General features: G+C 39.4%; 1 protein-coding gene across 1 annotated transcript; it reads left to right on the top strand.

Moving 5' to 3' along the window:
* Window positions 1-13,744: 13,744 nt before the first annotated feature.
* Window positions 13,745-65,035, top strand: LOC137235335 (uncharacterized). Its single transcript, XM_067758357.1, has 5 exons — window positions 13,745-13,859; window positions 56,889-57,084; window positions 57,162-57,315; window positions 57,386-57,655; window positions 65,013-65,035. Exons 2-5 carry the CDS (start codon window positions 57,031-57,033, stop codon window positions 65,033-65,035), a joined length of 501 nt encoding a protein of 166 aa, XP_067614458.1. The 5' UTR covers window positions 13,745-13,859; window positions 56,889-57,030.
* The last annotated feature ends 7,054 nt before the right edge of the window (window positions 65,036-72,089 follow it).

The following is a 72,089-nucleotide window of genomic DNA, read 5'->3' as shown; positions in this document are numbered from 1 at the left end:
GAGGAAGATTACCTGACGTTTACAGTTAATCTGCGAAAATCGCCTACTACTCTAACAAAAAGAGCATTTTTATCGGACGCAAGCACTCTATTCGATCCTCTGGGGCTACTCTCTCCCGCAGGTATCAAACCAAAAATATGGTTCCAGGAGGTTTGGCGGAGCAAGGTTGGCTGGGATGACGTTATCCCAGAAACCATCGCAGTAAATTGGTTGGAACACCCTCTGAGTTGCAAATTCTTTCCAACTTAAAGGTTAACCGCTGGCTTGGCTTAGGTACGAATGGCTCGATCACGGAGTTGCACATATTTTCCGATGCATCCGAGCGAGCATACGCTGCGGTTGCATACGCCCGGACCGTGAAAAACGACGGCACGGTAACTGTTGCTCTGATCTCGTCAAAGAGCAAGGTGGCACCCCTCAAAGCAACCACATTGCCGCGATTAGAATTGTGTGGTGCGCATCTAGCCGCTAAATTGGTGCGTAGCATTCGACACAGTTGGCACGATGTACAATATCCTATATTTGCATGGACGGATTCAGCAATCACCTTGGAATGGCTACAAGCCCACCCTAGCAGATGGACCACTTTTATTGCCAACCGCGTTGCTGACATCCAGGAAGTTCTTCTTCCTGAATGTTGGAACCATGTCCGCTCGGAGCTGAATCCTGCAGATTGTGCTTCTAGAGGAATCACTCCATCTGAGTTATTGCATCACCATCTTTGGTGGACTGGTCCAGAGTTCTTGCAGAGCGAAGATCCTTTCTGGCAGCAAACGAGTACAAGCCATCACACAACCGAGTTAGGCATTAGAAGCAAGGTAACTACGCATGTCACTAGTTCCAACGAACATTGGTCCATTATGACTAGGTATTCGTCGTTTTCGAAACTTCATCCTATCATCGCCTACGTCTTAAGATTCGTCGCCAACGCTCGAGCTGCCACTACCCTCCCGGTTGCGAAACGAGTTGGTCCCCCCAGCTGCCTGGAGATATATGAAGCCGAAATGCGATTGATTAGGTATACACAAAGGTTCTTCTTTTCTAACGAGATCTCTCTTTGCAGCGCAAAAAAGCCTATTCCGCGGCGCAGCTGTCTGGTGCGTTTGCAAGCATATCTCGATGAAAAAAATGTATTACGCGTTGGAGGTAGGTTGAAGAACGCGGCAGTATCTCCTGACGTCCGAAACCCCATTATCTTACCAAAAAACGCGCCTCTTGCGAAGTTGATTATCCACGATATTCATGAATATACTTTACATGCTGGACCCCCATCATGCAGACAGTTTTACAACGCCGATACTGGGTTGTTGACGCTCGAAACTTGATACGAAGCATCTATCACAAATGCACATGCCTGAATCGTAATCTCGCCACACAAGCAATGGGAGATCTACCTACAACTCGTACAACCTACGCTCTGTGTTTCACCCGCACCGCGGTTGATTTCGCTGGGCCGTACATGTATAAATTCACTCATGGCAGAGGAGCAAAGGGCACCAAGGGATATATATGTTCTTTCATATGCATGTGCACGGGCGCTATGCATTTGGAATTTGTTGGAGACCTGTCGACACCAGGATTTCTCTGCGCTTTCAAGAGGTCCGTAAACCGCAGAGGCTACTGCAAGCACATGTCGTCAGACAATGGCACAAATTTGGTTGGCGCTGAAAAGAAACTGCGAACCGCATTTCAGGAGTGTATGGCTGATACCAGAATACAATCGTTCTTTGCTGATTCAAACATCGAGTGGCGTTTCAATCCACCATCTGCACCACACATGGGCGGTTATTGAGAAACCGGCATAAAACGAGTAAAATATCACTTAAAGCGCGCATTAAGGGAAACTCTGCTTTCCTACGAGGAATTCAACACTCTATTTACTGACATCGAAGCGTGCGTAAATTCTCGACCGCTTTGTGACAACACTACAACCGCTGGCGACTTGGAAGTCTTAACTCCTGGTCATTTTATCATTGGTGAACCGCTCAAGTCAATCCCAGAACCTGAGGGTCAAGGGTTCTGTGGAAATTTGTATCAGAGATGGCAGGTAATATCTGCCACAAGACAGCATTTCTGGCGTCGTTGGAGAGACGAGTATCTCGTCAGTTTGCAGCGCCGCACCAAGTGGCATCGTCCTTCACGCAATTTCGAAGAAGGAGATGTTGTAGCTGTATTTAGTGAAACTACTCCCCCCACAAAGTGGATACTCGCTAGGATAACACGATGTCATCCTGGAGCTGATGGTCGCGTGCGAGTCGTGACAGTAAAGACTGCTAACGGAGAATACGTTCGACCGATTGCTAAATTATGCCTCCTCCCAACAAAGGCAGATCTATTTTGCGAAGAGAAAGAATCGTCATCATGAAATCAAAAATTTTCAACTTTATTTTTTGCATATTTCCAATATTTTTTTTCTAACTCTGCGTTGTAATCTTAATTTTGAACGTATCTTGCTTATATTTAGATAGTTCAAGGGCGGCGGTATGTTGAGTTCATAATCACAATATTTATAATATTATATTTTAGTTTATAAAGGGTTAATGCGCAAGCATAACAATCATATGTTTGACATTTACTTTATATCTTTTTCGTTGTTATTACTTACTTACTGTCTTATCCTTGCAACTACCGCCAGCATAATTCATTGTGTTCTAAACCATTTTAATATAATTAAATAAACATTGTTAGTTTATACAATTAGTGAATATCGTATTGAGTCAGCATTCGTTTATTTAATTGGATACTATTGGTAAGCCGCTACCCCCTTACAGTCCACCGCAGCTGATAAACCGCATCACCAGCATTTATATGCCATTTTCCCCGGAGAACTTTAATGTTTGTCTGTCCAAAAATAAATTAATTTTCTCTCAAAATCATTTTCCTTTACAGAGCAGACAAACTATGAAGTTCACTTGAGAAAATCGCACTAAATTCAATATCACTTTTGGGCTAGTCACTAAGGTAGATGTATTTACTTACCGTTGGTGGATTTTGGTGCCTAGCACCGACGGTGGTGGTTGGTTTCCTTTGGGGATTCCTTCAACGTAAACTATGGAAGAAAAGAGGGGAATGAGATAAATTATGCGGGCGTTTATGGAAGGTTATAGGCATGGGACTACTGTAGGGGATTTAGGTACACGGAAATGTTGGTGGTACTTACCGTTGCTGGTGGTGCTGGATCTGTTGGTGGCAGGAATACTATTTCTCTTTTGGATGCGGCATTTTGCACCGAACCGGTAGCTTACGGTTTCGCACTTTAAAATTTTATCACTGTATACAATTTTTTTATTTTATTTTATTTTTTTCACTTTCACTGCATTCGCGTTGTGGGCACCGTACTCGAAACTTTGTGATAGAAAAGAACGGGATGGTGGCCCTTTTATAGACAAATTTTTCCTGTTGCCACTACCGTTTTCGGTTTTTTGTCAATCCACTTTAACACAAAGTCAATAAAAGTTCCTGGAAGGCTTCGAACATGCTAGCTACAACGCTTGGCTTTATATTCACATATATACACACAAAATACGCAGTTGATTTGCAGACAATTGGCATTGTTCTTTGCAGAAACGGTGGTGCGCGTGCGTGTAGGCGCACAGGGGCGTGGGTTGTTTAAAGGCCGTCGTTACAGGCTCGCATCCGCCGATGATGCCTGCTTCATGGAGCGTGTGCGTAAGATTTCATAACGCAGCCGCTGATTCCTTTCATCTCTGGCCCAACGTGTGGCCTCGACCCACTCCCAATGCCGGGCTTCACAGAGTTGTACCCTTTACGCTCATATTAAGACATATATACATAGGGACAACTATTCTACTATTAAAATCACTGGGTCTTAAAACTACTTATCTAAGGTATCACTGGTAAAGGAAATGTAAGTCTATATTGCAGGTTAGCCTTAATCAATATCACAGATTAATCCAAATCTATATCACAGGTTAATCTTATTCTATATCACAGATTAATGTTGTTAGGCGATAGTGTTCCTCGTCGGTGGTAAAAAAAAACAAAATTTAAATGTATAAATAGCAAAATAATCACACAAATAAATAAATAAATAAATAAATCAATAAATAAACAGAATGGTTAATAAATACATGGTCAAGTCGGATACTTAGTCAGAGTGCGTTATTGGTCTAGAGAATTTCTACGGTCGTTAACAATAAATAACATAAAACATGATTTGGGAACAAGCTACACTTTACATTTGTTACAAAGACTACATAGAACATATATCTTAAGCCGCGAAAAGATCTTTTCCGTGGTATACCCCGATTGCTTTGCCGCTAGTATCTCCTAACTCGTACATCGAGTTGCCAATGACCCTAAGTACAATGCACTTAACTTGCTTTGGTGAAAGTTTTGCGTTGAAATTATCTACTTTTGAACTTTGTTTAAAATTACGGCGGTATACTGTTTGCCCTACTTTAAAAACAAAATCCCTGCTTCTGAGGTAATACGTTATTTTACTTCTTTCGTGTGCCAATTTGAGTTCCTTCATGATCTTTTCTCTGAGTATGTGCATCTTATATTCTGTTGTCTCTACTTCGACATCAGTATCTTTCAGGCACTCAATTTCCTGCCTAATTCGTATGACGCGCCGTGTTGCATCATCGGGATTTCAAACACAGCTGCATATGGCGACGTACTTATTGCCGTATGTACGACACTGCGAAGGGCAAATGCTGCGTTGCTTACAGCTCTATCCCAATTGCTTTGGTTTCTTTAATGTATGACCGGATGATTTGCAACCCGGAGCGGTTAACCCTCTCTGCAGCATTCCCATGTGGCGAGTAAAATGCTGTCTTTATATGCGTCGTACCATACTTCTTCAAGAAGGAAGTAAATATATCTGACGTAAATTGCTTTCCGTTGTCTGAATGCACATACTCAGGTACTCCGAAAATATGGAACACGTCTCTCTCTATATATTTCACGACTTCGGCAGAGGTGGCTTTTCGCATTGGCTTAAGGAAGACAAATTTTGAAAAATGATCTAAACATACAAATATATAAACATTACCATCACAAGTACGTGGGTATGAATCCATGAAATCGACGAACAAACGTTGAAAAGGTCTTTCAGTGAGGTGCTGCCTTCCCATTGTTGGTTTATGGAAGGCGTTTTGAGTTCTGTTTCCTTTGCATATTTCACATGCTTTTACATGTGCATGCACATCTGCAACCATACCGGGCCAATAATATCTTTCGCGGATACGTGCTAGAGTCTTGTGGATTCCATCATGTCTAGCCGAAGGCGATCCATGCGCAGTTTCTACCAAACTTCTTCGCACCTCAGTTGGAACCCAGAGTTTCCAGGCATGGTCTTCCTGTAGTTCGTCTTCCATATTAAATTGTGTTCGTCTGTACACGTAGCCGTCTGAAACGCAAAATTGCAGTAGTCTGTCCTTATTCTCCAATATTGTCTTCTGCAACTCTAAGTACTCAGTCGATTTAAAGTGTGGTGAGTTAATATCGAAGTCCAGCCTTCTGTCCTGCGTGTCGATTTCGTCCTTGTGCATTCGAGATAGGGCGTCAGGCACTACGTTTTGGGCCCCCTTACGGTGCTCTATCTTGAAATCATATGACTGTAGTTTTAGGCTCCATCTAGCCAATCGATCTGGAAGATCTTTTTGACCCACGAGCCACTTCAAGCTAGCGTGATCCGTTATCACCGTAAAAGGTAGACCCTCCACGTATGGCCTGAACCTCTTTATGCTGATTACAGCAGCGTAGCATTCCAGCTCCGTAATACTGTAGTTGCGTTGCGCTTTATTTGGTTTAGTTGACACATACGCTATCGGTCGTTCGTTGTTTTCGTCGTCCAGTTGGAACAGTACTCCACCCACCCCGTCTGTCGACGCGTCACACTGTATATAAAAATGTCTGTTGAAGTCCGTGTGAGTCAGTACTGGTGCCGATATCGGGCTCTGTTTTAGGCTGTTAAACGCCGCCTTTGCATCCTCCGTCATTGCGAATTTTTTATGTTTTCTTTCGTCAGTCTGTCTAGTAGTGGTCAGCAATAGTGGCATAGTCCAGTTTAAATCGTCTATACCATCCCGTCATCGCCAGGAACCTTCTAAGCTGTTTCGGAGTTCGCGGCTCCGGAAAGTCTCGCATCGCCGCTATTTTACTATCGTCTGTACGGATGCATCCGTCCCCGACCACGTATCCGAGATAGCGCAATTCCTTGTAACAAAATTTGCTCTTCTCAATGTTGGTCGTCAATTTCGCATCACGAAGACATTTAGCTACAACAGATAACAAATTTAAATGAGACGAAAAATCTTCTGAACAAACAAGTAAATCGTCTAGATACACAAACACTGATTCACGAAGGGAAGCGGGTATCATCTTGTCAATTAGTTGGCACATGCGCTGTGCAGCGTTGCACAGTCCAAACGGAATTACCGTGAAATGGTACAAAGGTCTACCAGGCACTGTGAAAGCCGTCTTTTCTCTTGATTTCTTCTCTAATGGTATCTGCCAAAACGCGTATTTTAAGTCGATGGCAGATATATAGCGGGTATTTTGTAGTCGGCTTAAAATACCATCAATATGTGGGAGTGGATAGGCATCTTTAATGGTGCGTTCATTAACTTTTCGGGCATCCAGGTACATTTTGTTCTTGGTCCCCTTGATCACCAAGGACACTGGTGAGTTCCAGCAGCTGTTGCTCTCTTCTATGACACCCATCTCTAGCATGCAATCGAGCTCGTTGTATATTAATTTCTGTATTGCGGGTGAAATAGGATAATGCCTTTGCTTCACGGGTAGGTGTTCATCAGTGACTTCAATAATGTGTTCCTCCATGTCGGTTTTTCCCAGTCCCAGAACAGCAAACGACGGAAACTGTGCCTTGATGCCCTCTAACGCTTTGTTTTCCTCGGGACTTAGCGTATGTTGCACCGCATCAAAACACAGATCACCCTCGGCGGGCGCAAGTTCTGATACGACAGCACTTTTAGAAGTGTCACTTCGTCACCTACTGATAACACTTAGCTCAAAATCCTGCCAAAAATCAACACCTAGGTAGAGTTCCTGCTGTAGACCAAGGATAATCAAGAACTCCAGATCCCGAGTCATACCGTCCCACATAACCGGCAATTTTATAACACCTTGTACGGGTGTTTCACCCCCGTTAGCCGTTCTTATGTTTTAACCCAATATCAAATGCTCTTTACCATTTAAAATTATATCTGCGTTTTTGCCTAAACGAAAAGCTCCTGAACCTGAGCCTAACAAAGCTAAAACCTCCTATCACGGTCCTTGCAAAAAATCGATTATCTCCTTTAACTGTCACTATTGTTGCTTCAATCTTACTCCTAATCCTCTTAAAGTTCTTTTTCTTTTCTCTCATCTTTTGTATTTTGGTGAAATTCTTATTCGTTATTCTACATTTTCTTTATATAACTTCTCGCAAAATATGCGTCTGCGGGCTTCCTCATACTTTAATTTCCTGATGTGCAAACTATCCTTTTCTATCCTTGGTTTCTTTCTTTTCCTTCTTTATCCTGTTCTCCTACTATTTCTTCATGTTTCAAAATCTTGATTGCTTCTTCTAGTTTATCTCTCGGTTTTCTAGGTGATCTTTCTTCTGAACAGAGTGCCCGGACATCTCTTCCAGACCCCAGTTTCCCGCCTCTGGTTTGAACACACAGAAGGATGAATCTTTACCACACGCAAAACACTTCATTAGGTGGAAATAGGACTTACATTTACTGTCCTTTCCTGCTTCAGCCGGGTTTCTAATATAGTAGTCCACCGGCATTCCACAAGCAAAGCACAACATAAGGTGAAATGGAGACGAACAGAAAGTTTGGTTTTGGACACTACTAACACTTTTACTATTATTATTGGACGATTAAAACACATTTAGATTGGGGTAGTACGACGAAAGATTGCAGGAAGGAGGGTTGGGTTTCGACAGATCACGCGAAGAGGCGGGACCGGGCTTTATTTTATTTGACCCTGTCATGTCCCTAGTGTTCCTATTGAACGCTTCTATTTCTGCACCTGTTTCCCAATAATCTACCCCACTTCGCTTACTGCTTTAAACCTGGCCCTATTTTCTTTCATGAGCTTCTCTGCTCGCTTGAACTCATGTTTCAATTCAGCCAGGGTCGTCAACTTGGAGCTAAAAGTTAAATTGGCCAAAAATGGCTTAAGGTTTCCTTTTATTATATTCACCAGCTCTGGCTCTGGAATTTTTGTTCTCAGGCGGAAGGTGAGATCATGGATATCGGCGTAAAACTCGTCGAAACCCTCTTGCGGGAGTTGCTTTCTCCTCATGATCTCGCGGATCACCTCATAATCGGAGTCTGCCGATTTGAATTAGGCCAAAAGTTCCGTTTTTAGACGAGAGTAGTCGAAGTGTGGATCATCTGCGTTATCTTCCAAGACCTGCCCGACCATTTGAGCGCCGAGCCAGTCAATAAACAATGAAAATCTGCAAGTATCTGCTCGTAACTCAACTGGAACTGAAATGTCTCCACCCTAAAAACAAAACTTTCGACCGGCATCTCCTTCGGCGACCCATCGAACTTAAGGTTCCACTTATGAAGATCGATCCGCTTTCTGCCGTAATTGTCCCTAAGCCTATCTTCCCGTATCTGAGTGTTGCCCCTACTTTCCCTACTTGCCCTTTCGTTGTTGTGCCCTGGTGTTGAGGTAGATGCTGGAGGAGGTGCTGCTGCTGCTGCTGCTTGCATCGATGACTCTACGTCGGCTACCCGGTTACTTAAACGCGACACGTCGGCTCTCATTTTACGGAACTCGTCCATTGCCTCTAGTACGATTTGGTTTTGCTGTGAGATCGTTTCCATGATTGCATTCCAATTGTCCATGCGATCTGCAGGCGGTGCGGTGGTTCGTCGTCCCTCCTGCTCTTCATTTCCAGGTGGTCTCCATGGCCTAGCTCCCCTGAAGCCTCCTCCCGCCAGCTGATCCTCTCCCTGTTCAGACATCTCCAGCATAGACAACTTTCGAGAAAAACTAAGGGACCTTTCGGTATCTTCTACTACTAGCGTGTTGGTCACCGTCAATCTGCTCAAAATTTCCAATAACTCTGGCAGAACAACGGTTAAGGAAAGTGGTGGGCAGGAAGTCTACCGGAATCTCTATACCTGTGTCTATCTGTGTGAATGCGGACCCAAATACCTGGTTCTCGAGTGCTCTAGAGGTGCTTCGAGTGATTGGCCTCCGTCTATTGCTATTAAAAATCCCTAATCCTGGCCTTCGTATTTCTTCTTCTTCTTGTTGCCTATCCATGTACCACTGTAACGAGGCACACAAAAAAAGCAATCAAAAAAATGTTGCCCAGTATGCTCCAAAACTATGCTTCAACCTTTAGTTTCAACCGTTATGCAAAAAAAGGTTATGAAAAAAAAATTTAGAATTCCTAAAAAATATAATTATTTATATCAGACGACGGAATTCGCGATGTAATAAACTTCCAAAAATTCGAAAATTAACGCAAGAAAGAAAAACAGGCTGTAAATTAAATCTTATAAAGATTTGTATTTGACAGGTGTTACTTCTATAAATATACGTGTGTGTTAAAAAAATATGTGTGATAAAAAATTCAAAAATTTACGTGTAGAAATCAGTTCAATAACAAAATATAAAATGAATTACTATATGTGAGATAATATATAAGTGTTCCGGTAAAATTCTAATACCAATATGTATGCGCAAGTGTGCGTGTAGATTTCTTAAATTTGTAGCGAGGTTCAAAATTCAGTATCCTCTACAGAATTCAAAACGTGGTAGGAAAAAAAGGAAAATTAAATAAAAAATAGATTTGTAAAAGAAAAAAAAAAAAAATGTTAAAATTCAGTACTGGATCTAAAACTCAATATTTGGTTTGCTTAGTCTTATTGGTATTAGACTCGATTATTATGATTAAGAAATTTTATAAAAAAAAGTTGTAAAGAGAATTAATGAGGAAATGAAAACTAAATATCCACCTTTAACTCCAATTTGGTGGCTTATAGTTTCCTAGAAACAAACTTATTAGAATAATGTAAAAAAAGCAGGAAAAGCAAATGCTATAAAAATTAAAATTGTGTTTTTTTTTTTTTTGCAAATGTTGATCTTACCCTAAATGTATCTTGACATTAATTCAAAAAACTTATATTTCCTTTTTCCACAAAAAATTTAAAAGTAAATTTTTCACAATTATGAATTTGTTTTCTCTTTTTTCCTTTTATCTTTAGTAGATTAAAATTTAAATAAAAAGCTACAATGCAAAAAGAAACTGGTGTTTTCTTCTTCCTTAAACTTAATCAAATTCAGATTTAAATCTAAATTTAAGCTGCTTTGCTGCTTTCTTAGTCTTTAAACTAATGCAAACAAATATATAAATTGAATATGTATGTGTTAGTGGTTAGTGTGTTTTGGTGTTGACCTTGCGAAGGAATCGAAATTTAGGTCGGTGTTGCTTAGGTCCGTCTGTTTCCTGTCCGAAGTCATGTCAGCTAATTCCCCTTTAATTACCCTGTTTGGCACATCTACGGTCAGAGCACTTGCTCCTGCTGTGGTTGCAAACCATCATATTTTCTTAAAACCCTATTCTACCCCCAGTGGTCAATAGCTGCAAACCTCACATGTAGGTGCTGCTGGAACATCCACATGGCAGCTTGAGCAGCTTTGCCACAAACAAAAAAAACGTCTTGAACTGTGCTAGTCTCGACCTCGAATAACACCTTTTCAAGACGTTGAAATCGAAGAAAGGGAACTTCGAAGTCGGACTAACACTAAAAAAATTTAGAAAAAGCAAATCAAGCCCACAAAAAGGTTCACAAAAAAAATTAGGCAAGTACGTACTAAAAATATTGAAATATATAAGCAAATAAAATTATATTTAGGTGTGTGCAAAAAAAAAAAAAAACGAAATGTTTGTGAAGTGGTTAATACATATGTGTGTGTGTTTTTGGGTAAGTTAAATATGTATAAAAGATGTGTATGCATAAAAACTGAGAAAATTAACTACAATACAGAAAGGTATTTCATATACAAGGATTACAGGGAAATTCAAAAAATAAAAAAAGGAAACTTATAATCTAATAAAATTATTTTTAAACCAAAATTAAAACTAAAGTATATTCTCGGTCCCCTTCGTAGTGGTGTGATGTTGTCGTTGTTGCCGCGAATTGGACGAGGTGCTGAGTGTACTTTCTACCTTTTGGGCTCTTCTCACCACAGACCTGCTGATGCAGCAATCCAAACCAGCGACCGACTAAATATAACTCACCCCTATTAGTTGTCCGCGGTATGATGTGATGATACGTGATGTAATATATTGCGGTATGCTCTGGTTCTGTGTGATGTGAGGTTCAGTGATGTGATGTCTTCTCTTTGCGTGCGTTTAGAGTTGTATTCGAAAATGATCTTTCACCTGTTAATAGCGTTGGTTGTGTTTGTGCTTACCGTGTATTGATGGTTTGATGTTGCTTTTACTATTTCCGTGTTTGTATGGTTTCGTATCACCAAGTGCGTAGAAATATGTGGTCGTGGTATTTTTTAATGTTGCGTGGTTATTTTTGGTGTGGTTGTGATCAGCAGGCGTGGTTGCTTCCGGGTGTACGATATCTTGTGGTGTTGATGCTTATTTGTATTTGGGTGTTTGGTTGTGTATGCTGGACGATGATATTTGGTGCTGATGAGGCTGGTTGGTCCTTTGTTTGCGAGGATCGGTTTTGGTTGCAAATGCGTGTGGTTGTGAATATGGATGTATGCAATCTTTTGATGTGGAATCGATTTTTCTTTCTATTTTTTTTTGGTTTGGACAACTGGGAGTGTTTTATGTAGTACTGGTGGCTTTCGTGTTCGGTGTGGTTTGTTGTAGATTTTGGTGTTTGTGACTCGGTGTGGTGTCTGTTGGTGGCTGTGACGCGGTGTGGTTTGTAGTTGGTGGTTCGTGTGCCTCGCAACGTTGCTTTAAGCGAGTTTTCTTGTGGTCATGGGGATTCTAAGAAAAGGAAACCTAACAATAAAAATACAAAGCTGGGCATCACGTCGTGTAAAGCATTTATAGGCCATTTTCCCCGGCGAACTTTAATGTTTTCTGTCCAAAAATAAATAAATTTTTTGTCTCAAAATCATTTTCCTTTACAGAGCAGACAAACTATGAAGTTCACTTGAGAAAATACCACTAAATTCAATATCACTTTTGGGCTAGTCACTAAGGTAGATGTATTTACTTACCGTTGGTGGATTTTGGTGGCTAGCACCAACGGTGGTGGTTGGTTTCTTTTGGGGATTTCTTCAACGTAAACTATGGATGAAAAGAGGGGAATGAGATAAATTATGCGGGCGTTTATGGAAGGTTATAGGCATGGGACTACTGTATGGAATTTAGGTACACGGAAATGTTGGTGGTACTTACCGTTGCTGGTGGTGCTGGATCTGTTGGTGGCAGGAATACTATTTCTCTACTGGAAGCTTACGGTTTCGCTCTTTAAAACTTTATCACTGTATACAATTTTTAAATTTTTTTATTTTACTTTTTTTCACTTTCGCTGCACTCGGCGTTGTGGGCACCGTACTCAAAACTTTGTGATAGAAAAGAACGGGATGGTGGCCCTTTTATAGACAACTTTTTCCTGTCGCCACTACCGTTTTCGGTTTTTTGTCAACCCACTTTAGCACAAAGTCACTCAAAGTTCCTGGAAGGCTTCGAACATGCTAGCTACAACGCTTGGCACACATATACACACATAATACGCAGTTGATTTGCAGACAATTGGCATTGCTCTTTGCAGAGACAGTGGTGCACGTGCGTATAGGCACACAGGGGCGTGGGTTGTTAAAAGCCTGTCGTTACAAATATTACTCACAGGAGTTCTTCTTTTAAAATTGTTTACGCAGACTGCATGCATGGTGATGCTCACTGACTGGCCATGCTTCCCCCACAACTGAATCAAGCGCCCCATCTGGTTGCTTATCTAGTCCTTATGTAAGCGCAGCCCTCGTGCTAACGCCGTGGAGATAAGCGTGGTTGTAGCGCATGGTCGATCAGTGCGCGCAATGGCCATAAACGACCTCGAATCTTAATTTCCACCATCGCTGTCGGTGTGATCGATGTGAGGCACATGATAGGCTGGGGTGGCATTCTTTGGTCCATTATGGCTCCCGATCGGAACAGTTTCGGGAGGTGGAATGCACGAGATTCCACTCTCCCCTGCTGGTATTTGAAATCATTATTTGCACGTTTGTCGGCTCGGGCTGCACGACGCTGGTTTTTCCAAAGAGGATACATTTGCTTCGTATTTTTTGCATACGGCACTAAAGCGTGCCATTTCTGCAATAAATAATACGTTTTTGGTTTTCAAAAAAAGGTATACACTTCTGGAATGGCGAGCAATAATTGAATTATAAATGGTGCTTGTTGGCAATAGAGTTCACAGATTTTACAGTAAAACTCTTAAGCTATCATGGAACATATTTATTGACTCGCCAAACATATTCATTTGACTTGCAAATGATATCCTCGGGCCTGCAAAAAAAAAACAAGATAATAGCGTGAAAGTACTGTTAAAAGTCATTGTTAGCTATTTTTCACAAAATTGCATTTTGACTGACAATCTTGTTTGATGTTCTCCACGCACCTTAATATGCTTCACCACCATATGCTTGAGGTTGGAGGTTATCGAAATCGATAACCTAATCTCATACATAAGTTTAATTAATTTGTTAATGGTCGCCGGTTGTGAAAAAAAACGTGTCGCGTGAAAAAAGTGTTCGTCGCGAAAATATTGCGGGTTTAGAAATAAAAAGTGCCCAAATAATAAAAAGTGGTAGTGTAAATGCGTCCAGGTGAAAAACAAAAATGTTTGAAAGGAAAAATGCTAAAGTGAAAATATGTACATACATACATATGAGCCGTTTATTTTGAAAGTGGCATAAGTCATTTCATGTCGTTTAGGTTCAGTGGTAATTTGTTTGTATCCCTCCTCGCCTCCAGTTTGTTAGAGTCCAATATCCAAAAGATGCAATTCTTATTATTATTTTATAATTGTAGAACCATCTATATATGCATTCGTTCAAAAATAACAATGCATTTAAGACCATGAGTTGGAAATGACTTATGCCACTTTCAAAATAAACGGCTCATATGTACGTATCTAAAGAGGAAAAAAAAGTTAGAAAAAAGAACTAACTCCTTCCCAAAACACATAAATTGCCTTACGGCCATTAATTATTAGTAAAATAATTTACTCTTATCGTGTAAAGTGTTGTTTTTTGTGTTTTTAGCACTCCATTGAATAGCGGCATATTCGGATGATGCTGATAGCGCGGGTTACTTTAGGGCGTCCCAAAAAAAATTTTTTTTTTTTGTGAAACAAAATTTTAGTCGTTTTTAACAAAATATATCTCATCATCTGCGGGATAGCAGTGACAAAAAAATATGTCGTGTATCCGGGTGAAAAAATAAATTAAACAAGTAAGGAAGGCTAAGTTCGGGTGTAACCGAACATAACATACTCAGTTGAGAGCTATGGAGACAAAATAAGGAAAATCAATCTGGGGTAACCCTGGAATGTGGTTGTATAACATGTGTATCAAATGAAAGGTATTAAAGAGTATTTTAAGAGAGAGTAGGCCATAGTTCTATGGATGAACGCCATTTAGGGATATCGCCATAAAGGTGGACCAGGGGTGACTCTAGAATTTGTTTGTACGATATGGGTATCAAATGAAAGGTGTTACTGAGCATTTTAAGAGGGAGTGGGCCTTAGGTCTATCGGTGGACGCCTTTTCGGGATGTCCCCATTAGGGTGGGCCAGGGGTGACTCTAGAATGTTTGTATGGTATGGGTATCAAGCGAAAGGTGTTACTGAGCATTTTAAGAGGGAGTGGGCATGAGGTCTATAGGTGGACGCCTTTTCGAGATATCGTCATTAGGTTGGGCCAGGGGTGACTCTAGAATGTGTTTGTATGATATGTGCATCAAACGAAAGGTGTTACTGAGCATTTTAAGAGGGAGTGGGCATTAGGTCCATAGGTGGACGCCGTTTCGAGATATCGCCATAAAGGTGGACCAGGGGTGTCTCTAGAATGTGTTTGTACGATATGGGAATCAAATGAAAGGTGTTACTGAGCATTTTAAGAGGGAGTGGGCATTAGGTCTATAGGTGGATGCCTTTTCGAGATATCGCCATTAGGGTGGGCCAGGGGTGACTCTAGAATGTTTGTACGGTATGGGTATCAAACGAAAGGTGTTACTGAGCATTTTAAGAGGGAGTGGGCATGAGGTCTATAGGTGGACGCCTTTTCGAGATATCGTCATTAGGGTGGGCCAGGGGTGACTCTAGAATGTGTTTGTACGATATGTGCATCAAACGAAAGGTGTTACTGAGCATTTTAAGAGGGAGTGGGCATTAGGTCTATAGGTGGACGCCTTTTCGAGATATCGCCATTAGGGTGGGCCAGGGGTGACTCTAGAATGTTTGTACGATATGGGTATCAAACGAAAGGTGTTACTGAGCATTTTAAGAGGGAGTGGGCATTAGGTCTATAGGTGGACGCCTTTTCGAGATATCGCCATTAGGGTGGGCCAGGGTGACTCTAGAATGTTTGTACGATATGGGTATCAAACGAAAGGCGTTAATGAGCATTTTAAGAGGGAGTGGGCATTAGGTCTACAGGTGGAGGCCTTTTCGCGATATCGCCATTAGGGTGGGCCAGGGGTGACTCTAGAATGTTTGTACGATATGGGTATCAAATTAAAGGTATTAATGAGGGTTTTAAAAGCGAGTGGCCCTTAGATGTATATGTGAAGGCGTTCTCGCGATATCGACCAAAATGTGGACCAGGTGATCCAGAAAATCATCTGTCGGGTACTGCTAATTTATTTACATATGCAATACCACTAACAGTATTCCTGCCAAGATTCCAAGGGCTGTTGATTTCGCCTTGTAGAACTTTTTCATTTTCTTCTACTTAATATGGTAGGTGTCACACCCATTTTACAAAGTTTTTTCCAAAGTTATATTTTGCGTCAATAAACCAATCCAGTTACCATGTTTCATCCCTTTTTTCGTATTTGGTATAGAATTATGGCATTTTTTTCATTTTTCGTAATTTTCGATATCGATAAAGTGGGCGTGGTTATGGTCAGATTTCGCCCATTTTTTATACCAAGAAAAAGTGAGTTCAGGTAAGTACGTGGGCTAAGTTTAGTAAAGATATATCGGATTTTGCTCAAGTTATTGTGTTAACGGCCGAGCGGAAGGACAGACGGTGGACTGTGTATAAAAACTGGGCGTGGCTTCCACCGATTTCGCCCATTTTCACAGAGAACAGTTACCGTCATAGGATCTATGCTCCTACCAAATTTGAGAAGGATTGGCAAATTTTTGTTCGACTTATGGCAATAAAAGTATTCTAGACAAACTAAATGAAAATGGGCGGAGCCACGCCCATTTTGAAATTTTCTTTTATTTTTGTATTTTGTTGCATCATATCATTACTGGAGTTGAATTTTGACTTAATTTACTTATATACAGTAAAGATATTAAATTTTTTGTTAAAATTTGAATTTAAAAAATTTTTTTTTAAAAAGTGGGCGTGTTCTTCATTCAATTTTGCTAATTTTTATTCAGCACATATAGAGTAATAGTAGTAACGTTCCTGCGAAATTTCATCATGATATCTTCAACGGCTGCCAAATTACAGCTTGCAAAACTTTTAAATTACCTTCTTGTAAAAGTGGGCGGTGCCACGCCCATTGTCCAAAATCTTACTAATTTTCTATTCTGCGTCATAACGTCAACCCATCTACCAAGTTTCGTCGCTTTATCTGTCTTTTGTAATGAATTATCGCACTTTTTCGGTTTTTCGAAATTTTCGATATCGAAAAAGTGGGCGTGGTTATAGTCCGATATCGTTCATTTTAAATAGCGATCTGAGATGAGTACTCAGGAACCTACGTACCAAATTTCATCAAGATACCTCAAAATTTACTCAAGTTATCGTGTTAACGGACGGACGGACGGACGGACGGACATGGCTCAATCAAATTTTTTTTCGATCCTGATTATTTTGATATATGGAAGTCTATATCTATCTCGATTCCTTTATATATGTACAACCAACCGTTATCCAATCAAACTTAATATACTCTGTGAGCTCTGCTCAACTGAGTATAAAAATGATGTACTTTATACTAAGGAGGGTGTATGCAATGATATTGGTAGAGGATGATATTTGTCTACGTGCCGATACCTTTACCATTGTGATATCATTTTTTCTATTACATCAGCCTCATGTGAAAAAAAAATCGAAAATTAAAAATAGTGAGAAACAAAAAAAATTTTTTTTTTGTGTGTTTTTGACCACACTCATGTACTTTACATGAAGAGAAAAAATTATTTATATACTGATAAATTAGTGGGTTCTGCTAAATTTAGCAATATCTAACGACGATGTGTGGGAAATAAAATTTTTTTTTCAACTAGTTTTATATGGTTGGCCTAATGTGTGCGCACATTTTTATGTATGTCCATATGTGATATATGGTTTTCGTACCCAGCAGACAATCGGTTTAGCCATAAGCTTTGAAAGAAGTGAAAATCACCAATGGTTGTACAAAGTACTGAAACGGCGAGTCCTACTTCGTATGAGTAGAAAACGTAGGAATTTTTAAAAAAATTTCGAATTGTAAAAAAAATGCGTTTCAGTTGTTTTGGTAAACCTTTGGTGATATTTCTGTTCACATACAATTAGAAAATTCCATTGAAAATGTTGGGTACCAAAAAGTTAGAAAAAAAATAACATACCCTGATGTGTGTATAAAAAACCACACATATGCACATATAAATTAACATGCATTAGGCTGTACCAGAAAATCATTTTTTTTTGTCTCCGAATTTTTTCTGTTAAAAGTTCAATTTAATATTAGCATGTTTGGGTTTTAATATTTTATGCCGAATTTGATGTAGTAGGGTCCTCCGTTTCTGTGTTAGCTGATGGGAGTAGTACTAGTTTGACAAGTGGTCTTCTCACTTGTCCTCTTTCTGTACGAACGTCGACGACTTGCACCCGGTTATCGGAACCCGGGTGTAAATTTACTATTCTCCCAAGCCTCCATTCATTTGGTGGTAGGTTATCCTCTCTGATGACCACCATATCTCCAACTTTTATAATTGATTTCGGATGTTTCCATTTTGTCCTTTTCTGTGGTTCCGAAAGATATTCGGTTTTCCATCTTTTGCAGAAATTTTGAGGCAAGGCATTTAATTTCTCCCAACGATTAACTACCGATGCTGGATTTTCGTTTATTTCTAATTCTGGTGGGGCTAATAAATGGCAGCCAACTAAAAAGTGTCCCGGTGTAAGGGGTTCTAAATCCGATGGTTCGTTTGAGGCTGGGCTAAGAGGACGTGAGTTAAGGCAGGATTCAATACGACATAGGAGTGTGCTGAACTCCTCGATTGTAAATCTTCCACTAGATGCTACCTTTTTAAAATGACTTTTAAAGCTTTTCACACCCGCTTCCCAGAGTCCGCCCATATGTGGAGCTCCAGCTGGCATGAAATGCCAAGTTAATTCCTGATGAGCATATTTTGATAGCGTCTGAGCTCGAGATTCTGCCAGAAATGCCTTAAACTCTGCTTTGAGCGCGCGAGACGAACCTACAAAGTTGGTTCCGTTGTCTGAGTAGATATTTTTTGGGCATCCTCGTCTAGCTACGAACCTTGAAAAAGCTGCTAGAAACGACGAGGTGTTCAAGTCGGTAGTGGCCTCTAAATGTATAGCCTTGGTAGAAAAACATACAAATAGACAAACGTAACCCCTGGAGGGGCGGCACCCGCGCCCACTATAACTTTTTGTGTCGAATGGCCCTGCAAAGTCCACCCCTGTATTGGTAAACGCGCGTGAAAAGGTTGTTCGTTCTTGCGGAAGAATATCCACGAGCTGACTCTGGGAACGTTTTTTGTAGATCGTGCAGATCTTTCAACTATGAATAATTGACCTAATCATAGTTTTGACTTCAGGAATCCAATATTGCGTTCGGATAATACGCAATATGAACTGGTTTTCACCGTGAAATGAAATTTCATGGACAAACTGGACGAACAAACGGGAAAACCTACAATTGTATGGCAAGATGACGGGATGGCGTTCGGAATACGCCAGGTCGCTAGGTGCAACAAGTCGCCCGCCCGTTATCACAACTTCGTCTTGATCGAGGAATGGATTTAATGGAAGTATTTCGCTTTTTGACTCAAGTGGTTCATTAGCTTTCAATTTACCTATTTCTGCTCCGTAGTGTTGCTTCTGAGCGATTTTAATCAGACGGGTAGTCGTAGATTTAATTTCATCTGACGAAATTAAGCAAGAGTCCGCCTGGCTCGAAGTTTTCGTTTTCGGATGGGTTCTTTGAAGAAATCTTAACACATATGATATTACCCTCAAAGCTCGCGGTAGACTAGAAAACCTATCAAGAATGTCACCAATGTTGTCCGTAGTTGTTGCTGCATGAAAATTCACAAGTTTTTCCTCAACGTTTGTTGTGAAATCCGTATCTTGAGTCGGCCAATTTTCCTCATTTTCTTGGAGCCAAGAAGGTCCCTGCCACCACAGCGCGCTGTTGACTAAATCCTGAGCTGATACACCTCTGCTTGCTAAGTCTGCGGGATTTGTACCTGAGTCCACATGAGACCAGTTCTTGTTTCCAACCTTGTCGATGATTTTTGTTATCCGATGGGCGACGAAGGTTGACCATGAGCATGGTGGTTTACGATTCCAAGCCAAAACAATGGTGGAATCAGTCCAAAGACGAAAATTAAGGTGGCTTAAATTGAGGTTAGTTATGATTGATTCGACGATTTCCGCAAGTAGTACTGCCGCACACAGTTCCAGTCGTGGAAGAGAGATCGTTTTGACTGGAGCTACTTTGATTTTAGCTAACAGTAAGTTGACGAGTACATTGTCATCGTTTTTCACACGTAGGTAGACTGCTGTCGCGTATGCCTTTTCGGAGGCATCGCAAAATCCGCGAATTTCTATATTCCCTGTTGGAGAAAATGATACCCAGCGATGTATCCGTATTTTATCTATTTCCTTATAATTTATAGTAAAGTTTTGCCACCGGTCTAATGTTGAAGGAGATACGGTTTCACCCCAACCAGTCCCCTCCAACCAAATATTTTTCATTATCATTTTTGCGACAATAATAGTTGGTGCTAGCCACCCTAATGGATCGAAGAGTTTCGCGATAGTAGACATATTTCTCTTTTTGTGGTCTTATTTTCGCCCTCAATTGGCTTTGTTGTGAAATAAAGTTGATCGGAATGCGCATTCCACCGAATACCTAAAGCTTCCACGCTACTAGAATCCTCGAATTCTAGAAAATCTTCGCTCAATAAGTGAGCTTTTGGAATGCCTTGCAATATTTCACTATTATTTGCGGTCCATTTTCGTAATGGAACCCCAGCTGATTTTAAAACTCCAGAAATTTCTACCCTTGCTCTTATCGCAGAGTCAATAGTATGCCCACCCGAGAGAAGGTCGTCGACATACATATTTGTTCGCAAAATATTCAAGGCTATAGGATGAGAACTTTCGCAGTCATCAGGCAGTTGAAATAAAGTCCTTATTGCCAAATAAGGAGCACAATTGATACCGAAAGTAACCGTTTAAAGCTCATACAGACTGATTTGATCATCTGAGCTTGAGCGGAAGACTATTCGTTGGTATTTTGTTTGATAGGCATCTACACGGATTTGCCTATATATCTTCTCAATATCGCTATTGAAGACGTATCTAAAAAGTCTCCAGCGGATAATTAAGGTGGGTAAATCCGCCTGAAGCACTGGGCCCGGCAGAAGAATGTCATTCAAACTTACACCATTCGAGGTGGATGAAGACACATTAAAACTACCCTAACTTTCGTTGAGATAATTTCCTCCTTAATAACCGCATGATGAGGTAAATAGTAATTTTCGACCGCATCGGCAGACTGAATTTATTTTATTTGGTCATATGACCCATGGATTCATACTCCATTATCACCGTGTTATATTCCCTCTGGCACTCTGGATTTTTCTTAAGTCTTTTCTTATTCTTGTAGAACTGAGAGCACGCTATCCTTAACGATGGGCCCAGGTTTAGCTCAGCGGGGAATTCTGACCTAAATGGAAGTGATACGATGTATCTTCCGTCAGAGCCCCGTCGGGTTATCCGCTTGTAAAGTTCCTCACAGTAGGATTCTTCCGTTGTGAGGGCTTTAGCTTTGAGCAAATCTTCGAGTTCCCAAAAAGTGCGTTGTCTAGGGCAACTTCATTAAAAAAGGAGACTCGATTGTGATTGGTTGGACCACCTGCGTCAGCACGACCAGTCAGTATCCAGCCAAATACAGTTTCCTGGGCTAGAAGAGTATTTAGAATATTCTTCTTAATACCGCTCAAGATAGTTTGCGGATATAAATCTCCTCCTAGAAAAAATCGACTTGCTCATTGACAAATAATCTTTTATCCGCCAAAACGAGATCAGGGAATGCTTGCTGTGTTAGCGCACTTACATCGCAAGTTGGCAAATTACCTGTAAAGTATGGTAAGACTAACACCACAGCATCTATAGAAATAATTGGGTTAACTGGTGATCGCAATTATATTGCGCATGCCTCTTTCACCTGTGCAGAAATTGAATTATTTATGTCCAAACTTGAGCATGCATTTTTCCAGTTGGCAGGTTGATTCTGCGCCTTAGTCTATCCGTAATAAAAGAACATTCATGTGGAATTTTTTCCCACTTTGCGTGGTTATAGTGGAATTTCTATTTTCCGCCAGAGCTTCTTTCTTATAAAGTGGCTTTTGCTTGCTTTTTATTTGTTTATAAGCTATGAATAATTCATCACCACTGTCAAAATTGCGGGGGGGGGGGGGGGGGGGGGGGCGAACGAGTTTTATTATTTCTTAAGTTCCTACTTTCCTGTTCGTGTAGAAGAAGAGCCCTTATGTCCTCGTTAGTGCGCTCCCTGAAGTTTGTTAAATCCTGGTAATTTATCCTAGCTGTCCTATTCAGAAAAACATCAGCCGGTTTGCGCTTTATTACGGAATGTATCGTGTTATTATACCTATCCACAGTTATTGCGACGCGTTCTTCAGGTGTTAATCTAGGAAATTCAACGGAAAGGCAGCGGTATATTTCGATCAAAGTAGAGTGTAGCCTCTCTACCTGACCATTGGCCTCGCTTCGCTGCGTTGGTGTTTGGTATATTTCTATCCCTAAGGACCTGATATAATTTAATACAAGTGGTGACAAGAATCCGCGTTCGTTGTCCATGACCAAGGCTCGTGGCACTGTGAAATAATGCAGCGCGATCGTTAGGTTCATTCGCAAATGAGGAGATGACTTATTTTTCATTGGGAAGAGCTTAGCAAATTTGGTAAATTTGTCGATATAACTCAAATATTTTTGTCGTTCAATTTCGAAAATGTCGATGTTCAAGATTTCGCACGCATAACTAGGAATGGGAGTTGGTTGCTCATATGATTTAGAAGGGTGCCCATCGTATTTGTTCAATTTACATGTTTCGCATTGGCTAATGTATTCCCTAATCTGTTTGGACATTGCGGGAAAATAAAATTTTTCCAGTACCTGTTCCCTATTCTCACGAGAATTTCGATGCGCGCGCTTGTGCTCCTTCTCGATAATGTCGAATACCCTATCGGCTATTGTCACATCTTCTACCACGCGCTGCGAGATCCTAATTTTATATCTGCTGAAATTATTAACGTATACAGCCTGCAAACTATGGAGGTCATCTTCCGGAATTTTAATGCCATTTATAACATTTGGGTTGAGGTAATTTTTGAGGACTGGTGACAAAGCTTCGACGCATACAGGCATTGTGTCAAAGTACCTCTTATACCCCCTATGAGGCTCTTCTGCACACTCGCAACTCGCCTCCCGCCTAAAAATTATTTGATTTCTAAACAGATTTATGGGTGCCTCTACGTGAGGTATGAGGTCAGAGCTGTCCTGCTCTGCGGAGTGCATGGTACCCTCTGAAGCAGTGTCAGTTTCAGACACCGCGTCAGCTATAGTACTCGATTGTTATACAGCTATGGAGTCAGTGAGTGCGTTCACTTCCGTCTTGAGACGGGAGAGTGCATCAGCGGCTACATTTGTCTTAACTGGCTTGTAGATTAACTCGCAGTTATATTCCTCTATACGAGCTTTCCATCGCTTGAGCTTTGCATTGTAATTGCGATTACTCAAGGAGAATGTCAGAGGTTGGTGATCAGTGTAAACCCTAATTTTCTTTGCGCCATAAAGGTAGGAACGCAAATTATCTAGAGACCAAACAATAGCTAGAAGCTCTTTTTCGTTCGTAGCGTAGTTTTCTTCGGCTTTGTTTAGGGACCGCGTTATGTAAGCTATCGGTTTATCGTCGCCTATTGATCCTACGTGCGCTGACATCAGTAGTTGTTGCATCTCGCAGAAGGCCTCTAAGGCATCCTTGTTAAGCATAATCGCTACATTTTTGGACGCGTTCGCTTTAACCTGTGCATTTTCCCCCCGAAAGAGGTTGGTGAGTGGCTTTGCGACCTTGGCGTAATCCTTAATGAATTTCTTATAGTATGAGGTCATACCAAGGAAACTTTTTAAATCCTAAAAATTTTCCGGGGGTGAAATCGTTTTAATAGCTTCTACCTTTTTTGGGTCAGCGCGTACTCCATCGGGAGTAATAACATAGCCTAGAAATTCGACTTCTTTTTCAAAGAAGCATGTCTTTTCCAAATTAACCTTAAGATTCGCCTCCCAAAGCGTTGCAAAAACCTTCTCAACATTAACGAGGTGTTCCTCTGCATCCTTGCCAAATACGGTGATGTCGTCGATATAGACGTAACAAATTTTCCCGATGTACTGCTTGAGGACATCGTGTATCATCCTTTGGAAAATCGCATTTTTCAACCCGAATGGCAACCGAAGAAATTCATATTTGCCATTCATTGTGGAGAAGGCTGTCTTTGGGATGTCCGAATCCTTCATGGGAATTTAGTGAAATCCGGAAGTCAAATCAATTGTAGTATAGAAGTTGGCTTGTCCAAGGCAGCAAAGAGTAGCATTTATATCGGGAATTGGGTAAGTATCGGCGATAGTTACAGCGTTCAACCGTTTATAGTATATAACCATACGATAATGTTTGTCCCCATCCGCCTTAGGCTTTTTAGGGACTACCCAAATTGGAGAATTTTATGGGCTTTTCGACGGCCGGATGACACCTTCGTCTAGGAGCTCATTTACCTGTTTTTCGACTTCATCTCTCATACATGCTGGGTAGGGGTAGGATTTACTATACATCGGTTCGTCAGTTGATGTTTTTATTTCTGCACGGACATTCGTGTTTGCAAGCTCATAACCGTTAAGTGGTTTGAAAATACCAGAGTATTTTTCCAATAGTGAATTGACCTTTCCATGGATATCAAGAGGTAGGTCCTTTCCTAATGTGAAGTTTATATCGAAAGATCTTCTGTCTTTCAAGGGGATTTTGTAATTGTCTATACTAAGGAGGGTATTCTTCCTATCTATTATCGCGCCTAATTTCCTCAGGGTATCGTCCCCAATGATTCCGCAGAATTAACTAAGAGTCGGTAAAACGATGGAGTCGGTGGAGTTACCCACACTTTCGAATAGTTTTAGTTTTACTTTATCCTTTATTGGCACGCTACCTCCTACCGAAGCTACATTGAATGATTTCTTTACAGGAGTTGTTTTCGTTGCAATATTATTTTTTATGAAATTCTTATTTGCGCCGGTATCCACGAGGAAATCCAGCACACGAGCGTCAGCAAGGTATATTCTAAGTATGGTACGCTAGATGACCGGAAGGTAGAAAATCCTCCGAGTTGTTTTCACTTGGCGATTCCTTCAGGTCCACATCTCTCTCTTCGCTCTCCTCGGGTGTAGTATGGAACACCCTTTGCTGCTTCCGTGGTAAATTTTCTGAACTTGCGCTTCTTTTAAACGGATTCGGGAGATTCATGCAATTAACGTTGCGTGTCTGTACCGAGGGGTCTACGTCCATTTTCTCAACAGGCGAATGTAATGGGGTGCTGGCATTTCCAAATCGACTTGACGAGCGGTCACTCCTTACATATGAGTGCTTTTCCTGGTTGCGCCAAGTAGGTTTAGGGGGTAACTGGGGAGGCTTGATCCTATTCCTAAATGAGGAGGTAGCTGGAAAATTGTTAACAGGGACAGCCACACGGTTATTTGATTTCCAAACAGGCTGAATATACATACCTCTGGCAATGTTTTAGGGCGTCGTATAAGGAGCATTCGCGACATTTCGCCGTTAAGCCCACGTATAAAAACGTCCAGGGCCAGAACTTTAACGGCATTTTCCGTGTAGGATTCGGCTTTTATTTTATTAATAATAAGGGAGAATTGATGATTCACTCTGGCGTAGAATTCATCAATTCTCATTCCCTTTTGCTGTAGCTGGTGCAGTTGGTGTTCGAGTGTACCAACATCCCTCTTATCTGCGTAGTGCAGGGAGAGGCACTCCTTAATTTTTCCCCAATTGCTATCGAATAAATTGTAGGAAATAAGTGCAAAATCAGCTGCTCCCCGCACCTTCTGCCTAATATGTTGGAGAATCGCTCGGTAAAGGGGCTTTCCCTTCATTACCGCAAAGTCTGAGAGGATCACTTCCACAGAGTGAATCCATGAGATGTACTGGACAGGGTTACCGTCAAACACTTGTAGCTCCTTAACACAATCAGGGAGCCTACAGATATCTCTGATCTCAGCCTCAGAGGTGGGTGTCTGAGCAACCACTTCTTCAACCACTGGAGTAGTGGCCGCTGTAGATGAAGAGCTAGCTGAATCAACGCGAGCCACCCGCCTTTCTAGCAAATTTATTTTTTCATGAAGGGCGTTGACGGCCCCAGGCAAATTTGTCACTGTGGCTCTTATATCGTCCATTTTTTGTGGGAATATTTTTTATTTTACTTTCCTTTGTGTTTTTTATACTCACTTGATGAGATAAATCATCCGTACTATATCAGAATTACACTGCAGTGCGTACAGGAGCTCTCAGGAATGTTCACTAGTAACCACTATTACGTTGCAATGCGTCCAGGCACTTCAGGAACTTCCACTAGTAGGTAATGCCGGCAGTATATAATGATGATGATCTTGCCAGAAATTCTCCTTTAGTTTTTTCCACGGTTTCCTTCTTTCAACAAATTCTTTAGGCAGCTCTTTCTTTTTTGCAAGGACAATTTTTCCTTTTTAGCACTTTTTTCCACAGTTTCTTCTTTCTTCTTTTTTTTCGAACAAATTATTTTTTGAATTTTTTTCACAGTTCCCTTCACTTCCTGGGTCCCTGCTCGGGCGCCAGTTAAAGGACTATAGTCCTTGTTTTATAAAAAAATTAATTTGTTGGGCCAACTCGCCCAACCAGCAACACTAAACAACAGAAGTTCAAATAGTCTTTTACAAGTATATTTTAATTCAATTAATTCACAATTACAACTAAGATTAATTTACTGTTAACACTAATCCGTCCCGAACTCGACTGCCGGGTCTGCCGCAACTGCTCCCATATATAGCCAATCAACAAGCCGCGACGCGCCTCTTGCGTAACTTGTTGACAACCCGCTGTGTGAGAATGTTGAAGTCGGTTTCTTTTAGAATTTAGCTGACTGTGCGTCTGGAGTAGTTCCGTAGCATGAGTGTTAATTGCCGTCACTAACCATGGCCTTGAATTAAGGTGTTAGGTTGCCACGCGTGGCCGTATGTAGTGAGAACCATAATTTGCAGGTGTTAGTTGCCGTCACTAACCATGGCCTTGAATTAAGGTGTTAGGTTGCAATGCGCAGCCGTATGTTGTGAGAAATATAACTTGCTGACTCGACGCGCGTGTACTGGCCATACGTGGGTATGTTGCGATAAGGGCAACTGGCGCGCGTTAACTTACATGTCATTCAATATGAAAATAACATAATTCTGATGTATAAATACCCAATAGTAAATATAAAGGAAATGAAATAGCTACTCTATAAAGGAAAAATATTATGGACAAGAGAATCGCAAAATATAACACTAAATTTATTAGAATAAGCAAGTAATGAAGGCTAAGTTGGGATGTAACCGAACATTACATACTCAGCTGAGAGCTGTGGAGACAAAATAAGGGAAAATCACTATATAGGAAAATGAACCTAGGGTAACCCTGGAATGTGTTTGTATGACACGGGTTTCAAATAGAAGGTATTAAAGAGTATTTTAAATTGCCATAGATTATAGGTGGACGCCATTTCGGGATATCGCCATAAAGGTGTACCAGGGGTGACTCTAGAATGTGTTTGTACGATATGGATATCAAATGAAAGGTGGTATTGAGTAGTTTAAAAGAGAGTGATCCTTAGTTCTATAGATGGACTCCTTTTCCAGATATCGCCATAAAGGCGGACCAGGGGTGACTCTAGAATGTGTTTGTATGATATGGGTATGAAATGAAAGGTGTTAATGAATATTTGAAAAGGGAGTGGGCCTTAGTTCTATAGGTAGAGGCCTTTTCAGGTTATCGCCATAAAGGTGGACCAAGGGTGACTCTAGAATGTATTTCTACGATATGGGTATAAAATTAAAGGTGGTGCGCCCACCTCTCGCAAGGATCAGACGCACCCCGGCCGAACATTTGGTCCTATCTCCCCGAGAAAGGAATATACAGCACCTAAATTACAGTCCACAACAAAGCATCATAGCTGACCGCACACATTTTAAGAATTCCTCACAAAAATTCATCAGGAAAAGTATTTTGCCCACCAACAAAAAGTCTATTATTTAATACCAGCGTCAAAACACTGAGCAAGCGACAGCCAGCGGAAGCCACTGCATCACACAAACTACTTGCCACAATCACCAGAACAGCAAACAGCCACAAAGTAAGTGCAATATTTCTTGCCACATTTTTTTTGGTTAAAAATAATAAATAAAAAGTGCGAAAATCCATTTGAAGTGCCATACGTGCTTGTAACTGACCGCGAAAAGTGTGAAAAACTGTGTAGTGCCAAAAAGAAAAATAAGTCCAAGCGCGTAACATTAACGTTTTTAATTCCTTGTGACAATCAGGCCTGTCCCCCTACCAGCGGTAAGGCTCTCCGGACACAGCACAAGGAAGAGGTACACATAACCTCACTTTCACACAAAATTTCACGCCATTCGATTTAAATTTTCTTTTTGCATCACTTTAATTTCACTAGTTTCTTAATAAATTTTCGCACAAGATTTATTACACGTTTTTCCACTTTTCGTTGAGTTCATACCAGCGCGCGCACTTAGTATACAATACAATTAAACTTGGAAGTGGCGAGTGGCCCCCTTTATTTACACAAAACACATTGGTGTTGCTTCCCCCTGCTCCCTGTTTTACGGCACAATAATCTGCAAAGTCAGAAAAAAATAAACAAATTAAAAGTAATAATCAATTCTGCGTAATTTTAATAGTTGTTGGTTGGGTGTTTCGCTCAGGTCTTTCAATTTTATATCCCTTGGTTAATTCGCTCTCCACTTTTCAACCATGAACATGGACTCCTGACATGGACATTAGATTGGCCGATCGAATAATCGAATTCGAGGCCGATTTTAATGACATAAATGCGGCTCTGCACACTATACACACTCTTGCAATACAGCAAAAAGAGTTGCAACCTAAGTGGGAAAAGGCCGAGACCGCCCTCGAGGAATTGCTTGACTCTGACACGCTCGATGCTAAGAAAATTGCAGCGGTCAAGATCAAGCATAAAGCGGCATATGCCGTATTCCTGAGATGCATGTCGAACATGGCTGAACTTCAAGCCAAATTGAAGGAGGAAAAAGATAGGGCAGTCAAACCTGAGGGAGAACGCGCGCGCGAACACAGTATCCGCCTGCCAGCTTGTGATACTGAGGTGTTCAAGGGCGACTACCTATCTTGGCCAACGTTTCGTGACCTGTTCACGGCCATATACAAAAACAACAGTCGCCTAAGCCCGGTAGAAAAGTTGTTCCACCTCAATCAGAAAACTCAAGGTGAGGCAAAGGACATCGTCAAGAAATGTCCCTTGACAAATGAAGGCTTCGAAACAGCCTGGAAAAATCTATGTGAGAGATACGAGAATAAACGGATTCTCGTAAACTCACAACTACAAATTTTGTTCAATTTAAAAAAGATAGATAGCGAGTGCGGCAGCTCTATCAAAATCTTACAGCGCGACATAAATAATTGCTTGGCATCTTTAAAAACACATCAGATCGATGTTTCAAATTGGGATGCGATTATTACCTATTTATGTTCGACAAAATTACCTGAAAATACGTGGCTCTATGGGAGCAAAGCATTGACCACAAGACGGACATATCCAAGTGGGAGGATATGGACAAATTCTTGTCAAATCGTTTCCAGACACTTGAAACCGTGTCTGGTTTTACAGGGAATGCCACTTCTAAAGTGCAAAAATCAAACACGTCGCGCCAGTCGACGGAAAACCCTACAAAAAGACTTGGTGCTTTTCAAACCAAAGTAACCAAGCAAACAACAAAATCAATGTGTAAAATGTGCAAATCTACGGAGCACAGATTACGCAACTGTTCACGTTTTTGCGATTTAAACCCAGTAGAAAGGATTAAATTCGTCAAATCCACAAATGGCTGCCTGAATTGTTTATCCCCAGGACACACAGTGACAAGGTGCACCAGTTCACACAACTGTTCCAAATGCCACTCTCGTCACCCCACGCTCCTGCATGCGGACACACTTCAGCAACCGGCGGTACCAAATCCCTTCAAAGATGCGGATAATGCCCCATCAACTTCGGCACAGGCAAGGAAAAGACAGGAATCGGGACAACCACCTTCCTCTGCGAATCAGAATGTCAAATCCTGCCATGCCAATTCCAGCACAGGCGTGCTATTAGGAACTGCTCGCGTACACATTCACCATAATGGTACCGACTTCTCCGCGCGGGCATTAATTGATTCTGGGTCTGAATGTTCCTTTATAACTGAAAGACTGAAACGCAGAATCAATTTGCCAGCGAGGAAAATGCATGCCCATGTTTCAGGCATCACAAATGCGGTGTCAGCTCAGGTGAAAGAAGCATCCAACATCGAACTACGTTCACCAGTGGATCCCTGCTTCAGCCTGACTACACCCGTACTAGTTCTAGCGAAACTCACTGGGAATCTTCCATCCCGCCATATCAACGCAATGACTATGCAGGCATTCCCAGACTTGGTTTTGGCAGACAAGAGGTTCTACGTCAACGAAGACGTAGACCTCATACTTGGCGGAGACAAATATCCCCAAATTATAATGAGCGGTATAAAGAAGAATGTGCTAAACACACTCTTAGCCCAAGAGACAGTGTTCGGTTGGATACTAACCGGTCGTATCGAATCACCGAATCCAACGAAGAGCATTATGTCTTTTTACAACGAGGTTGCGTTAGACAATCAATTAAAAGCTTTCTGGGAGGTAGAGAATCTACCCAAAAATAAAATATTGAATGAAGAGGAAAGGTACTGCGAACAATTATTTAAGGAAACAACGCAGCGAAGTGAGAATGGAAGGTACACCGTATCACTACCGTTCCGGCAGGATTACCCTAACAATATTAACTTAGGACCATCCCTGAAGCGTGCATGCTCTCAATTCTTCCGGAATGAGGGGCGGCTAATAAAAAACCCAGACTTAGGTAAAGAGTATGTTCGAGTGTTGTCAGAATATGAAACGCTCGGACATATGAGAAAAATTGAAAGGAATATTCCATCCGACGATTCGGATAATTATTTCCTGCCCCACCACGCCGTTATTAAAACGGAAAGTACCACTACAAAGGTACGCGTAGTATTCAATGCCTCGAGCCCTACGGCCAACGGGAAGAGCCTAAATGATATTCTACTCCCAGGCCCAGTTCTACAAGCAGATCTACCCATCCTTATCTTACGATGGAGACTATACCGTTTCGTCTTCAATAGCGACATCGAAAAGATGTATCGACAAATTTGGGTGAACGAAAATCACACCAAATTTCAACGTATTGTGCATCGCACTTCCCCGAATGACCCTATTAGTCTTTACGAATTAAAGACGGTTACCTTCGGAGTGAAATGCGCTCCATATCTCGCGATAAGAACGCTCCTACAACTGGCAGACGACGTGTCAAACTCACACCCTACAGCGGCTAACATACTACGAGAACACATGTATGTAGATGACGTGTTAGCGGGTGGACATACGATCACATCGACTATTAAAGCCAGAGATGAAATTCGTCAAGTCCTATACTCAGCGGGCCTTCCACTTCGCAAATGGACATCCAATTCAGAGGACATTCTAAGGGACATCCCCAAAGCAGACCTGCTAAATGAAAACTTCCTGGCATTCGTAGATACCAGTTCAGTTAAAGCGTTAGGCATTCGATGGAATGCCCTCTCCGATTTATTTTATTTTAACGCAGGGACGCTGGACAACCCGGAAAACATTACGAAAAGAGCGATACTATCAGCAATCGCCAAACTTTTCGATCCCTTGGGATGGCTGGCACCAATGGTCATTGTGGCAAAAATACTCATGCAGAGTATTTGGTTGGAAGGCACCGCTTGGGACGAACCAGTATCTACCAGTACGCTGGAACGATGGAAAACCTTCACCGACCAATACCATGAAATCGATAAAATCAGGATACCTAGATGGGTCAAATTTTCTCCAGGAACCGACATCGAGATCCATGGATTTTGTGACGCATCCGAGAAGGCTTACGCAGCAGCCGTTTACATGCGCGTGAAAACGGATAATGACATCTGGACAAACCTAATGCTAGCAAAGACCCGAGTAGCCCCGGTGAAAACCCTGTCTCTTCCACGATTGGAACTTTGCGGAGCCGTGCTGTTAGCAGAAATCACCGAATCAATTTTCAGAAACCTTAAATTGGGACCAGTGAAAGTGCACCTTTGGACGGATTCAACTATCGTCCTCGCATGGATAAGGAAACCGCCTTGTTCTTGGGCGAAGACCTGCGCAACAACAACAGTAAATACTACCGATGTTCTTCAACGCTTTTCAGACCTACCTAGGGCTTTACGGGTGCTCTCATACGTAATGAGGTTCTACCGCAGAACTCACCACAAAACAAAAAAATCATTTCAGGTCGAGTCACCTTTAATCTCTCCGGATGAGATTAAATCAGTAACCCAACTCTTAATTAAAATCTATCAGACACAACACTATAGTTCCGAATATAGTGATCTAAAGGCCGGAAAGCCAATTGCAGGGAAAAGTGCAATACTCTCACTTAATCCCTATCTAGACCAACATGGCATCATTCGGGTAGGAGGGCGACTCGGGGCGTCAAAAGACTTAGCTTTTAATGAACGCCACCCAATCCTCCTCCCATACAACTGCCGGTTGTCCCGTCTGACAGTCCTAATGTTTCATCAACAAAGTCTGCATGGGGAAAACCAACTCATTTTCCGTCTGATACGCACCCAATACTGGATACCTAACATCAAAACCATGATTAGGTCAACCATTCATAATTGCAAAGTTTGCACGATACACCGAAAGCGTGCTCAGACCCAACTTATGGGTATTCTCCCTCGCGAACGCACGACATTCAGCCGTGCATTCACGAATACTGGAGTCGACTTCGCCGGACCCTTCGACATTAAAAGTTACCGCGGCAGAGGGTGTCGACTATCCAAAGGCTATGTCTGCCTTTTTGTGTGTTTTCCACACGAGCGATTCATCTGGAGGCCACTACTGACCTCAGCACCCCATCATTTCTTGCGGCTTTTGCCCGTTTTATATCTAGACGCGGATGTCCCAAAAACGTCTACTCCGACAACGGTACAAACTTTGTCGGAGCTTCACGATCCCTACGATCGGAATTTAAAACTTTCATTTCACAAGCCCGAGACAATGCTGTCTCGAAGTACAGCCACCAGTCACTCACTTGGCATTTCATCCCTGCAGGCGCTCCCCACATGGGAGGGCTGTGGGAGGCTGGAGTTAAAAACTTCAAAAGCCACTTCAAAAAGATAGCCTCACCACACAAATTCACATTCGAGGAATTCCATACACTCTTGTGCCGCATCGAGGCATGCCTGAACTCGCGGCCGCTCAGCCCGGCATCCAATGACCCAACGGACCTTGAGCCGCTTACTCCAGGTCATATCCTCACTGGCAGCCATCTACTGGCTCCGCCAGAGCCGGATGCTAGTGAGAGCCCTGCCTCGATGATCAATCGGTGGCAGAAACTCAAAGCCCTCCATCACACTTTCTGCAAGCGATGGAAAACCGAATATCTATCCGAACTTCAAAAAAGAGTGAAGTGGAAGCATCCCAAACAAAATATAAAAGTGGGAGATCTCGCTGTCCTCAAAGAGGACAGCTTATCTCCCAACGAATGGAGGTTAGGTCGAGTTGTCAACGTACACCCCGGCGAAGATGAGCGAGTACGCGTAGTCGACCTCAAAACCGAGAAGGGTCAAGTCAGACGACCTTTGGTCAAACTGATCCTTCTTCCAACGGAAGAGACGGATTGCGAGAAGGCTAAGTGCTCCTCCTAACAATCCCTCCGTTCCTCCATATCCCTCCCTTCAAAAAATCAAACCCAGCTCTCGTTTACCCGAAACGAGGCCAAACGACAACCCTAATGCAGATCGCCCATCTGCCACCAAACACTTTTTAATTTTTACAACATCAAAACCCAAATTCACTCGCTCACCCCGAGCGAGGACACAAGAAACAACTCCAACTCACTCATTATCCCAGAACGAGGACATCAGAACCCTAGCGCAGATCCACTGTCTGCCAGAGAACATAAATGCACTCGGCCAAAAGCACCAACATAATATTTTACTTAATGAATAGGGACAGCCATATTCTAAATCTGGGTAACATTGTTCTACGTAAAGAGCTTTCAGAAATTTCTGATTAAAAGGGTGAATACTCCCTGTTTAGCAGAATCGCACAAAGATGGACTCTTCTGTCCATGTTAAGGTAGGAATATAAAGTTCTAAGACAATAAGCCATTTTCTCTATTTTTTTGTTTTTTGGCAGTTCATTACGGGGGCTGAGTGGCGTATCACCCCATGACGGCTGCCTGTTCAACTCATGCTATCTCAAAATATTTGTCCAAAATTTCCCACTTCAGGATTTGTCACAGGGCCGCCCTATATTAGAGTTAGACTGGAGAACGCGTCACCTCAGAATGCTTTACATTAACTCCCTCTTATGACAAAATTCATGGACTTATCCTCATATAGGGAGTTTTGGCAACAAATTTTGAGATGGTGCAGCATTCTTCAAACAAGTTCTGAAAGAATGACCAAACCAACATGACCTTATCAATTCACGAAATATTTAGTATAAAATGAATTATTTCCCCAAAATCTTCTGGTATTTACAAATTTATTATCACTACTGATGTACTACTAAAGGGCAACCCGTCCAGATTTTGAATATGGGAGTGTCAAGGCTCGGTTATCATTGGAAAACAAGCCTCGATACCACCGCTACCTAATGGAGTCTTCTTCATTGTGCATTTTTCATAATAGTTTTAGCCGAAGTATCACCTGAATGACTGGTGTCCCATAGGCGACTTGCCACATGTCATGTGCAGGTGACTATCTTTATTTAGACATGTACCACATAACATCAGTGCACGAATGTGGTAAGGGGCGATAACCGACGGAAAGAGAATTAATTATATGCAATAATTTGGTTTTCCCCGAATAGCTACCAAGTTCTCCAACAACTACTACTATTTATATCAAATTTCAAAAAAAAGGGGCACAATTTGCCTCATTAGAACTAACGTTGTTTTTTCCCCCCATTAAATTGTTTGTGTCGTGCTAATTTCTGTGATTTGCAATTTTAATTCGAAACAAATATCTATATGTAAACATAATTCTTATAATTCAAAAGCTTCCAGAGTCGATAATACTATTAACGCATATGTAGTGTAAAATATGTAGGTATATCAAATAAAAGTTTGAATATCTTCTGTCATCATGTACATATGTATATATATATATCTTATTTTTCTTGAGAAAGTTTTCGTTGCAAACACATACAGCATGAAAGGTTGATGCGGGTTATTTGACTGGAAAGGTCAAAGTACTCATTGGATATTTCGGTTGCTACAACTCCATCTGAACCTGATGCAGCAAATTCCTCTACCTCGCATACGGAATTTATAGCTCTCACGTGGCGGCTATATTCTTTGTTTGGGTTTTATTTAAGGGGCTGAGTGATTAGTTCTTTTTATTGAATGGCCTGGGCATCGCTGCTATTTAGCTTAACTTTACGTCGCAGATATTGCGGATATAGTATATGGTTTAGTTGACAGCATAAAAGTAGTTTTCACGATTACTCTCCATTGATGCGGAAACACACCAAATACATGCAAAAGGCGGAAAAAAGCGCCGCATAAAAGACAGAGAAAGGCGCAGTCAAGAGGTTCTTCACCAACTCTATCCTCAGCGGTTCCCAATTCCCAAATCGTTCTACATCATCATGGGCGGAATGCCGTCTGGTTGGATAACGTTCAGATTCTGACATCTCTTTGAATTGTCGCAGTGTCAAAGAATTTAAAGCGGCTGGAAACAACTTGAGCATAGTTACTCATTCGTTGGCGCCACGATACCCCCTGGATATATAAAGCTGTACCCCCCCAAGGTGGTAAAGCACATGCCAAGTAACTTGTTAGCGTGTAGCTCACAAACTCATTGGGTGCCGGAATTCTACTTCATCCGCCAGTTGTGCGAGCCAAAAATTAACGTCTCAAGGAGAGATTAGATTGGGTTAGATTATATATTGCGCGTTTTAAAGAGCCTTTAGCAGAATTTACAGCCGAGGAAAGGAAACAGTGACCTTTGTATACTATGATGCCTCAGCTGACCAATTTATGGACCCATTGAAAACCTGGTACATACGTTTTAAATTGTCGTTACAAAAAAAAAAAACCGAGAAGGCTTACGCAGCAGCCGTTTACATGCGCGTGAAAATGGATAATGACATCTGGACAAACCTAATGCTAGCAAAGACCCGAGTAGCCCCGGTGAAAACCCTGTCTCTTCCACGATTGGAACTTTGCGGAGCCGTGCTGTTAGCAGAAATCACCGAATCAATTTTCAGAAACCTTAAATTGGGACCAGTGAAAGTGCACCTTTGGACGGATTCAACTATCGTCCTCGCATGGATAAGGAAACCGCCTTGTTCTTGGTCCACTTTCGTCGCACATCGGATCACCAAGATCATCGACATGGTCGGAAATAAGGACTGGTTGCACGTAGATTCAGAATCTAACCCAGCAGATTTAGGTAGCAGAGGATTACCTGCGTCTGAATTGGTCAACAATTCGTTGTGGTGGCAGGGACCTTCTTGGCTGCAAGAAGACACTTCCCAATGGCCAGCACAAGAAAGTGACTACATCACCTCCGTAGAGGAAAAGAGGGCGAAGACCTGCGCAACAACAACAGTAAATACTACCGATGTTCTTCAACGCTTTTCAGACCTACCTAGGGCTTTACGGGTGCTCTCATACGTAATGAGGTTCTACCGCAGAACTCACCCCAAAACAAAAAAATCATTTCAGGTCGAGTCACCTTTAATCTCTCCGGATGAGATTAAATCAGTAACCCAACTCTTAATTAAAATCTATCAGACACAACACTATAGTTCCGAATATAGTGATCTAAAGGCCGGAAAACCAATTGCAGGGAAAAGTGCAATACTCTCACTTAATCCCTATCTAGACCAACATGGCATCATTCGGGTAGGAGGGCGACTCGGGGCGTCAAAGGACTTAGCTTTTAATGAACGCCACCCAATCCTCCTCCCATACAACTGCCGGTTATCCCGTCTTACAGTCCTAATGTTTCATCAACAAAGTCTGCATGGGGAAAACCAACTCATTTTCCGTCTGATACGCACCCAATACTGGATACCTAACATCAAAACCATGATTAGGTCAACCATTCATAATTGCAAAGTTTGCACGATACACCGAAAGCGTGCTCAGACCCAACTTATGGGTATTCTCCCTCGCGAACGCACGACATCCAGCCGTGCATTCACGAATACTGGAGTCGACTTCGCCGGACCCTTCGACATTAAAAGTTACCGCGGCAGAGGGTGTCGACTATCCAAAGGCTATGTCTGCCTTTTTGTGTGTTTTTCCACACGAGCGATTCATCTGGAGGCCACTACTGACCTCAGCACCCCATCATTTCTTGCGGCTTTTGCCTGTTTTATATCTAGACGCGGATGTCCCAAAAACGTCTACTCCGACAACGGTACAAACTTTGTCGGAGCTTCACGATCCCTACGATCGGAATTTAAAACTTTCATTTCACAAGCCCGAGACAATGCTGTCTCGAAGTACAGCCACCAGTCACTCACTTGGCATTTCATCCCTGCGGGCGCTCCCCACATGGGAGGGCTGTGGGAGGCTGGAGTTAAAAGCTTCAAAAGTCACTTCAAAAAGATAGCCTCACCACACAAATTCACATTCGAGGAATTCCATACACTCTTGTGCCGCATCGAGGCATGCCTGAACTCGCGGCCGCTCAGCCCGGCATCCAATGGCCCGACGGACCTTGAGCCGCTTACTCCAGGTCATTTCCTCACTGGCAGCCATCTACTGGCTCCGCCAGAGCCGGATGCTAGTGAGAGCCCTGCCTCGATGATCAATCGGTGGCAGAAACTCAAAGCCCTCCATCACACTTTCTGCAAGCGATGGAAAACCGAATATCTATCCGAACTTCAAAAAAGAGTGAAGTGGAAGCATCCCAAACAAAATATAAAAGTGGGAGATCTCGCTGTTCTCAAAGAGGACAACTTATCTCCCAACGAATGGAGGTTAGGTCGAGTTGTCAACGTACACCCCGGCGAAGATGACCGAGTACGCGTAGTCGACCTCAAAACCGAGAAGGGTCAAGTCAGACGACCTTTGGTCAAACTGATCCTTCTTCCAACGGAAGAGACGGATTGCGAGAAGGCTAAGTGCTCCTCCTAACAATCCCTCCATTCCTCCATATCCCTCCCTTCAAAAAATCAAACCCAGCTCTCGTTTACCCGAAACGAGGCCAAACGACAACCCTAATGCAGATCGCCCATCTGCCACCAAACACTTTTTAATTTTTACAACATAAAAACCCAAATTCACTCGCTCACCCCGAGCGAGGACACAAGAAACAACTCCAACTCACTCATTATCCCAGAACGAGGACATCAGAACCCTAGCGCAGATCCACTGTCTGCCAGAGAACATAAATGCACTCGGCCAAAAGCACGAGGCCAACATAATATTTTACTTAATGAATAGAGACAGCCATATTCTAAATCTGGGTAACATTGTTCTACGTAAAGAGCTTTCAGAAATTTCTGATTAAAAGGGTGAATTCTCCCTGTTTAGCAGAATCGCACAAAGATGGACTCTTCTGTCAATGTTAAGGTAGGAATATAAAGTTCTAAGACAATAAGCCATTTTCTCTATTTTTTTGTTTTTTGGCAGTTCATTACGGGGGCTGAGTGGCGTATCACCCCATGACGGCTGCCTGTTCAACTCATGCTATCTCAAAATATTTGTCCAAAATTTCCCACTTCAGGATTTGTCACAGGGCCGCCCTATATTAGAGTTAGACTGGAGAACGCGTCACCTCAGAATGCTTTACATTAACTCCCTCTTATGACAAAATTCATTGGACTTATCCTCATATAGGGAGTTTTAGCAACAAATTTTGAGATGGTGCAGCATTCTTCAAACAAGTTCTGAAAGAATGACCAAACCAACATGACTTTATCAATTCACGAAATATTTAGTAGAAAATGAATTATTTCCCCAAAATCTTCTGGTATTTACAAATTTATTATCACTACTGATGTACTACTAAAGGGCAACCCGTCCAGATTTTTAATATGGGAGTGTCAAGGCTCGGTTATCATTGGAAAACAAGCCTCGATACCACCGCTACCTAATGGAGTCTTCTTCATTGTGCATTTTTCATAATAGTTTTAGCCGAAGTATCACCTGAATGACTGGTGTCCCATAGGCGACTTGCCACATGTCATGTGCAGGTGACTATCTTTATTTAGACATGTACCACATAACATCAGTGCACGAATGTGGTAAGGGGCGATAACCGACGGAAAGAGAATTACTTATATGCAATAATTTGGTTTTCCCCGACTAGCTACCAAGTTCCCCAACAAATTTATACTATTTATATCAAATTTCAAAAAAAAGGGGCACAATTTGCCTCATTAGAACTAACGTTGTTTTTTCCCCCCATTAAATTGTTTGTGTCGTGCTAATTTCTGTGATTTGCAATTTTAATTCGAAACAAATATCTATATGTAAACATAATTCTTATAATTCAAAAGCTTCCAGAGTCGATAATACTATTAACGCATATGTAGTGTAAAATATGTAGGTATATCAAATAAAAGTTTGAATATCTTCTGTCATCATGTACATATGTATATATATATATCTTATTTTTCTTGAGAAAGTTTTCGTTGCAAACACATACAGCATGAAAGGTTGATGCGGGTTATTTGACTGGAAAGGTCAAAGTACTCATTGGATATTTCGGGTGCTACAACTCCATCTGAACCTGATGCAGCAAATTCCTCTACCTCGCATACGGAATTTATAGCTCTCACGTGGCGGCTATATTCTTTGTTTGGGTTTTATTTAAGGGGCTGAGTGATTAGTTCTTTTTGTTGAATGGCCTGGGCCTCGCTGCTATTTAGCTTAACTTTACGTCGCAGATATTGCGGATATAGTATATGGTTTAGTTGACAGCATAAAAGTAGTTTTCACGATTACTCTCCATTGATGCGGAAACACACCAAATACATGCAAAAGGCGGAAAAAAGCGCCGCATAAAAGACAGAGAAAGGCGCAGTCAAGAGGTTCTTCACCAACTCTATCCTCAGCGGTTCCCAATTCCCAAATCGTTCTACATCATCATGGGCGGAATGCCGTCTGGTTGGATAACGTTCAGATTCTGACATCTCTTTGAATTGTCGCAGTGTCAAAGAATTTAAAGCGGCTGTAAACAACTTGAGCATAGTTACTCATTCGTTGGCGCCACGATACCCCCTGGATATATAAAGCTGTACCCCCCCAAGGTGGTAAAGCACATGCCAAGTAACTTGTTAGCGTGTAGCTCACAAACTCATTGGGTGCCGGAATTCTACTTCATCCGCCAGTTGTGCGAGCCAAAAATTAACGTCTCAAGGAGAGATTAGATTGGGTTAGATTATATATTGCGCGTTTTAAAGAGCCTTTAGCAGAATTTCCAGCCGAGGAAAGGAAACAGTGACCTTTGTATACTGTGATGCCTCAGTTGACCAATTTATGGACCCATTGAAAACCTGGTACATACGTTTTAAATTGTCGTCACAAAAAAAAAAACAAAGAAGTGGTCAAACAAGAATGCACACAATCACTGAATACACTATACGATGTACTTTATTCAAGGGTTAACCTGAGGACAACAGTTACATCCTTCCTCTGTGAATATAGATATACCAGCGTTTGGCAGTTTTCCAATCCAAGGAGCTATTGAAAATGTTCAGCAGTATACTTCCAATTAATGCCTATTGGTAATCGCAGCCCCATACGCAAGGATCTTGACCTGTTTCTAAAATTACTGTTTTACCTACAGACACAAATTGCTTTAGTGCCATTAAAAGTTGAGGCATTTGCCTTGAGGTCACTAAAACGACGAAAATTAAGCCACAATTGAATTCTAACTAACTGCGGAACGCAACAGTTTGTTTTTTAAGGCAACCGAAGTATCAAATTAGGGGATCTGCTCGGAGCAGTCCTAGTGAAATAATTACAATCAATACAGCCTATATGTTTACCTCCTTTCGGATCCAGTCCAACGCTTGAGGCGAGAGTCCTTTGGAATTTCACTTTTTTTTTCAGCCGTATACCAAGTGTCCTTTGAAAGTGGCGGCCTCATACGTTTTCCTCGTTTCATTTGTGGTCATGAGGACCTAAAATTATGCATAAATATTACCCCATACATTTTTAATATTGCGTTAAAATTCAGATAGACCTTTGTCCGTGAACCGCAGGTGTTCCACCACCAGTCAATCATTAAGGTAGAGTGTTCAGCGAATCAGCTGGGCTTGCTGGCACTGTAACCCATAGAAGGTTAAAAACGAAACTTTTAGCAATTTCCCTTGTGGATAAAGGTTGCCGTGAGTGACGAGCAATCTGTGACAGTTGTATCCTTTCGTATATGCCTCGTTAGTAACCAAGCTCTAGTCCAAGAGCAGCCAGCAATGGCAGAGGTACTTTCGTTTTTCGGTCAGCCTCAACATCTCCCATCAGTTGAACCTTTAAATTGCACACCTAACGGCCGAAGGTGATTGATTTTTTTTAATAGTAAATTAACCTCTTACCGTTTTCCACCAACCTAACAAACATCAGCGCCAATATGACACAATCTTTCTAAAAGACCTGTCAATTGCAGTAACGAGTTAAGTCCATTCATATGCTTACTACTAATTTCGTCGATGAAATTAAGTTAAGCATTTTTTTGGTCAATCCTGATTTTTACATACACGAAATATATTGCCAATTATATCCTCATAGCAAAGCAGTTCCAGGTGACACACTTTAGTTAACTGAGCGAGTATTTGTAAAGCGAGAGTTGGTGAACCGTAGCGTATTGGCTCGATAACTCTTTCATTGGTGGTGCACGCAAGTGAAAAACGTGATTTATTGCTATGAATTGCCATGGTTTAACGAAGTGATTGTAGCACATTCTCTGTCAGACTATCGGCTTCATCCAATATAACAATTGGGTGGCTTCCTCTAGGTGGAGTAATATTTGTAGGGCAAAGATCCAACGCAAATCACGCTGCTATGCTTCTTCCATAATTAAGTCGATATTTTCGGACATTTTCAGCTCTTTAAGAACAATTGAAAATAAACATAAAAACTTAAAACCAATTTTAAAGTGCCGCAATTTCAACGCGACCTACCTCTTCTTTTCCAATTACGCAATGAATGCACGCTACCCACGCGCCGTAGTATAAGAAAAGAAAGGAAACGGGAAAATCATTCGGTTTTAGTCCCGTTTGTCCCAATTCATGGTAATTTACATTCTATATACGGGTGTGTGTGGATGTTTGCTTTTTTCTTTTCCTTTTTATTTCTATGCTGCTGGAATACTTATACCAGAGCGCGGACTTTTTTATGAACGGAATGTTGGTAGACATAAAATGAAAATAGTGCTAGAAGTAGGCAGATTTGGGTTTTTTCAAGAAAACATTAGCTACCGTTTATGTTTGTACAATACAATTTACACTTTATTGGAAAACAAATAAAGTGCACATTTCACGGAAATGACACTTCAAAAAAACCATTGCCACAAAATAACCGACTTCGGCATGTTATCGTTTACTTATAACGTTTATTTTCGTTCAAAAATTATTCACATCAAAACAAAACATGAATGAAAATAGCATGGAAAAATTTTTGCGTACCCATTTGCGCCACTTAATACACAAACAAATTTATATCTTGTTTGAATTTTATATACAAAACTTTCAGAATTGAGGCGTTTAGGAATATCACCTATTAATGCATTTGGAGTGCACTCAGCAATTAAATATGTTTACCAAATGACTTCAATATTCAGTTTCAATGCAAATAAATTGAAATATTGGTAAATTTTTGGGATGTGGTGATAGAAGTAGTAGGAAATGAAAAATGGGTCAAAAAGGTTGGTCACTCTACCAACGCGATAAAGTCCGTGAACTGACTGACCATATACTTGTAACCAACGTATGTACATATGTATGTATGTATGTATGCCTACTTGGTTCGGTATATCATATTAGTGCTGCATCAAAATGACGCACACTGGTACCGCAAACCCGCAAAAGGAACAAAATCGGAATCGGTTTTTTGAACCGGGCAGTCCCAAAAAATACTTACACACAGAAAAAATAAAGGCGAACACCTCCTTAAAAATTAAGTGCTCGCATTTACAAACAAAAAAAAAAAAAAGGGACCAAAAAGAAAAAAAATTTTATTTTTTCTTTTTGATTTTTTTGATTTTTTTGCCGTCGGTACTGCTTGCTTTCTGGCTGGGGGGCAGGATTTGTTGTTTTTCAACAACAAACATCACAAACAGTCATTATAAGGGCTCGGTACAAAAACACTCCGGGTCCCGAAATAAAAGAATCCCGACACGACAAAATCCCGAAATGGAAAAAAGTCAACTGTTTCTACCGGCCTAGTCTGCTACTGCCCCAGTGACCTGGTCTTTTTTTTTCAAGGGCAAGCAAATACATATATGTATATATATACTCGCACACCTCAAATTCACCATACCAGCTGTCAGCTAACCCATAAATACACGACAGGGTTGCATGCAATCTCAGAATGGTACGTGCAGATAGAACGCGTCGCGAAGAACGCACCGCCAATCTGCATGTAAGCACCGGCAGTTGGTACATTTTCGAATTTAATTACGATGTTCGATAGTCGTCATGAGCTGTCGCACAAAATTAAATCAATACCGCCGTCAGCCTCTACGGTTCATTTCAAACTCGGTTTATTCATATATTTTAACATAGGTTTGTTAATAAAACACCACGCGTATCACGAAAACAAGTAATTTTGCGCGGGTGGCTTGGAATCACGTCCGCTCCAACCTCCCAAACACCGCAATCTTGCTGGTTTTTGTTGAAACACATAAGCTGCTCGAAATCACAGCTCTAAATACTTTGCAAAAAATGCTATCGTCACTCCACGTCATTTGACTAGTCATCTTACGGTGATGGGTTATATTCGTAATCACATTTGCATGGGCGTGGGTAGGGTTTGTGACCAGGTGTTTTGTAGGGTAATAATATAATACACAACTGACGAAATGCATGCGCTGCAGCGAAAACGCGCATCACCCAACCAACCTCACGGCCACTCGCCCTGGCACATCCATAAAATGCCACAGTCGCCCTGAGAGCGACACGACATGTTATACGCTGGAACGGAGACCTCGGCCTTTTCGTCCAGCCCAGAAAAACCTCAAAAACATCGAGTCTGGAACGGAGACCTCTGCCTCTTCGTCCAACCAACAAAAAAAAACCGCAAATCTGGAATGGAGACCTCGGCCTCTCCATCCGGAACGACAAAAACCAAAGAATAACAAAAAATGGTGCCAATCTGGAACGGACACCTCGGCCTCTTCGTCCAGCCTTACTGGCCATCGACTATACACATATTACATTCTGAATTTCTATATTTAAGAATTATGTATAATTCAATGGCAAGAAATATTCACTTACATCTGTTCATCACCGTTAACTTTTATCATCCTACCTTAGGTGGCATGCTAAGCAAATCGGAAAGGATTCCCGGCCATTTTGCGTCGCAGACGAACTCCTCATTTAGATTAAGTTTAGTGTGTAAGTCTTATAATAATTTTTCTCGTTTCAGCGGAGGTCATTGGCGGAAAACGATGTTGCGTATCGCAAGGGGGGCCGGCATGTTTAGGCAGGATGCCTAACTTTTCCGCATCTGATTGCGACCCCCCCAATGCAACTCTGCAAATCGATACTCGATACTCGAATTAATTTATAACCACCCACACCATCACCCTCATGCATGTGCATGCATGTACATGCACGTGTATGTGTGCTTTTTGTCAGCACTCATGCATATGCATGTCGGGGTTGATGTGTGGGTGCCTTTCCCCTCCAAAACGGAGGATTTTGCGGGCCAACGGTTGTAGCTTGCTATACAACCGGCCTCTTGGATTCTAACAGCCAACGCGTACACATCTGCCGCCAACGATCTCTGCCGTTTATCAAAGGTAATATTATTTCCTGTATATTTAATATCTACCAATAAAAATCACAGCTATTATAACGAGAAATCTCGTCTTCTCTTATTTATTTTCAAACACACCCGTTCTTTGAGATCGACCCGGTGCGCCCACCTCTCGCAAGGATCAGACGCACCCCGGCCGAACAAGGGAGTGGGCCTTAGTTCTATAGGTGAACGACTTTTCGAGATATCGCTATAAAGGTGGACCAGAGGTGACTCTACAATTTGTTTGTACGATATGGGAATCAAATGAAAGGTGTTTATGAGTATTTTAAAAGGAAGTTGGCCTTAATTCTATAGGTGTACGCCTTTTCGAGATATCGCCATAAAGGTGGACCAGTGGTGACTCTACAATTTGTTTGGACGATATGGATATCAAATGAAAGGTGTTAAGGACTATTTTAAAAGGGAGTGGGCCTTAGTTCTATAGGCGGATGTCTTTTCGAGATATCGCCATAAAGGTGGACCAGGGGTAACTGTAGAATGTGTTTGTATGATATGGGTTTCAAATGAAAGGTGTTAATAAATATTTTAAAAAGGAGTGGGCGTTAGTTCTATAGGCTAACGCCCTTTCGAGATATCGCCATAAAGGTGGACCAGGGATGACTCTAGAATGCGTTTATACGATATGGGTATCAAATGAAAGGTGTTAACGATTATTTAAAACGGAGTGGCCCTTAGTTCTATAAGTGTACGCCTTTTCGAGATATCGCCATAAAGGGGGACCAGGGGTGACTCTAGAATGCGTTTGTACGATATGGGTATCAAATGAAATGTGTTAATGAGTATTTTAAAAGGGAGTGGGCCTTAGTTCTATAGGCGGAAACCTTTTCGAGATATCTCCATAAAGGTGGACCAGGGGTAACTCTAGAATGCGTTTGTACGATATGGGTATCAGGGAGCGGGCCTTAGTTCTATAGGTGGACGCCTTTTCCAGATATCGCCTTAAAGGTGGACCAGGGGTGACTCTATAATGTGTTTTGTACGATATGGGTATAAAATTAAAGGTATTAATGGAGGTTTTGAAAGCGAGTGGCCCTTAGTTATATATGTGAAGGCGTCAATATACCAATCCGATCACCATGTTTCATCCCTTTTTTCGTATTTGTTATAGAATTATGGCATTTTTTTCATTTTTCGAAATTTTTGATACCGAAAAAGTGGGCGTGGTCATAATCGGATTTCGCCCATCTTTAGCACCAAGATAAAGTGAGTTCAGATAAGTTCGTGAACTAAGTTTAGTAAAGATATATCAATTTTTGCTCAAGTTATCGTGTTAACGGCCTAGCGGAAGGTCAGACGGTCGACTGTGTATAAAAACTGGGCGGGGCCTTAACCGATTTCGCCCATTTTCACAGAAAACTTATATCGTCATAGAGGCTTTGCCCTTACCAAATTTCATAAGGATTTGTAGATTTTTGTTCGACTTATGAAATTAAAAGTATTCTAGACAAATTAAATGAAAAAGGGCGCAGCCACGCTCATTTTGAAAATTTCTTTTATTGTTATATTTTGATGCACCATATGATTACTGGAGTTGAATGTTGACATAATTTACTTATATACTGTAAAGATATTGAATTTTTTATTAAAATTGGACTTTTAAAATTTTTTTTCTTTAAAAAGTGGGCGTGTTCTTCATCCGATTTTGCAAATTTTTATTAAGCACACATATAGTAATAGGGGTAATGTTCGTGCCAAGTTTCATCAAGATATCTTCAACGACTGCCAAATTAAAGCTTACAAAACTTTGAAATTACCTTCTTTTAAAAGTGGGCGGTGCCACGTCCCTTGTCCAAATTTTTACTAATTTTCGATTCTGCGTCATAAGTTCAACCCACCCACCAAGTTTCGTCGCTTTATCCTACTTTGGTAATGAATTATCTCGCTTTTTCCATTTTTCGAAATTTTCGATATCGAAAAAGTGGGCGTGGTTATATTCCGATATCGTTCATTTTAAATAGCGATCTGAGATGAGTGCTCGGGAAACCACAAAATTTACTCAAGTTATCGCGTTAACGGATGGACGGACGGACGGACATGGCTCAATCAAATTTTTTTTCGATACTGATGATTTTGATATATGGAAGTCTATATCTATCTCGATTCTTTTATACCTGTACAACCAACCGTTATCCAATCAAAGTTAATATACTCTGTGTGCAGAACACGCTGAGTATAAAAATTGTAAAAAAATTATATCTCAAATAATATGTGAACAAAATTCAGAAGGTTCTTGTGCTACTCAAATATTGGATAAAAGAAATGCTGAATGTAAATGTATAAAGGAAAATAATGTACCGATACAAATATTTGAAAAAGGAAATATTTTAGTAACGGGAAAACATATAGTAGAAGGAACTAAAATAGAAGGTATAAAACTCATTCAATTTAACGAAAATATAACAATAGATAATATAATTTACAAAAATCAAGCCAAAATCCTATCTAGAATTATACATGAACGACATGAAGAAAAACTAACTGTATTAGAATTGTTAGAATCGGAATCAATATACAAAAATAATAATATAGAATAATATCTACAATATTTATACCTATTGAACAGCATCCTCTACAATATACATTAATAATTACTATAATAATTATCACTCGTATCGGATTAGTATTCCTAACACTAAAAATAAACAAGATTAGGAACGAAATGGCAATAATAAGAGTAACCGAAGGAATACAAAGAAGTTATGAAGCAGAACTTTTGAGAGTACAAAGATTATGAATCGAGGGCGATATATTTTTAAGGAGGAGGGTAGTTAATAGTGTACACTCACTGTATCCATGATAACGTATCACATTCCATAGAATTTAAGTAGTCAACAGAAATAACAATGAGGCGATAAGTTAATCCTTGATAACGTATCACATTCATTGTTATGAAGTCATCACAAAGAAACCACGCCTAAAGCGATAACTAAAAAAAAAATAAATAAATGTAAGGCGCGATAAACTCCGAAGAGATCTAAGGCCGAGCTTCTCTTCCAATTTGCGTCGTGCTCCTCTTGATTTGCCCTACAAATTGGCCGGACTGGACCTACATGCTTTATGCCGACTCCGACCGGCATCTGCAAGGCAGATGAGTTTTCACTGAGAGCTTTTCATGGCAGAAATACACCCGGAGCGCTTGCCAAACACTGCTGAGGGGCGACCCCGCTTAGAAAAATTTTCTTCTAATTGAAAAACCTTATTTCTAAAATTTTGATGTTGCTTTGCCTGGGGTGTGAACCCAGGGCATACGGCGTGGTAGGCGGAGCACGCTACCATCACACCACGGTGGCCGCGATAAATATAATGTATAAATAGATATATTCTTTAAGAAATCGACAGTCCGGATACATCCGCTGTGTAAAATATAAGTCAATGTACAATTTTGATAAGAATAAAATATATATTTTTTATTAATACATTAAAAGTACATGTTTAACTCGTGGATGAGTCGGTACACATATTAAATAGACCTAAGGTTGGGCTATCAAGCCAACCGCGGGTAGGAAATAGGGGTAATTTCCAATCTAATTACGAAAAAAATAGCGTACCCAAAAGTTCCAACGAAAGTGCTCAATTCTGCACCCAGCCTCAGCAAGAGGTACAAAGGATAAGTAATATAAATGAAAACCATTTTTTAGAATAAATTCTGATTTGCCTTATATTGTTAAATCAGATAAAAAAGGGGCAAATATTTAGAATATTAATAAATACGGGGCAACAAGTTCTTACATACGGGCGGGAATATACAACAACATAAATTTTTTAGCTATCAAGAACAAGGTAAGGACCATCATAAAGTATTTCCATGGTTTCAACTTATTTGGGATTCAGGAACGATTTTATGAGATTGATAATTTAGAGAGCGATCTGTTAACTAGAGTCAGTTTCTTAAATATAATCGGAGCCAAGATTGATATCCCGGGTCGAATGTTGATTTATGGAGATGATCAAAAAGAAAGAATACATTTTCTAAATGATTTAAACAATTTAAACCACTCAAGAGAAAATATTAAAAATAAAAATATTACGAAAGAATTTAAAAATAAAAATATTAGGAAAGAATTTAAAAATAATTTAAGGCAAATACCGGGAAATTAGAGCAGAATGAAAATAAAAATACTTCTGAGAGTGAAAATGTTATAAATAATATTGTAACGAATATTAGCAACACTAAGGGGTACTGTCATCTCTAAGCCGATGCTAAGCAGTGACGTCAATGCACATCAATAATTCAATCATTATGTCTACACATATGTACGTACACGCAGCGGAGAAGCAACGCACAAACACATGTAGATATCTTATCTGAGATATGCAATTATAATTGTGGAAGTGTCGCTCACAAACACACGCGCATATGAGAGCTTTACACGTACATCTGTAGTTATAATTATAACAGATAACCAACTAGTAGATTCTAGAACAGAAGCGCCTAGAAGATGCAGCGAGGAAATCAAAGAGTATAAAAGGCAACAAAAGTAGAGGCGCTAGAATCAGTTTCGATTAAGCACGCTATCTGTCGAGAAATAGAAGTGTTATTTTGAAAGTACTTGAATGAAGGCCATTTTGCATTACTGAGAAGTGGAGTTATTTATCCAACAGTTAGCGATAAGAACGTTAGCAGAGAATTTGAAATAAGTGGAATTGCGGTAAATTCGTTACAATATATTAACTGAAGGCTCTTGTCAGTTTGCAAAGGTCAAAGGAACGAGATCTAGTGAGGAGAAAGAAATAATAAAAGATTTGCAAGATGAAGCAAGTAATACAATTTTAGCAGTACATGGGGATATTGACTTGGATTTGCCTTTTCGTACGGATGGTAAAGCAGAGATACGAACGTCTGAGGAAAGACCAAATTGGTCTAGACAATATCTTTATCCAATGTCGGTAAATAATTTTGTCAATGACGAAATTCAAAATTTTTTACGAAAGGGAATAATTAGGGAAAGTAAAAGCCCACACAACTCTCTAGTGTGGGTAGTTCCAAAGAAAGGGATAAATGACGATGGAAGTCCGAAGTTACGATTGGTAATTGATTTCAAAAAAATCAATGAGAAAACAATATCGGATAGATACCCGATGCCAAACCTAGAAATTATACTTACAAATTTGGGAAACTCAAAATACTTTTCCACAATTGATTTGGAGTCTGGATTTTACCAGATATTAATGAAAGAAAGTGATATAGAGAAGACGGCATTCTTAGTGAATAATGGGAAGTACGAGTTTTTACGAATGCCGTTTGGATTGAGGAATGCGCCGAGTATTTTTCAGCGAGTCATGGACAATGTGTTAAGCAGGGTTGAGTCATTTTGAAATGAAACAAATCAAAATAAAAAATAAAAAATTATTCATCATTTTAAATTTTCTAATTGATGAATAAAAAGTTATTTTTTATTCAAGAATTTCTTGAATAATGAATAACATTTTCTCGTTATTCAAAATATTCTGATTGATGATAACCGCTCATTCTTATTTTTGCAAAATTTGAATAAAGAGTTGAGTTATTATTCCTTATTTACAAAATATGGAATAACAATAAAATTTTAGTTTTTATTCAGTTATCCAAAAATAAAAAAATAAACCATCGAGATGCCCTGAAAATAACCTGCGTAACCAGTTCGTGTGTAGTTCTGAAGCTTCTTAGGGTAATATTTAGATGATTTTGGGGAGTATTCGTTGGGTTTTTTTGGAGCGCTTGGGGGGTAATTTCTGGGACACCCTGCGGATCCTCCCGGGGCCTATTGGAGTCCATTCCAGGGGCTCCCTCGCGATCCTTCTAGGGTTTTGGGGTCATTTCGGTATGACTTTTGCGACTCCCTCGAAGTCTTTTGGAGGTCATTTTGGCAAGGTTTAGGGGAGTACCACGGGGTCCTCCCGGGGTCATTCCGTGATCTTTTTGGGACTCCCTCGGGGACATTTGGGGGTCATTCCGGTATAATTTTGGGGACTTCCTCGGGGTCATTTCGGGGTCATTTCGGGATGGTTTCGGGGGCTCCCTCGGGGTGATTTCGGGGTCATTCCGGGATGCTTTTGGGGACTTTCTCGGGGTCATTTCGGGGTCATTCGTAGGTCATTTCGGGATGGTTTTGGGGACTCTCTCGGGGTCATTTCGGGATGGGTTTGGGGACTGCCTGGGGGTCATTTCGGGGTCATTCCGGGATGGTTTTGGGGACTCCCACGGGGTCATTTCGGGGTCATTCGTAGGTCATTCCGGGATGGTTTTGGGGACTCCCTCGGGGTCATTTCGGGGTCATTCCGGGATGGTTTTGGGGACTCCCTCGGGGTCATTCCGGGATGGTTTTGGGACTCCCTCGGGGTCATTTCGGGGTCATTCCGGGATGGTTTTGGGGACTCCCTCGGGGTCATTTCGGGGTCATTCCGGGATGGTTTTGGGGACTCCCTCGGGGTCATTACGGGGTCATTCCGGGATGGTTTTGGGGGCTCCCTCGGGATCATTTCGGGGTCGTTCGTAGGTCAATTCGGGACGGTTTTGGGGACTCCCTCGGGGTCAATCCGGGATGGTTTTGGGGACTCCCTCGCGGTCATTTGGGGGTCATTCCGGGATGATTTTGGGTACTTCCTCGGGGTCATTGCGGGGTCATTTCGGGATGGTTTTGGGGACTCCCTCGTGGTCATTCGTAGGTCATTTCGGGATGGGTTTGGGGACTCCCTCGGGGTCATTTCGGGGACATTCCGGGAGGGTTTTGGGGACTCCCTCGGGGTCAGTTCGGGGTCATTCCGGGATGGTTTTGGGGACTCCCTCGGGGTCATTTCGGGGACATTCCGGGATGGTTTTGGGGACTCCCTCGGGGAATTTCGGGGTAATTCCGGGATGGTTTTGGGGACTCCCTTGGGGTCGTTTCGGGGTCATTCCGGGATGGTTTTGGGGACTCCATCGGGGTCATTTCGTGGTCATTCCGGGATGGTTTTGGGGACTCCCTCGGGGTCATTTCAGGATGGTTTTGGGGACTCCCTCGGGGTCATTTCGGGGTCATTCGTAGGTCATTTCGGGATCGGTTTGGGGACTCCCTCGGGGTCATTTCGGGGTCATTCCGGGATGGTTTTGGGGACTACCTCGGGGTCATTCGGGAGTCCCCAAAACCATCCCGGAATGACCCCGAAATGACCCCGAGGGAGTCCCCAAACCCATCCCGAAATGACCTACGAATGACCCCGAAATGACCCCGAGGGAGTCCCCAAAACCATCCCGAAATGACCTACGAATGACCCCGAGGGAGTCCATAAAACCATCCCGAAATGACCCGAGGGAGTCCCCAAAACCATCCCGAAATGACCTACGAATTACCCCGAAATGACCCCGACGGAGCCCCCAAAACCATCCCGAAATGACCCTGAAATGACCCCGAGGAAGTCCCCAAAATCATCCCGGAATGACCCCCAAATGACCCCGAGGGAGTCCCAAAAAGATCACGGAGTGACCCCGGGAGGACCCCGTGGTACTCCCCTAAACCATGCCAAAATGACCTCCAAAACACTTCGAGGGAGTCGCAAAAGTCATACCGAAATGACCCCAAAACCCTAGAAGGATCGCGAGGGACCCCAATAGGCCCCGGGAGGATCCGCAGGGTGTCCCAGAAATTACCCCCAAGCGCCCCAAAAAAACCCAACGAATACTCCCCAAAATCATCTAAATATTACCCTAAGAAGCTTCAGAACTACACACGAACTGGTTACGCATATGGGTATATTTTCAGGGCATCTCGATGGTTTATTTTTTTATTTTTGGATAACTGAATAAAAACTAAAATTTTATTGTTATTCCATATTTTGTAAATAAGGAATAATAACTGAACTCTTTATTCAAATTTTGCATAAATAAGAATGAGCGGTTATCATCAATCAGAATATTTTGAATAACGAGAAAATGTTATTCATTATTCACGAAATGCTTGAATAAAAAATAACATGTTATTCATCACTCAAGTTTTCTTGAATAATGAATAAAAATTTATTTTTTATTTTTTCATCAATGGTAATTCAAATTTGTTGATAACGCCCATCCCTGGTGTTAAGGGAATATATGGGGAAGTTTTGTCATTTTTATGTTGACGATGTCATAATTTTTTTCAAAAAGTATGGAGGAACATAAAAGACATTTGAGTTTGGAAATATTAAGGGGGGCAAATATGAAAATATCGTCTGAAAAATTAAAATTGTATAGAATTTTTAGAAGTAGAACTTTTAGGATATGTGGTAGCCAAGAATATTAGACCCAAAAAATGTCGAAGCCATACAGAATTACCAAATCCAGGCACATTACGTCAATTGCGAGGATTTTTCGGATTAACGGGATATTATAGGAAATTTATAGAAAATTATGCGGTTGTATCGAAACCGTTGACTAAGTTTTTGCAAGGGGAAAATGGAAGGATTTCTCAATATTTATCAAAAAAGAAGGTGATTAATCTGGATCAGGAGGGAATAGCTGCTTGTGAAAGATTGAAGAATTTATTTTCTCAGCAGGTGCAATTAACGCAACCTGATTATAATAAAAAGTTTGTTTTGACTACAGATGCGTCAAATGTAGCTTTGGGTGCTGTGTTATCACAGGAAGGAAAGCCCATTATATTTATTTCAAAAACATTGAATTCCACGGAGATGAATTATGCAACCAATGAAAAGGAATTATATGCCATAGTCTGGGCATTGAAAACTCTGAGGAATTATCTTTACGGTGTGAGTGATTTAGAAATTCACACTGACCATCAACCTTTGTCATTTGCGGTTTCTAAGGAAACCCGAATATTAAAATTAAAAGATGGAGATCTTTTATTGAGGAATTTTCAACAAAAATAATTTGTAAACCAGGGGCAACAAATGTCGTTGCTGACGCATTATCAAGACAGATACTGAATAATTTAACAAGTTTTGAAGAATCGGATAATTCAAGTGATTCGGTAACAAATACTCAATATTCTGCGGAAAGCAGTGATGAATATCAGATTCATGAAACAAAAAAGCCATTAAACCACTTTAAACAGCAAATATTGATAAATATTGGAGCAAGAATAACCGTCTTGGAGACGATTTTTAATTTTAATAGCAAACAATTTTTCATTGAGTATGACATACCACAAAATATAGTTAGTGTTTTGAAGGAATATATGAATCCAAAGGTAGTTACTGCAATATACTGCACACCTGAAGTGCTTTATGAGATAAAGAATGTGTTAAGAGAAGCATTTCCAACAGTGAAATTTTTATATACTAAATTATTCGCTAATGATGTCACTAATAGGGAAAATCAGGGAGCAATTATTGAATAAACCCATAATAGAGCACACCGAAATTATAGGGAGAACTTAGCTCAGATCAGGCAGGTATATTATTGGCCATTAAAGGTAAGACAATTTAAGCAATATGCAAAAAATTGCAACATATGCAATAATAATAAATACGAAAGGCATCCGAAATTGATTCCTATAGGTGAAGCACCTATACCAGAAAAAGAAGGAGAACAGCTCCATATAGACAACTTTTTCGCCCAGAAATTAAAATTTATAATTTTTATTGGATTCTTATTCGAAGTATCTAGTTATTAAATATATTGAGGATAAACTAAATTTAGAAGATACAATTTTAGAACTTTTACAAACATTTCCAGATGTTAAAAGTATAGTTATAGATAACGAACCAGGTTTTAGTACGATACAGTTTAAGTCTTTAATGGAAAGATTCAACATACAGATTTACTACTGTGCACCACGTCATAGTACTAGCAACGGACAAATAGAAAGGGTTCATTCCACACTAATAGAAATATCTCGATGTTTAAAGCAGGAACATAGTTTAATAAGTGATTATGAGTTAATTATGAGGGCGGCTCAGCAGTATAATAGGACAATACATTCGGTAACAGGTAGCAGCCTTTTAATATTAATTTAATAGGGAAGCACATGGAAATATGAGGGATATATTAAAAAATGCTCAGAAAAAAATGTTGGAGCATAATAACAAAAAGCGGGTTCAAAAAAATAATCATAAAAGTGAGATTATATATGAAAAGTTATATGGGGAAATAAATAAATTAAAGCCCAAATATAAGAAACAAGTCGTAGTAGAAGATTTAGGGAATAAGGTTAAAATACAAAGCAGAAACAGAAAAATTTATAAGGACAATATTAAGGTTTAATTTTGTTGTATTATAGGAATGATGGGAAAACTTATACAAATTTCAATAATAATGTTATATATCACCATAATCACATCAGACATAATTGATTATACAAGAGAATACTATAAACTAGTAGAAGAGGAAGATGCAGCAATTTTTGAAAGTTATGGGTCAATATACCATTTAACAAATCTGTCATTGTTTGAAAGCATTATAGAAAACTATAATACCAACGAGGAAATAATATTACTTGATGACTCAAGTATTGATTGAATGAATGATGAAAAGTAAAAAATGTATGTAAATAGTTTAAGGCAATAGCCGTAGCACAGAAAGATGGAAAATTGTGAATTGAAAATGAAATAATAAAGTGTGAAAATAAATTTTATTCTGTAAAATTTTATAAAGAAGAATTAAATAACGCATTTTTATGATAAAAGGAAATAATAATTGTTTGTCAGATATGTTGAATAATAGACATGCAAATTTACAAAAATAAATGAAAAAAATAAGTCTATAAAAATTGTAAAAGATGGTGCTATAATTGCATCAGGCACACATACGGTCAATAATCACACATTAGATGGAGCTTATTTGATAACCTTTCAGGACAATGTACCAATTGGTAATAAAAAATATGAAAATCCAGCAGGAAAAATCTTAAACTATTTAAAAGAAGGAAAATTTAAACCATTTTTTGTAAAAGAATACATTGAAACAAAAAATATTGATTTGAAATTGGACAATTTTAATATACTTACTCCAATGAAATTGCAAATATAAAGAAATCCCATTTGGTGGTCATTTACAGCTTTGGAATTAATAACAATAACAGCATATTTTGTTTATAAATTGATTATTTATCTTAATTTTCAGATTCAATTAAAAAAATCAAAAGACCAAGAAAAAATATTATTTAAATTGTCAAATCAAGTCATCCACTTAACAGCTTTATATTCGAAGACGGGACGCTTCGATTTAGAGTTGGGGGAGTTAACGCCACCACTCACACAGGGCACTTAGGCATAATATAAACAAAAACGGTATCAAAACGATATCAGGCAAATGTGCCAACGCCACCACTCCATAATATAAACAAAAACATCCGCTTTCCATAGAATTAAGAACTTAGAGTAAACTAAGGTAATATTGAATTCCCAGAATGTAAGCTTGGATATAGTAACTAGCCTTACGATAATTTTTGTATATAAAATGATGAATTAAAGAAATTGAGTTCAGTTCAGTTCTGTGCGGTAACGCAATCCGAATAGTTCTCATTATTACTTGAAGCCAAGGGCTTAATAATTTTCTTTTAAAAACTTATCGCGGCCGGGCCAAAACTTAAGTTACACACATGCATACAAGGCAGCAGAAAGATACTCACAAACGCATGTCATCATCACCCGAAGTAGTATTCACATATACACACGCATATGGCTACAAACTACAAATATATATGTATATGGCTGGTAACCAAGCATGAAGTTCACGAAATTACTAAATCTTACACTGAAACAAAAATCGTACGCTATATTAATAAAAATGATTTATTGATTGATTGTACATAGTCACAATTAACATTTTATTGTCTGTATTAAATATTTATTAAATATCTGTAAATGCATTTATTATTTTTAATAAACGGTTATTAAAAAAGTTTATTAAACATTTATGTGACGTATTCTCTAACTGTCTGTCGGTTGAAATACGTTTTAATAAACAATTTATTGTCAGAATTAAATATTTATTTAATACAATAAAAAGTGAAATTAATGTGACAAATTAAATAAAATAGTTTAAAGTTAAATTAAAATTGAAGCAATAATTTTAATTATAATAATAGTTCATGTGCTTTTCTTTTTCGGCATTTTAAGACTTTTCATGGCTTAAAGCATTTTAACGAAATTCGTTGTGTCCAGCCATCATGCGGGCACTCTATCTGCCGAAGAATTTGAGAGATATTGGAAGGCATGCAGCAAACATAGGCTGTGCAATGTTAAAACTGCAGCAACAACGATGGAGGTGTTTGAAAGTTGGCCGGAATACAAATTGCCATCCGGATATAGACATGTAAGTGTTTTTATTATATTATTTCCTTGTCATTGAATGGATACTTTACTAATAATTTATTTGATTTTATATTATAGATTGAGATAGACTTTACAGTCCTTTTTCCGGCAGCGTCCTCGATTTTAAATACTTGGGACCAACAAAAGTTGTATACCGTATTGATATCAGAGGGCCATTTAAATAACAAGACTATCAAAGATATGCTGAGCGACATTGAAAACTTGAATAAAAGTAAAAAAATATGAAAAAACAAAAAAATCTGCACCTTATTAATTTTTTTTATTTTCTCTTTTATTTTCAGCTAGCCAAGAGGCCTGCCTACTCTGGGCGCTGCACGGTTGCCTTGTGCCGTGGCAAAAAATTATTAGAAAAGGCGTAGACGGCAAAAAACAAGTAACGCGATTTACAATAAAAGATTCGCAAAATGCGTTTGTTATGATATGTCCATCAATCGAGGCTCTTGAAGAGTCCATCAGAGTTTTAACTGAAGAAAAAACCCTTATTCAGCCCTTCATTATCATTATCGGCAAGGATATAAAGAATGTGAATGAGATATTTTTCTATTTCGACGGTATAAAATTTCCTTTTAAAAGTGTATGTTTTAAAATATTTCATGTTTTTAATTTGGAATACCCAACATCATGCCAAACATTTTGGACCTTCATAGAAATGTGTTATTTTGAAATGCCTGTAAAGTCAAATTTTCCGAAAGTAAACATTTTATGTAATGCAATTAAAATAAATAAATAATGTAATAAAAATAAATACAAATAATAACATAGTCGAAAACGCAGTCTTTTTGTTTATATTCTACATAAAATATTAATAATAATTAATAAAAAAATTATTGAATTAAATAAAATATTAATAGGCGTAGCGAACTTTTTATTAAAAATTTATTAAATATAATAACAATAATTAATTAAATTCAATGACATATTAATAGGTGTAGCGAACTTTTTATTAAAAATGTATTAAATTTAATAAAAAAATTAATTAAATTCAATGACATATTAATAGGTGTAGCGAACCTTTTATTAAACATTTATTAAATTTAATAAAAAAATTAGTTAAATTCAATAAAATATTAATAGGTGTAGCGAACTTTTTATTGAATCTGTGTGAAAAATTAATTAGTTAATTTATTAAAATTAATAAATTGTACGTCCTGCCAATAAATAGGTAATAGAATTCAAAAAATAAATTTAATAAATAATTTTATTAAATTTAATCATCGATGTGTATTGTGAAAATTAAATAATTTATTAGCTCATTTTTAATAAAATTTTAATTGTGGCAATATACTTTTTTATTGATATTACGTACCTTTTTGGTTCAGTGTAGGAGAAATGGGTGAGCGAGTAAACCGAGAGTATAAAAGCAGCGCAAGCTGAGGCATGACTAAGCAGTGTGATTTAAACACACAATTAGTTGTGAAGTAAGAGTTATTGTGAAGTACTCTCGAAGTAGTCCAATGAAGACCATTTTGAATTATTAGCAGAAAGTTTGGAATAAGCGGAATTTCACTAAATTCGTTACAGTATTATCTGCTTTCATAACAGGGTTTAAAGTTATTTTTTGAAAATTTTCCTTAAAAGTTAATGGTAATTTTACCAAATAAAAGATCATCATATCCTTACTAACTATGTTGATATTTGCTATTTCTAATGCCTCTTCCGCATTTTTGAACGGAATTTGCTCATCTTCTAATTTTTCTAATGCAATTTTTCATTGCATTGTATGGCGTATTTTATATTAATTAATTCTTCTTTTATCAATTTTATCCTAGTTTGTAAATTAATATTAGTTTCATTTTCTACATATGCATCTTTTCTAATATTGTTCATAAGATTGTTAACAATATCTGTAATATTATTATTTTCTCGTTAAAAATTCGTTTACAATTACTTGGTTATTATTATTAGTGATCCGGGCTTCCGGCGATAAATTTCCATGCCGTCCCTAGAATATCTAATGATCTTTTCTGCTTATTTTGTATAGGTTTAATAGTGTCTAAAATCTGAAGGGATTGGGTTAGTTCATGCTTTAGGCTGGGATACAGGATAATATTTTTGGGTTTGTCTGAGGAAATGAATTTGTATATTGCCGTCAAAAATTGTTCGTATTTGCTTAGGTCATTACGTGTATAAGCCTAAAGGCACCGTTCTGTATTTTAGCGGGCCCGTCATTTATTGTCACTAGTTGAGCATTTGAGTAGACGTAGATGTCTATTGTAGCCGTTATGGGGTAGATCGCAAGGAGTCTGAAAATGGAGATATCAATTTTAATTTTTATACTCAGTTGAGCAGAGCTCACAGAGTATATTAAGTTTGATTGGATAACGGTTGGTTGTACATATATAAAGGAATCGAGATAGATATAGACTTCCATATATCAAAATAATCAGGATCGAAAAAAAATTTGATTGAGACATGTCCGTCCGTCCGTCCGTCCGTCCGCCCGTTAACACGATAACTTGAGTAAATTTTGAGGTATCTTGATGAAATTTGGTATGTAGGTTCCTGAGTACTCATCTCAGATCGCTATTTAAAATGAACGATATCGGACTATAACCACGCCCACTTTTTCGATATCGAAAATTTCGAAAAACCGAAAAAGTGCGATAATTCATTACAAAAGACAGATAAAGCGACGAAACTTGGTAGATGGGTTGACGTTATGACGCAGAATAGAAAATTAGTAAGATTTTGGACAATGGGCGTGGCACCGCCCACTTTTACAAGAAGGTAATTTAAAAGTTTTGCAAGCTGTAATTTGGCAGCCGTTGAAGATATCATGATGAAATTTGGCAGGAACGTTACTACTATTACTCTATATGCGCTGAATAAAAATTAGCAAAATTGAATGAAGAACACGCCCACTTTTTAAAAAAAAATTTTTTAAATTCAAATTTTAACAAAAAATTTAATATCTTTACTGTATATAAGTAAATTAAGTCAAAATTCAACTCCAGTAATGATATGATGCAACAAAATACAAAAATAAAAGAAAATTTCAAAATGGGCGTGGCTCCGCCCATTTTCATTTAGTTTGTCTAGAATACTTTTATTGCCATAAGTCGAACAAAAATTTGCCAATCCTTCTCAAATTTGGTAGGAGCATAGATCCTATGACGGTAACTGTTCTCTGTGAAAATGGGCGAAATCGGTGGAAGCCACGCCCAGTTTTTATACACAGTCCACCGTCTGTCCTTCCGCTCGGCCGTTAACACAATAACTTGAGCAAAATCCGATATATCTTTACTAAACTTAGGCCACGTACTTACCTGAACTCACTTTTTCTTGGTATAAAAAATGGGCGAAATCTGACCATAACCACGCCCACTTTATCGATATCGAAAATTACGAAAAATGAAAAAAATGCCATAATTCTATACCAAATACGAAAAAAGGGATGAAACATGGTAACTGGATTGGTTTATTGACGCAAAATATAACTTTGGAAAAAACTTTGTAAAATGGGTGTGACACCTACCATATTAAGTAGAAGAAAATGAAAAAGTTCTACAAGGCGAAATCAACAGCCCTTGGAATCTTGGCAGGAATACTGTTAGTGGTATTGCATATGTAAATAAATTAGCAGTACCCGACAGATGATTTTCTGGATCACCTGGTCCACATTTTGGTCGATATCGCGAGAACGCCTTCACATATACATCTAAGGGCCACTCGCTTTTAAAACCCTCATTAATACCTTTAATTTGATACCCATATCGTACAAACATCCTAGAGTCACCCCTGGCCCACCCTAATGGCGATATCGCGAAAAGGCGTCCACCTGTAGACCTAATGCCCACTCCCTCTTAAAATGCTCAGTAACACCTTTCGTTTGATACCCATATCGTACAAACATTCTAGAGTCACCCTGGCCCACCCTAATGGCGATATCTCGAAAAGGCGTCCACCTATAGACCTAATGCCCACTCCCTCTTAAAATGCTCAGTAACACCTTTCGTTTGATACCCATATCGTACAAACATTCTAGAGTCACCCCTGGCCCACCCTAATGGCGATATCTCGAAAAGGCGTCCACCTATAGAACTAAGGATTACTCCCTTTTAAAATACTCATTACCACCTTTCATTTGATACCCATATCGTACAAACACATTCTAGAGTCACCCTGGCCCACCCTAATGGCGATATCTCGAAAAGGCGTCCACCTATAGACCTAATGCCCACTGCCTCTTAAAATGCTCAGTAACACCTTTCGTTTGATACCCATATCGTACAAACATTCTAGAGTCACCCTTGGTCCACCTTTATGGCGATATCTCGAAAAGGCGTCCACCTATAGAACTAAGGATTACTCCCTTTTAAAATACTCCTTACCACCTTTCATTTGATACCCATATCGTACAAACACATTATAGAGTCACCCCTGGCCCACCCTAATGGCGATATCTCGAAAAGGCGTCCACCTATAGACCTAATGCCCACTCCCTCTTAAAATGCTCAGTAACACCTTTCGTTTGATACCCATATCGTACAAACATTCTAGAGTCACCCCTGGCCCACCCTAATGGCGATATCTAGAAAAGGCGTCCACCTATAGACCTAATGCCCACTCCCTCTTAAAATGCTCAGTAACACCTTTCGTTTGATGCACATATCGTACAAACACATTCTAGAGTCACCCCTGGCCCACCCTAATGACGATATCTCGAAAAGGCGTCCACCTATAGACCTCATGCCCACTCCCTCTTAAAATGCTCAGTAACACCTTTCGTTTGATACCCATACCGTACAAACATTCTAGAGTCACCCCTGGCCCACCCTAATGGGGACATCCCGAAAAGGCGTCCACCGATAGACCTAAGGCCCACTCCCTCTTAAAATGCTCAGTAACACCTTTCATTTGATACCCATATCGTACAAACAAATTCTAGAGTCAGCCCTGGTCCACCTTTATGGCGATATCCCTAAATGGCGTTCATCCATAGAACTATGGCCTACTCTCTCTTAAAATACTCTTTAATACCTTTCATTTGATACACATGTTATACAACCACATTCCAGGGTTACCCCAGATTGATTTTCCTTATTTTGTCTCCATAGCTCTCAACTGAGTATGTTATGTTCGGTTACACCCGAACTTAGCCTTCCTTACTTGTTAATATTGTTTTTGTGAACTATTTTCCCAGATTCTGTCAAAACTTTTGAATTTCTATCTTCTTTAACTATTTCTTTTTTAAATTTTGGTGAAATTTTTGTACCTAGTCTCTTACTAATTCTGACATAAATGGTTTCGCCTGGATGATAGATTTTTATGGGGTGACGGTTTTATTATGAAATGTAAGGTTTTTTTTCTGTTTGGTTTTATGTTTCGAGATATTTTCTTCCCTTTCCCTTTCAAATTGGCGTGGGTCTGTAGAGACTCTTCTTCCGAAAAATACTTCTATTGGTTTCTTTTTCGTCGTTGAGTGTACGGTATGGTTATATTCATATACGGAGTTGTCAAGAAGCATGGCGAAGGAAGTGAAGGTGCGCTCTGCTTTTAGACAACGCATTATTTCCGTGAGTGTCGAGTGAAATGTTCCACTTGACCGTTAACGGAACTTGCATAAGGCGGTGTTTTAAAAATGTTTTTATTTAAGGTATCTTTCAATAAAAATCTAATGGAAGCTAAGTTCAGAGAGATTTCATTATCTGTTACTACCGATTCTGGTACGCCAATTCGAAAAAGTAGTTCACGGAGGGGTTCTTTAACATGTTCTATCGCTCTTCATCTAAGTATTTTGGCTTGTGCGTATTTTGAAAATGTATATATCGCCGTTAATACTATATTACGATCATATATATATCAATGTGTAAAATTTGTCCTGGGAATTGGGGTATGGGAGTTTCTCCTAATTTTGGTTTACTAGGGTGTCTATCGTATTTATTTTCCTTACAAGTTGAACACTGTTATTTTTTTATTTTTGTTGTCATGGATGGAAAGCAGAAATTTTCAAGAATTTGAGTTTTATTCTCTCGGCAATTTCTATGTGCTCTTTTGTGTGTTTTGATAATAATTTCGTCCTGTTTCTGTTCGTCTGTGACGTCTTGAACTTGCATTTGAGTAAATCGAATTTTATAGTTACTAAAGTTTGTTTGACAAATTTCTTGGATTTTTCCCATAATTCTTTCATCGGTTTTGATGCATTTTACCACGGAAGGATTAAGTTATCTCTTTAGGCGGTTTAATAAAATTTCTTAGTTATATTCTGGTTCCTCTATAATATGTCTAGGGTAAGTCGGGAATACTATCTTGAATTGGTGCGTTGAAGTTGCTGCAATCTTTAGAAATATCAGCTTTTTAAAAACGTTTATCGGAGTTTCTACGTGAGGGATCAGGTTATCGGAAGAACTTTCGTCGCTCTGTTGTGTTGAGGATAGGGAATTTATTGGTTCAGGTGGCAATCTTGAAAGTGCATCGGCTACGATGTTGGTTGTGCCAGGTTTAAAGTGGAGCTCAAGATTATATTCTTGCAAAGCGGCTTTCCAGCGTTTCAGTTTTGAATTATTGTTTTTGTTACTAAGAGCCTGGGGAAGCCGTTGGTGGTCAGTAAATATTTTGACTTTGGTGGAGCTGTAGAGGTAATTTCTAAAATTGTTCAGAGCCCATATTATGGCTAAAAATTCTTTTTCGTTAGTAGCGTACGCCTCTTCTGTTTTATGGAGATTACGCGAAATGAAGGCGATGGGCTTTTTGTCTTGGGAAAGGACTGCACCGATTGCATAATTTGAAGTATGGGTTGTTATGTGGAATTCTTTGGAAAAGTCAGGGTATGAAAGTATGACATCATCGAACACAAGAGATTTTTTTAATTTCATAAAGGCGTCTTTTGCCTCGTCGTTCAAATCAATGTCTATTTTAGCAAATTTGTTTTTGGATATACGTCCCTCTTCCCCTCTTAAGAATAATGTTAGGGGTTTTGCTAACAGAGCGTACTCCTTTATGAAGCGGCGGTAATAGCCTGAAAGGCCTAAAAATGATCGAAGTTGTTTGATGTTTCGGAGTTAAGGTATTTTCGCTACTGCTTCTATTTTTGCAGGATTTTTTGTGAAACCTCTCGAGGAAATAATAAATCCTAAGAACTCTACAGAGTCCCTGAAAAAATGGCATTTATCCAACTGAATTTTCATGTTGGCGTCTTCAATGGTTTTGAAAATCTGCTGCAAGTGAAGAGCGTGATCCTCTTCAGAGTTACTGAATACGACTATATCGTCAATATAGACGTAGCATATTTTGCCAATGTGATGACGGAGGACGTCATCTAGGGCTCGCTGGAATACCGAAGGGGCATTTTTGAGTCCGAATGGTAGTATCGTGGACTCGTATTTACTATTATTTATTGAGAAAGTGGTTTTCTCGATATCCGACTCCTTTAGAGGGATTTGATGAACTCCACTCTTTAAGTCCAATACGGAAAATATTTATTTTTCCCAAGTTGGGAGAGTACATCGTTTATTTGGGGCATTGGATAGCGGTCTGCTAGAGTGATCGCATTAAGTTTACGATAATCAATAACTATTCTATATTGTTTATTACCATATGAGTCAGGTTTTTTTTGCTACGACCCAAACGGGTGAGTTGTAAAGAGATCTTGATGGTCGAATGATGCCGTCATCTAGCATTTTACTGATTTGAGATTCTACTTCGCTTTTTAGCGACATTGCGTAGGGGTAATATCTGGTGTAGACAGGAGTGTCCTTATTTGTCCTAATTTCTCCTACGACTTTGGTGGCATATGTAGGTTTAGAAAAATTATTATTAATTCATTTCATATCTAATCAGAAATCTGAAACAAATATTTTCATGAAATTCTAAAAAAATTAAAAAGTTGTAAGTATTTCATTAGTTGAGATGTTTCTATTCCATTCTTTTTCAATATATAATGCACATTTTTTACATTTCGATTTTAAGTGCACACTGTTTACGAACACTAAAGCTATTTTGAGGTTAGTTATCATTTTAAAGACGGCAATCGATAACGAAAATTCTCAAGAGAGGGAAAATCGTTCATATGTCAATACTTTTTGAGTTTCAATGTATTCAGACATATATTTTAAAGACAAAAATTGAAAAAAAATGCCGCCGAAGCGACAAAACATCGGTCGGAATACACGAAGAAATCAACAGAATAGAGTTGCGAGAAATAACGAAAGTCAGGAACAACATGAACAGCGCAATGAAATGAACAGATTACGAAGAGCACAGTCACGTTCTAATGAAAACGCAGAACAACATGCGGTACGAATTGAAGCTGAACGATTAAGAATAAGAGCTTTGCCAACAACAAATAATCCAGAAGTACGAAATATGAATTAACGAACACTACGACAAATAAATCGTGCCCGTAATTTCTGGACTTTCAACCAATTGGTTTTCGAATACAATGCAGATCTCGATCTCGAATCACATCCAGCCATCAGTATTGGAACCATGAACAAAGTCTTTACGCATTGTAATGCATTGGAGTTTCAAAAATAATCGCCAGGAATGTTTTGTTCTAGCGGGAAGGTTAAATTGCCAGGATTGCTTCCACCACCAGAACCAGTATTAATATTGCTTTCCGGTGAAACACAAAAATAAAACATTTTTTGAACAATAGCCGCAAATACAATACGTGTTTTCAAATGTCACCATTCGGTGCTACGAATATAATCGCAGACAAATACATGCCAGCATTTAAAATACAAATTTATCATCGTGCTGTAATTGTGCTGGCTCTCTATTGCCATCAACAGATGCAGATCATAAGTTTCTTCAAATTTACTTCATGGGAAATTCGAATGATAAAGCAAATCAGCGCAGTGCAATCAGTACTGTAACAAAACGGAACATCATTGAATCATTACAAGAAATGTTTCATCAGCACAATGAATTGATTCGATTGTTCACAACTGCACTTAATAGTAGCCTTCAGATGATTTTAAAATTGTTATTAGAGCTGACAAAAGACCAACTGGGGAGCATGAAAGACGTTACAATGCACCAACAATTTAAGAAGTTGCAATTGTTATTGTTGGAGAAAAATTTGAGTCCCAGGACATTATTTTGCATCGGAGAAATGATGTCATTCAACGAGTATCAGAAACACTTCGATCATACGATGAGTTGCAGTATCGCGTAATATTTTGTTATGGAGAAGATGGTTATCACTTTAACATCAAATTCAGAGATCCAATTACACGTAAATTAAATTTTTATGCCCGGTTAAAAATCTATTCCATTTAAAACAGATTTAATTTTTTTTCGTAGATGCGAAAATGAACAAAAAAGTTAGTGCCATGAATTACTATTCTTATCGATGGATGATTCGACAAGGCGTGGATAACCATGCCGGCAATTGTTTCACCAATACATTGTCGATATGTACGCAAAAATTTAAACGGAATGATTGCTTTTCATTCGACTCAATCAATCGAAATTTCGTTCAGAAGAGTACATTCATTTGCGTGATCCGTGATCAATGGCGGCAATGTCAATGAAATGGGAAGAATGGTGATTCTACCAGCAACATTTACGGGCAGTCCACGTCATATGCACGAATATGCACAAGATGCAATGACATTTGTTCGCTCATATGGTTCTCCAGATTTATTCATTACGTTCACCTGTAATCCAACATGGGATGAAATCAAAGAGCTTTAATTGCCGGACAATCAACGTCCAATCGTCATGATCTTACTGCCCGGGTCTTCAAACAAAAATTGAGATCTCTCATGGATTTCACTACTAAACATCATATTTATGGAGCAGTTCGTGGTTGGATGTACTCGATAGAATGGCAGAAATTAGGATTACCACATGCACATATTTTGGTTTGGTTAATCGATAAACTGACTCCTGGTATAATTTACCAGGTGATTTCTGCAGAAATTCCTAATTCACAAAGCGATCCAGGACTATTTGAAGTCGTTACCAAAAATATGATTCTCGGTCCATGTGGTGTTTTTAATCCCAATTCACCATGTATGGTTGATGGAAAATGTTCGAAACGTTATCCGAGAGATCTGATTCAAGAAACTATAATCGGTAATAATGGATATCCACAATATTGCCGTCGATCAACTGCAGATAATGGTACATCTATTAAAATGACCGTGAGGAACAACTTAATTGAAGTCGATAACCGTTGGGTTGTGCCATATTCTCCAATACTTTCGAAAACATACAAAGCACACATCAATGTAAAGTACTGCAATTCGGTCAAATCAATTAAATACATTTGCAAGTATGTCACCAAAGGGAGCGATTAGGCTGTTTTTAGTGCAGCAAAGAAAATGGAAACGTCGATGAAATCAATCAATATCAAATGGGACGATATATTAGCAGCAATGGAGCAGTGTGGCGTATTTTGTCATTTTCGATACATGAAAGGCATCCACCCGTAGTTCATTTGGCAGTTCATTTGGAAAATAGACAACGTGTTTATTTTACAGCAAATAATGCCCAAGCCCGCGCAGCACAACCACCCACAACAACATTAACTGCATTTTTTAAGTTATGTCAATAGGATGTGTTCGCAAAGCATTGCTTTGTTCTGAAAAACCAACATACTTCACGTGGAATGCTTCAGTTAAAAAATTCCAACGACGCAAACAAGGTAAACGAGTTGAAACACGTGCAAACTTATATTCATCCGATGCACTAGGCCGAATTTGTACTGTTCATCCGAATAATGCAGAATGCTTTTATTTGCGGTTGCTATTGGTTAACGTTCGTGGACCAATATCATTTCAAGAGTTGAAGACAATTGATGACCAAATGTTTGAAACATATCGACAAGCCTGTCAAGAATTGAAATTACTTGAAAATGATGCACATTGGGAAGCGTGCCTCATCGATGCGACAACAACTTCTTCACCACATCAGATGGTACATTTTTCGCAATCATATTAACTACATGTTTCCCCTCAAACCCAAAAGATCTATGGGAAAAACACGAAGACTTCGTGAGTGATGACATATTACATCGATTACGTGCAACAAGTAGAGACAACGAAATATAGTTTTCTACTGAAATCTACAATGAGGCGTTGATTTTGCTTGAGGACCAATGTTTGACTCTCGTAAATAAAGTCTTAAGACAATTAGGAATGGTAGCACCAAATCGATCAGCAAACGGATGCGTACGATACAATAATTACAGCAGTTGAGAACGGACGCGGTGGGTTATATTTCTTGGATGGCAAAACCATATCGCATTGGCAGTCGCATCATCTGGAATTGCAGAAACTTTCTTACACGGTGGTAGAAGGGCAAATTCCGCATTTAAATTACCATTGAATCTGCAATACACTGAAATATCAACATGCAATATTACCAAAAATTCTGGAATGGGTAAAGTACTCAGCACTTGCAAGCTCATCGTACGGTATGAGTGCCCTATGGCACATAAGAAATCATTGGAATCGCTTAAACGAACATTGCAAGATCTTCGTAGAAATCAACAGTTATTTGGTGGGGAACTCATTTTATTATCAGGTGATTTCCGTCCAACTTTGCCCGTTATTCCACATTCGACACTTGCTGATGAATTGAACGCATGTCTAAAAGCGAGTGCATAAATTAACATTAACTACCAATATGCGAGTGCAATTACAAAATGATCCATTAGCAGCACATTTCTCACAACAATTGTTGGATTTTGGAAATGGGAAAATTCCAATTGACGCTACAACCAATTGTATCAATTTCCCACCAGATTTTTGCAGTTTGACTATGTCAAAAGAAGAGTTGATTCAGAAAGCTTTTCCAAACATCATCGAAAGTTACAAAAATCACGATTGGTTGAGTGCCCGAGCAATACTGGCCGCGAAGAATATCGATGTAAATGACATTAACAATAGCATTCAATTCAGTATACCAGGAGAAGCTACAACATATAAGTCGATTGATACAGTTATAGAGCAAGAGCAAGCAGTGAATTACCCAACTGAATTTCTGAACTCATTTGATTTGTCAGGATTACCACCACATTTACTGAAGTTGAAAATAGGACTGCCCATTATTCTTCTCCGAAACATTAATCCACCGCATCTCTGCAATGGAACTAGACTGTCGGTGAAAAAATTATGAATAATGTTATTGAAGCGACAATTTTGAATGGCAAGTTCAAAGGTGAAGATGTATTGTTGCCAAGAATGCCAATGATACCTACTGATATGCCATTTGAGTTTAAACGCACACAATTTCCTATTCGACTGGCTTTTGCAATGACCATCAACAAAGCGCAAGGACAATCATCACAAGTTTGTGGATTAAATCTAGAAAATCCTTGCTTCTCACATGGCCAACTATATGTAGGATGCTCAAGAGTTGGAAAACCATCTGATTTGTTTGTTTATGCACCAAATGGAACAACGAGAAATATTGTGTATCCAAAAGCATTGGAGTAATAAATAATTTAAATATTGAGACGTTGAGTCATTTGAATATATAAACAACAATTCTAAATTTGCTAATGGCACTGAACAAAAATATATGTTTTAATTTTCCAATTGAATTAGGCCGAGCAATGCCGGGCAACGAGTAGCTAGTATATATATAAATTACTTATATTTATACTTACCTTATACTAAGATACCTATGTATACTTACACCTTTATGAAGTACTTAGCTTTATACTTACCAAATTACATACCTGAACTATCTTTACATTTACCTTTAAAATGATATCGTATCCTCACTCTGTAAGGAATTGTATATACTCACCTTTATATGGTTAAACATTTACCATTTATGTATAACCAAACACCGCTAGATCTTAGAATGCAAAACACTTACCTATGTACATACATATTAACAACTTCCCTGTCCCCATACAAAGCGCTTTGAGAATGCCCCACGCCCATTATTTTTTTGTATTGCTTAATTGAATAATACGAATATATGTTATAAAATATTTTTTTATAAATAATTTGACATATATTTACCTTATTTTGGCGATTTTATTTTGTGAGTCAAATGTGACTCCTGAACGTAGCAAAAGCAATTTTGTTTACCACGTTCAATGAGTCACATGTGAACATATAGGACCATAAGAAATAATTTAAGTTTTCGAATCACAATAACGGTAAATTGATATATAAATGTATACACAAAAATTGAAAAAAATGAGAAAAAGGTATCAGAAAAAAAATTTCGAAATTTTCTTTCATTTTCCTAAAGTTTAGGTCCTTTGATATACGCTCACATAGAATTCACAAATATATAACGACACGTTCATACCAAGAAAGTGTATTTAAGTTGTATAAAGAAATGAATCATATATGACTCATGAACTTATTTCAATACGCTCTTGTGAGTCACATATGACTCATTGGACAGGGAAGTTGTTAATGCTAATATTGAAATGAATTATATGCAAAGAAGTTAGTTAAGCATATACTATTAACGAGACAAGTTCCGCTATAATCGCCACCGCGTCCGCATCTCACGGCTCAGTTCTGAAAAGTTTATTATTATTTATTTGTATTATAAAGTAAAGTGAAAGTATAGTAAAAGTTCAGATTGTTGGAGAGCACATGAAGTGCCAAAATATTGAATATTTAAAAGTGTTGTGCTTGAATTTGGATAGTTATCGCTAGTGCGTCGGCACTCTATTCCCAATCTCCCCAATTTGTGCGTCGCACAGTGTTTCGTGTAGAACAAGCTAGCTGGACAAAATTATTTTCTGATATTTTCAGTTCCATATGTAGTCATTTATTACAAGTATAATATTTTTTTAACCATATGTGCCTTTTTTCTTATTTTTTTCTAAAACTTTACTTCTCTTTACTCTTCTTTACTACTTACTGATCAAGGAAAAAGTTATAGCGTAAGTTTTCTTTTATAATTATGTTACCATTTATTATCGTCACTGTCATTCGATGAGTCCCTTGTGGAATAGTCATGAGCATCATTACTGTGAAAGCTTGAAACAATTTATTGACTCCTCAACATTATCGGAGGACAGTAAATGTAAGACTTCTGAAGTCAGGCTTTTAAATTTTTTCTTGGGTATCTCCCTTAAGCTGTTAACTAAGGGATCCGATGTTATAAGTAACATATTCATAAGATCTCTATTCGTGGCTACACGCGACTGCTTTTGTGTGTTATCATCCCTGAATCGTCTCAAATCTTTGTTACGGGCTTCTTGTGCTTCTTCAGAAAGTTGACCAATAGCAAAATTGCTGATTTTATAATATCAGTAATATGCACTAAGATTTTATGAACTGTAGCAGGCATATAAAACCACGGATAGAGATCTATATATAGTTTTTAAGTCTCACTCGTAAATATTTCAAATCTATGGATATTGATATTATACCCAGATGCTAATGCGCGAAGGAGAGTAACGAATCTTTTGATGAGCGTTACATCCAATCCCGTAATCTCAGCACTAGGCTCAGAATTTTCGAAAAACCTTCGAGCAGTATTACCATCATTATTATTGCCGAATCCTGGTGTTGGTTGATCTACTATGAATCCAAGTTCACTTTTAATTTATTCTGGATTTTGTTGGACCGTTGCTTAACACTCTCTTTATCTGCTTCATTCCTAAGTTGCCATTTTTTTACTTCGAGGCGATAACTTATGTGAAGCAAGCATTCAAAACATCTTATCCCGGCATGGAGAGAAGACAAGCCAAAACCAAGATTATCTCGGTTAGGCATAAAAACATGTGTTTCATCATTCATATCTTTTGGAGTGGCACCACAAATATAACACTTTTGTGCGGAAGAAGTTTCAGTCAAAGCATTGCAAACTTTTCCGTCAATCATTGTTAGGAGCATGTTGTGATTTACAGAAACCTCGCATTCTTCGAAAAAGTACTTTGTTGGCAACAAAGCTTTTACCTCCTCTAAAACTTTGTTCGTTTCAGAAACAATAAAATCTTTTGTTTCCTTAGAGAAAATAAATTTAATTGGACGACAATACATCGTAGAAGAAGGTCGAGGATTCTGCCAGCAATGTTAGCCTTTTCGTCCTGTAACTGAAGAGGAACGAAAG

The sequence above is a fragment of the Eurosta solidaginis genome, chromosome X (assembly GCF_040869045.1).
Source record: "Eurosta solidaginis isolate ZX-2024a chromosome X, ASM4086904v1, whole genome shotgun sequence".
Lineage (NCBI taxonomy): Eukaryota > Metazoa > Arthropoda > Insecta > Diptera > Tephritidae > Eurosta > Eurosta solidaginis.
The sequence above is the reverse complement of the archived record's forward strand: the minus strand, read 5'-3'. Positions and strand labels throughout refer to the sequence as shown.

Excerpts from the sequence above, each read along its gene's own strand:
- LOC137235335 (XM_067758357.1), top strand. The coding sequence starts at position 57,031 with ATGGAGGTGTTTGAAAGTTGGCCGGAATACAAATTGCCATCCGGATAT. Across the intron at positions 57,085-57,161 it reads TGCCATCCGGATATAGACAT|ATTGAGATAGACTTTACAGT; the intron begins GTAAGTGTTTTT and ends TTTATATTATAG. Across the intron at positions 57,316-57,385 it reads CATTGAAAACTTGAATAAAA|CTAGCCAAGAGGCCTGCCTA; the intron begins GTAAAAAAATAT and ends TTTTATTTTCAG.